This window comes from Arachis hypogaea, chromosome 19, assembly GCF_003086295.3.
Source record: "Arachis hypogaea cultivar Tifrunner chromosome 19, arahy.Tifrunner.gnm2.J5K5, whole genome shotgun sequence".
Taxonomy (NCBI): Eukaryota; Viridiplantae; Streptophyta; class Magnoliopsida; order Fabales; family Fabaceae; genus Arachis; species Arachis hypogaea.
Window position 1 is genome coordinate 11420807 of NC_092054.1, and position 72089 is coordinate 11492895.

Genomic DNA, 72089 nt, shown 5'->3' on the forward strand with positions numbered 1-72089 from the left:
TTTTCCACCCGATCTGGTTCCCCCTCACGTCCTACATCTGGAAATGGATGAGTTGAGGTGAATGCCCCAACTGGACCGGCTGGCCGATACTCCAACAAACACTTAGGTGCAACGACGGGCATCGAGGTGGAGGCACCCCCCATCGTGGTGGACTGGGGGTTTGGAGCGGATGCACCAGAGCTATCGATCCCATGTTCCAGCTTCGCAAACATCTCATGTATCTTTACTTCCGAAAAATTCCGACAACAATGAAACAACACCTGCATATCTTCATCTGTTCGTAACACGAACGTTTCATATTGCATGCCGGTTGAGACAACCGCAATAGGGATCTTGTAGAACAGCTTCTTCACCCACTTTGTGCCACCCGCGGCCAACTTCTGCAGTATACTGCTCTTCAGATCCAACAGTGTATCAGACGACTTGACAAAAATACTCAGCGGTTCTCTGTCTGTAAACTTCACACCGTGCCTCTAAATCTTTTTTATTTTTCCAGAATGATGCACTAACACCAAAAAGCTCTCTTCACTCTCCATTCCTCAAGTTATGAATGAATGAAAATGACACTCTACACAACTTGTTGGGTATATATAGGCATATTCCCAAGCTTCCACACTGTTCATAATCCGCTAGAGGGTGTAGCGAATTATGAGTCTAGCACCATTTGAGCATAAACCGCTACAGGGTGTAGCGGTTTATGAGTAATGCAGCCCTCAACGTAATCTGAAGTACCCTGTAGCGGATTACATGCAATTGAGTTCCGCTACAGAATGTAGCAGATTATATACAGTTGCGTTTGTTGCATTTGCGTTTGGAAATTGCCAATGTTATATTTGCGTAAATATTTTGTTCATTCATTTTATTTACATAAATTGTCCTTAAATCTATGTAGGTATGTGGACGAAAATACTATGCAATTTTTGACCCCACACCAATCTATCGTCGAAATCCCACAATGGTCCCTAGTGCTATGAGATAATGATGCTGAGTTATATTGTATATATATGAAACCCGAGATGACAAAACGAAATGAATTTATTTGTCTACTTTGAAGAAGGAAACAACTTAGTGTCTTCATCCATCAATAATTCAATACATTATTTTACAGAATCAACGTTTAACTCGTTTTTTTTTTCTTAAATAAATTAATAAAAAAAACAAATAAAATAAAAGAATTGTTTAAATAGATGAATAATCCCGTTTAAAACTACTCTTAAACTCTTTTAAGGTGAAAAAAACTTAACATAAGAAAATTGTAACTTTTATTGTTATTTTTGTCATAATGTCTGTTATTGTATTTGTATCTCTCATGATCAAACGAAAGTCAACATACTAATTTCAATGCATAATATCTCTTATTTTAAGCACCAATTGATCAATAAACCCAAAACCATCTTGGTAATTAGCAAGATTAAACGCTTCCACACAATCCGTCTCACAAATAACATCTCGTTGACCCACATTCCAGACTAAGAGATATCCTCTTCAAATAACAAACAATGCCTCTTAAAAAATATTATTACTCTCAATCATTTCCAAGCATCTCCTTTGCCAACTCTTATATTACAATCTCTAATAATACAAGTAAAACTAATACTATCACTCAAACTAAAATAACTAGCATCACAATTAATTTTAAAAGTACCAATAGATGAGAGATTCTAAAAACCATTTAGAGTAGAAAAAAATGACATATGTTATAATTAAAAAATATTTCTAAGTACATTTTTTAAAATTAATATCAGATAAATTACTTTTTTTGGAGGCCAAATTTCACGAGGACGAAAGATGTCATTAACGTTTAACTCATTTAATCACAATGTTAAATTATTTTCAGCGAGAAGGAAATTTAATAAATGAATAAGTTCTGTTTCTAACGTATTTAATTTCAATATCTATTATACAAAAATTTCCAGAACAATCAATAAAATATTACCTAATACAAATTTGATCTTTAAAAATAATATATATAACACAGTTAAAAATTAAAAATATTAAGTAAAAAATTCAAAATAATGCATCTTACATCTGAATATAAATAAAATCTATAAGCTCGGTATAGTTTCTAAAAATATACCATTTATTTATCCACAAAATGTTATTTAATATTTTTGCAATAAACTTATTTTAAAATGTTAGAAACAAGAGACTAAACTGAAAAAAGGATTTGTGTATTATTGAGTATATTCAAGATGTCTTAGAATGATACAATATAGAAGGGTATTTATAGGGGCTAAGAGAATCGTAATAATAAAGACGTAATATTTTATAATAAATATTCAGATATACTAAATAATTCTAATTGATCCTAATTGATCCTAATTATATTCTAACATCCCCCTCAAACTCAAGTGACAACTTGAGTTTGAAACATATTTAAAACAACAAAATATAGAGAAAAAAATAGCATAAACTGGTAAAACGGATGCAGATGAAACTGCCTGAAGGAAGCGCAGACGGAACTGCCGCTTGTTTGAAGGAAGCGCAGACGGAACTGCCGCTTGTCCGAAGAAAGTGCAGACGAAACTGCGAGAAAGAAACGTAGATGGAACTACCACAAGGAAACACAGACGAAATGCAGACGGAACTGCCACGAGAGAACGCAGACGGAACTGCCACGAGAGAACGCAGATGAAACTGCAGAAAGAGAGCAAAAACTATATGATTTCTGAGAATAGGAAAACAGCAGATGACATTGGTGTTTGATCATTTGATTCGAAAAAAAAAACACAAGACAAATAAAATAGGCTAGTCGGTGAGGTGAAAAAGCATCAAAGGAGTGACAAAAGGGAAAGAAGAATGGTATAGAAAAAAAATGCAAAAACTACGATAATTTCACCGCAAGGAAAACAACTTATCCTCTTCAAAGAGGATACCATGGCTCGGATACCATGTTAGAAACAAGAGACTAAACTAAAAAAAAAGATTTGTGTATTATTGAGTATATTCAAGATGTCTTAGAATGATACAATATAAAAGGGTATTTATAGGGGTTAAGAGAATCGTAATAATAAAGACGTAATATTCTATAATAAATATTCAGATATACTAAATAATTCTAATTGATCCTAATTGATTCTAATTATATCCTAACATAAAATAATAACCATACACATTAAAAAAATTATTGAAAAAAAGATTATATTTTCTTTTTTGCTTTTTTTCTTTAATCAAGCAAGAGAAAAAAATCTCTTAGTTTATATCACTTTTTTCTTTTCTTCTAAGCAATACATATATAGGACGGAGAATAGTTTTTTTTCCCTTTCTTTTTAAGTGTTTATTTACATAAAATGCCGTCTTTTCATTTATAATTAAATTAATAATATTTGTCAAACAAATGGAAACAGAATTTGCAGATTCCGCAGAAGTACCAGCGATAACTTCTATGAATGCTAGGAGGACAGTTAAAAGGGTTACCTGGAGGCCGCCTCTGCCAGGATGGATTAAGTGCAATGTTGATGCAGCGTTTCTTGAAGCGTTTTCTGGAGGAGCAACAGCGGCGGTATTCAGAGACCATGCTGGGAACCTTCTCACAGCCTCAAACTCTAGGATTGCGGCTTCCTCGCCTTTAGCTGCGGAAGCATTAGTAGTCAGGGAAGCATTAATATTAGTTCAGAACTTCCAACTAGAACGAGTTATTTTTGAATCCGACAGTTTATTACTCATCCAAGCTCTTAAATCAAAGGCATCTATTACAGAAATTCAAGTTATCTTGGATGACATTTTGGATTTAGTGCGAAATCTCTCAAATTTTGGGTTTACCTGGGTGCCTAGAGAAGGGAATGCCCTAGCCCATGAGGTAGCAAAGCTAACAGCTCACGGCTCTCTTGAACAGAATTGGCCTAGCTGCAAGCCACAATCCATCATGAAAATTTTAAATGAAGAGCGCTGCTTGTCGCTGCATTGGGCGAGCAGATCATGAGCATGCCAGTTTTTTTTTTGGACTATCTGAGTTTCAATTTAATTAGTTAGTGACTTACTTTGATTGCAGGCTGAAACTTCCAGGGCTTGTTGAAAGCAGAGGTTGACACCTTCCTTGTTGGGAGGGGTTGGAATAGCAAGCATGCTGCTTTTTTTTTTTTTTTTGGATACCAGATTGGGTTTGTTGCTTTGTTGAATGGCAGGAGCGTTGAATCGAAGGGAAAAGGGAGGTCAGTGTATGAGGAGTAACTGACCGGTTGCCATGGCAGAAGAGAGATCATTGTTTTTGGGACTAGGAGTTCGCAAAGACCCACTCTGATGGAAGTTCCTCACGGCGGATCCACCATCAGGGGCTTCAACTTTTGGGGCCGGTGATGGGTAGCGGTAACGGACATCCCAGGACGTATCCAGGCAGTTTCAGCTCAAGATCAAGGATGACAAACGAATGCTGTAGACTTCAGATCCATGCATCAACATCTCCAATTTGTAATGGACCCTCTGGCGACAGTGGCAATCTTAATCCGAGAGATTTTGAGCAGGATGTATGGTTTCCTTATTTTGGTTGTCTGGCCGGGTTCTTCAGTGACTCGAGGCAACGGTGGCAATGGAACATCTCAATCGGAAGTTTGCGATCTCGGGCTGACATTTTCAATGGCAAAGATTGAATTCGGGTTCGGACCCATGCATCGAATTCCCAGCCTTTTGATGGAAGCTCTGCGGACAATGGCGTTGTGCTAACAGAGCATCATCGAGGAAGGAGATGAGAGTACGCTCCCTAGGATGGGTCTTGAACCGGGTTGGATTTTCGGGTATAGGTGTATTCTGTTTGTCTGCCGGGTCAGTTATCTGGCCCAAGGCTTTGCCCCAAAAAAAAAAAATTAATAATATTTCATGCATTGTTATTAATAAAATTCAAAATCATTAATATTTTCAAAAATTTCATTCAATATATATTATGATATACAGGGGCGGAACTAGAAGAAATATTAGAAGGGGCTAAAAATATTTACACAATAAAATAAGACTAAAATAAAATTTTAAGGGGGGCTAAACTGAAATTTACATATAATTTATATGTAAAAAATTAAAATTAGGGGACGATTGCCCCCTTTTTATGTATGTAGCTTCGCCCCTGATGATATATGTTTCTTAATTAAATGTTTATTTATTTAAGTTGTTTCCATTATATAACTCTATGAATATTAAATATTTCTTTTATTTCATAATATGTGTTCATTATATTTTTTAAATTTTCAAAATATTTGTTCAATCTTACAATATTTAGGAACTAGTTTTTAATCTTTATTTTTAATAATTATATCACTTTAAAAATAAGAATAAATATAATGTTAATTAAAAATTATTTTTTCTCTATATTTTCTTCTCTTGTTTAGTCATAAATATAATTTGTATTGCTACGGAAATATTTTTTATTTTTCTTAATTCATGTGTTTTATGTTTGGAACATATATTGAAAAATGAAAAGAGTATAACTTAAACTATAGAGAAATTGAGAATTAATTTAGACAAAAATTTATATACAATTATTTTTATATAAAGTTAATAGTCAAAAACCATTACATAATAATTTAATAATATTTATCGAATTATTTAACTGTTTTTGACTATCAATTTTACATTAAGATAATGCATATGAATTTTCACTATTAATTTATTGAAGTGATGAGTACACGTCAAAATTCAAGCAAGAGCGTGATATAAACATAAACAGGGTACTAGAAGTTAGAACATGTGGTAAGAAAATTATTTAATTATTATCACCTCAAGTTACATAAAATCATAACCTAAAAAAAATCCTCTCCAGTAATAAGTGGAATAAAGCCATACATGGTATCTAGCTCTTTCTATTGAAACAAATTTCAATCACGTGAACAAAACTACACCTTACTATCCCACGCTTTTGTCTACATATGTTTCCTTCCATCGTTTCAAAAATAATCCTCATAAATATTTACTAAAATCAATTATTAAAATTAATTATTTTTATAAAATATATATTAAAAATAAATTAAATTATATATTTATATGTAAATATATAATAATTAATTTTTATATATAAATAATAATTTTTCAAAAACAAATAATAGATGTAGACTTTAAATATTACATAAAAGAAAATTTATTTTTTTATTTTTTATCTATAATTTTTAATATTAAAAATATAAAAAAATACAAAAATAATATATATATAACATTTTTTTTAAAAAAAATAAATCTATATGGCATATGTATATTTGTTTGTATTTCACAACATATTTTTGAAGGAAATAAAAATGAAAATATCTTTTTTCTTAAATCTACATAAACCAAATCCAGTTTCATTATGTAACTTCTAACAAATTATATTACATGCAGTAGTGTAATTTAAAATAGAAAAAGTATAGGGTACCAACATATTACCTGCCAACTTATTGTCAACAATAATTAATTATTATATTTTAAATATATATATATAAAGAGACACATCCAAAAAATATATTTATAAAGACACTTCTATTAAACATAGTTATAAAAAAGACATTTTTATTAAACGCATCCACAAAGACATTTCTATTAAACACAATTATAAATAAGAGTTGGTATAAGTTGGCAAAAATGTTGTTGGTAACGTAGCGGGATTGTTTAAAATATCTCATTTTTGTTAGGAGTTTTTTTTTATTATTTTTTTATATTATTATTATTATTATCCTTTTCTGTAGCCTATAAATTGATAGTTCATGTTCATCCTTCTTCATTCACCATACCTCTCCAAGAACTAAATAAAATATATAAAAAAAAATGAAGGCTACAACCACCACCAATGTCTTCGCCATTTTCATTCTCTTTGCTTTCATTTCCATCCACCTACCTTCTTTAGCCACGGCTGAGTTGGTCGACACAGACGGCAACCTTATCAAAAACGGCGGCTTATACTTCATCCTCCCAGTTTTTCGAGGCAACGGCGGCGGAATAGGCCGAATATCAACCGGAAACGAAACGTGTCCACTAACCGTTGTCCAACAACGCTCCGAAGTGGACAACGGATCACCAATTATAATTTCATCTCCATTGAGAATCCCTTTTCTCCGTGAAGGATTTCCTTTGGACCTGTCCTTTTCAGCTGTTCCTTTCTGTACTCCTACTCCTTCCAAGTGGACCCTCGTTAAGGGTCTACTGGAAGGAGAAGGAGCCACGGTGAAACTCACCGGTTTTTACGAGAACGAGATACAGGGTTGGTTTGAGATAAGGAAAACCTTGGATGCCTTTAAACTTACCTTCTGTGCTTCTTCAAATAATAATTGCATGGATATTGGGGTTAAACGTGATGATGAGGGAAATAGGCTTTTGGTTGCAACGGAAGATAACCCTTTTGTGGTTATGTTTAAGAAAGCTACGTCGTCTTATTCTGCTTGAAGATCCATGAATAATAGTAAGCAAGTAATAATTAAGCCATGGGAAAAAAAAAAAAAAAGAAGAAGAAAATCTTGTATGTGCTTTTTTATCTAGTCGGTAAGATATTATGTATGTGCAAGATGAGAATAAACTCTTGTAAGAATAATTACTGAGATGACTTACGTGAAGATATTTTTATCTGACCTATTTAAAGATATTTTTGTGTAAAAATGATAATTAATATATTTAAATAAATTATTTTTATATTAATAACTATTATTATTAAGTATTTTGTTAAAAAAATTAATTTAAATTAGTTAAGTGGTCAACTTATTCATTTATTTAAGTAAATAAGAGGTAGTTCTAATCATACTTTGTATATGCGATAAGTTATTAGTTAATCACAAATTTTTAAATAGAGTTTAGATTTATGATAGATTAATTTTTTATTTGTTAACGAATTAGAAAATACCGTATGAAAAATAAATTTGCTAAAAATATTTGGTTACCAATCAAGTGAAACTGGTAAATAGAGAAGTTTACTATCCTTTAAGGACACACTATCATTTTCTATTTTGCGTTTCCGTAAAGATTGATGAGTATCTACTTATTTTATATTAGTTTTGGAGTATGTTATGTGCACACTAAATCGGTTACTAAAGCCAATTATCAGTATAAAATATATGCTAGAATATAAATACACATTGAAAATAAATTAAATCACACATATATTTATACACAAATATATTGATAGCTAATTTTAATAGCTAATTTTAATATACAAATAACATTTTTATTAGTTTTGGTATCACAATAAAAGGTTGTCGACATAGTCTTTTTTGCGCAAGCTAACCGGAACCAAGTTGGTGTTGTCAAGGAGGCACTAAAAATTTTCTGTGAATCTTCAGGACAAAAAGTTAGCTTCAATAAGTCGTGCGTTTTCTTTTCAAAAAATGTGAACCATAATATCAGAGAAGAGCTTAGCCAAAAACTAAGGATTCCCCTCACTAGCAATTTGGGAAAATACTTAGGTGTTCCGCTGATCCACGAGAAGTGTAGTAAACAGCATTTTCAATATATCATTGACAAGATGCAAGTCAAACTCTCTAGTTGGAATATGAAGACCTTATCCATAGCAGGAAGAGCAACGCTTGTTCAATCCGTTTTATCTTCTATTCCAAGCTATGTTATGCAAACTATGAAGGTTCCAATCGAAGTCTGCAACAAGATTGATAAAATTTGTCGGGACTTAGCTTCCTTTGGGGTTCAAGTGATCAAAATAGGAAAATTCACCCTCTAAGCTGGGACACCGTGTGTAAACCGAAAGATTAAGGCGGGTTAGGCATTCGCAAGCTCAAGAAACAAATAACATTTTTATCATGAAACTCGCTTGGGGACTCATGACGAAATCTGATAGCTTATGGGTTAAAGTTTTCAAAGCCAAGTACGGCTGTGGTGAGAACATGATTCCCAAAATCCATCAAAAAGCCAACTGCTCAAACGCTTGGAAAGGAATCGTGAAAGTCTGGAACCAATTTCAAAAGAATTTGATCTAGAGAATTGGGGATGGACAATCTATTGCGGTATGGACTGATCATTGGGTTTCAGGAATTATCAGCCTAAAAGATGTATCTTTATGCTCTATCGCTGCAGATAGAATAGCCGAGAAGCTCTCAAGTTTTACTAATGGGGATGGGGAGTGGAATTGGGAGACGATAAACAGCTATTTTCCTGAAGATATTTCTGAGATTATTTACACGCTAAAAGCTCCTCACTACTCTCTTGGTGTGGACTGCATTAGCTGGTTACCCTCTATTAATGGAGAATTTTCTATCAAATCAGCATATTCTACTTATTATAGTGGAGATAGAGACACAAATTTCAAATTATGTTGGAAAATTAAAGTTTCTCAAAGATTAAGAGCTTTCACTTGGCTAATCTACCATAATGCTCTTCTTATAAATGCTAAGAGAAGGACAAGAGATCTTACCATGGTTGGAAGTTGCCCCAGATGTCCGGATCATGAAGAGACTCTGCTCCATGTGCTGCGCGACTGTCCCTATCCTGCAGTGTCTGGACTAGCAGGTCAACCAGTGCTCTTCCCTGAGGTTTCTTTAATCAACCTTTGCAAGATTAACTAAAGATAAACCTCTTCAAGATCACTCAAAAAATTAGTGGGATTCCTTGGCTCACCCTCTTTGTTACTGTCTGCAACAATATTTGGAAAGCCCGGAATGATTTAGTTTTCAATTCAAAAATTTCTACCAGCCTTCATGTGCATAATCTTTCTAGTTATTTGGTAGATCAATACAACAATATGATAAACCTCACTGAGAGCAGAAAAAAAATTCTCAACCCCACTAAAGCTTACCTTGTCAGTTGAGAACCTCCAGTGGATGGGTGCATAAAGCTAAATATTGACGGCTCAATCATCCAACCCGCTGGTTCTGGAACTTGCGGCGGCCTCCTTCGTAATGGAGATGGTAACCTCGTGGCGGGCTTCATGATGAAAATTGGAAGAATCACCATAACATTTGCAGAAATTTGGGCCATCTACACCGGAATGAAGCTAGCAGTGGAGCTGGGAATCAACAGATTACAGATAGAGACTGATTCTTCCTGTGCGATGAAATTAATTGGCGGGTCATCTAGTAGCCACCATCATACGCTTTCTCTGATTAGGGCCATTGAGGATCTCCGCAGCAAAATGACTTATGTGTCGGTTAAGCACGTATTTCGCAAAGCTAATTTCTGTGCTGATGCACTGGCAAAGCAAGCTCAGTCAATCTCGACCGGCCTTCTCTGTTTTGCAGCTCCACCCCCTTTCCTGATGCCTCTCCTTACTGATGACAAAGGTAGAAGGAAAAGTGTAAGAGTGTTGCCAATGTAGTTGGCTTTTGTTTTGGGCCTTTGGCCCTCCTTTTTAATAAAAAAAAAAAAAAAAGGTTGTCAACCCCACAATAATGGTTAAAATATCAAAACTCTAGAATTGAACAAGATTAATTAAGTAGAAATTGACTAATTAAATACAAAATATTAAAAGTAAATTATAAATGAAAAAAGTGATTAAGAAAATGACCCCAAATCTGTGATAAATTCTCGCGGGTGTACCCGCCAAAAAAAATTGTCATCCCTAGTCAACTTCTAACATTAACCACTCCATATGTTAAGTAAACCAACTCAACGATAAAGGAAATACATCAGGGGGATGCTTTCATAAAGACATGTAAAACGTCTTTTTGTAAAGACGCTTACGTGTTACATTATTATTGGACGTATTAATGAACCGGTTCTTTTTGAATTTCTTAACAAATATTCGATTTAGATTGTGTAATTCGATCGGATCAAATTGAGTCTAATAATTATAATGCAGACAATTGGGTTTATTATTGTTGCTATAATAAACCAATTTTGTTCTGGTTTATTAAAAAATAAATTATTAACCGGCTTAATAAAGATGTCTAATAATAAAATGACACATATAAACATCTTTAAAAAAAGACATTTTTAGTGTCTTTATTAAAGTGGTCTCCAATCAATACACACACTAAGTAAACCAACACATAATACATGAAAATGTACCAAGCTACTAAAACTAATCCGTGTACATGATATATCAACGCAACTAAAAATACACCAACATAAACCGAATTTGGAGCTAAGCCTCCCGTGTTTTGACCAACATCATGAGGACATTTACTAGATCTATGGTACTTGCCTCCACAAAGCCTGCAACGTCATGGATCACGCATCTCACGCATGTCCTTTTCATTCATCATTCAATAAACGAGCTTTTCTAAGACAGCCTGTGCGCACTCGCTTGAAGGTTCGATTAGGTATCATTCTTGGTCCTTGATATACAGGCCATGTTGTTGGATTTTCCAATAACCTAAATTTGGCTCTATATACCCTTCGAATTTCATCCATCTTATATACCTCATTAATATAGACTTGCCAATTAAGGGATTGGTTCGCACAAGCAGCAAAAACATGACGATATAGAATTCGATTTGTCTGAAAATCACCATAGTCACAATGTTGCTAACGTAGATTCACTATATACTCCACACCACTGTGCATCACACACCTCAAAGACCTCGTTCTGCTTATCAAATCAATTAACTTGAATGTTTCCTACAGTGCACTGATTCGCTTGAAGTTTGGTGGTCGCAAATTCAGAAAATGCACATCCAACATCGCCTCGAGCATCAGCCTTATCCTTCTTTCTGGTGAACAACTCATTTAGTCTGTAAGATATTGTCTTAACAAGTGCTATGATAGGGAGATTGCGCACTCCCTTCAAAACCAAATTGATGCACTCAACTAGGTTCGTGGTCATATGACTCCAGCGATGCCCATCATCAAATGCCAAAGCATACTGTGAGCTGGGTATATCATCAATCCAATTAGTGTAAACCTCGCCATGCTCACATAACTCTTGGTAACGCATGTTGTACTCATGAACTGTCTTAGAATAACCTGTCAAAAATCAACAGAAAAATGCAAATACAGATCAATCATAGAGTTGATCAAATATAGTACTAACAATCTTATATTATTATATGTTATTTACCTATTTTGACGACAAAACTTTTTAAATGCGGCAACTTAAACCTCTTCAAGAAGTTCGACGCTACATGTCTGGTGCAAAACATGTGGAAAGTTCTTGGAGGCTCTCATGCTCCATTACTACGAGGTATAACTGAGTTAATAGAGTCGTGTTGATTAGAGATAAAACCCACACCATCCCGAGTCACCACATATTTTCGCAAATTATTGAGGAAAAAGTGTCACGCATCAGAAATTTCACCTCAACAATGGCAAAGGCAATAGGCATAATATTCTGATTGCCATCTTGTGAAATTGCAACTAATAGAGTTCTTTTATATTTCCCGCACAAATGTATTCTACCTACCTGTACATATGATTTGCAATATCTGAATGCTCTAATACAAGGATAAAAAGTTCAAAAGACTCTATGCATTATCTGAAAATCATGAGCCAACTCATTCCCATAGTAGGTAGGTATAGTTTCAATCTTGACAGCTGTAAAAGGCTCTTTTTGACATGCTTTAAACCATCCGGGCAAAATTTCATAAGATTTTCACCCACCAAAAATTTTTTCAATTGACTTTTGTTTAACCAACCATGCTTTAAGATAACTTATCGTGTAATACCTCGACTGAACTTCTTCAATTTTTAGAGACGGGTTAGCTTTTACCAAAGACTATCGCTTCAGCAATGGTGTCTGAGTGCAATTTAGAATGATCTTGAGAAAGGGTAAGCCTAGTGCTGCAAACCTGATCCCTATCTTCATTTGAATCAACAATTTCATGATTACTTTCAAATTCTTTTTCATTTTCACTGTTATAACCTTCCCATTCCCTGATTGGGTTGGGTTCTTCAACCACTAAAGGCAGCAGTTTGAACTCAACATACAACTCCACAACTGACACTTGTGATTGAACTTGATAATAGATCAAAAACATTTTTTGCATACTTACTTCAACTGTGACATACATTGCTTGAAATTGTATAAACCCACCAAATATTACTAAAGGATGCCTATACAAAATCCTTGTCACCTTTATTCTTGGAATATCTATACTTTGACAAATTGTAGTTTTAAGTTCTCCAAAGGAAATTGTGAAAGGAACAGCAAAGGTACACGGATACTGGCATACAAATTGTACTCCCTTCAGTGTGTGTAGTTTAATCTTACCATAGTAATATACCTTAACACTCACATGGCTATCCATTTTTTCAATCTCACTCAACTGTAATATAACTTCTATCTGCCTCACATCGCTTTTGAAACTTTGATTCTCAAATAAGTTGCGGGCATCACAACACTGAGTGACCTTTTCATCTTTGACTTGAAACTAGTCATTAAAGCCAGTCATTTTCATCGACTCCAAGAAGTTTACCAAGTCTTCAACATGCACTTTCGGTACCAACAAAGGTCCAATGTGTTGTATGGTTAAAATCCACCTCTGTTTCTTTCCAAAATAAAATCAATGCCGCTTTCAGCAAGTCTTCCCTCTGTTTCATATGGAGTCAATGGGGGCGGCTTCCTGCTTGTGTATGATCGCCATCTTCATAAATAGCAACAGCTACCTGTCACCCAGAAAATTTAAGTTTTATGTTATATGGTGTGATTTATCAGCATTTTATAAAATAAGTAAATTTTCATTCTTTGTTGCGAGTATGTGTTTAAAACAACGTGCAACTGTTGCAAAATAGGACACAAAAGTAAAATAAATATGTTAGACACAAAACAGGAATTAACTAAAAAATAAATAAATTAATAGGCAACACTAGTAAGGATAAAGCTAATTAAGCCAATATATGACTCCGATAGAATAGAATAATAGTATAAACAGTATAATGCATAATTTAATAATACTTTTTGTATAAAACAAATATTAAATAGAGGGGCAGAATGTTGTGGGAAGTCAATGAAAAATAGGAAAATTCTTACGAATTCAAAGTGAATGGTCTTCACAACGCGTTAGAAAAGGTCATTATCTTGTAACCATAACTAAATCAGGTGCTACGACATTGATATAAAGTATTCTAGCAAGAAAAACATAAGCGGTCATCCGATCCAAGAAGACAAGCAGTATCACTCCTTCAAAGATGTACTTTAGCTTTTCTGAGTATAACACAGCCAGCATATATTATTGTGATAACCAGGGTGAGTACCCCGGCGGAGACAAGTTTGGCCAACCTATGCCAGTGATTGGGGCATACATAGCAGTAGCATCCCTTGCCTGTCTCTTTGCAATGTCTGCTGATCTCTTTCAAGGATTCCACAGCAGCAAGTTCTGGTTCCCTTGCAACTACTTCTGCTTTAATGCCACTTCCTTGACAGTGATCGCCGTTGCACTCAAGCTATCGGTTGATCTCACCACCTCCATGCCACGATATGTTGAACAGCTAGCAAAACTCTGTAGCAGTGCCTTCATCTGCACTATCATGGGTAAATATAAGTTAGTGATATACTTTAGACTTTTAAATATATAGTTAACTCATAACTAGAAGGCTAGCTACACTTTTATAGAGTTAATTAAGATCATTAATCGTTTTATTTTCACTTCAATAGGTAATTCCATGCCTTCTATTGGCATCAATCCTATGAACATCATAGCCTTGGGAATACTCGTGATCACCGTGATTGTCAACATCATCATCCAACTTGCTACGGGTGTTATCTCTAACTACTTCTTGATTGAACATATTATTATGATATGCATCATGTTCATTTTATTGTTGAGCATGTTCTCCTCGGCAATAGCTATTTCAAAGATGAAACGTGACTTGGAGCTTAAGTATGAGATCAATAAGGAGGTGCAGAAAGAATGCACTAACCAGATAGATGAGGAAGCCGGACTAAATAGTGAAGTCATCAACAATCTCGGAAGTGAATTGATGGCAGACTGGATGATGGCACACACTAGCAGCCCCCAAATTGTCCTTGCAAGGTCAGTAACATGTGCTACATCCGGTGCCTACTGTCTTCTTAGTACATTGACATTACTAGAGGCTATGACTCTTCGGTATTTCTTGTTAGATTATTATGGCGACTGCAATAATGCTAGCGACTACCAATGGTCCACTTTATTAATTCTCATAGTTCAGACTGCTGCAGTGGTAGTAGGAACTATTGCTCCTACAGTTAGGTGGTTCAAGGCTCTAAGATATATAAGGAAAGCTTCTAGAGTTGGGAGCAACAATACAAATAGGAGATTCCATGTAGAAGGGTACTGGACTGAGAGTCTATTTCTAATGAAAGAAAGGCCTCTTGGCTTTCATATTCATAACAAATGGTTCAGAAAGAAGGCCCATGATGCAAAAGTGCTTTTGTTCCGGTTATTAATTAAGCTACAGAAAGGGATTGTGCTGATCAACAAAGTGACCCAGTTCATTTCAATAATCCTCTTGTACTTTACGTTAGCAGCTCGTGATTGTTGCAGTAATGTCTCAAGTACTAGCTCAGGAACAGAGCCACAGTCTGGCCCGGATCTAAGGCGTTTTGTTCTACATCTTGAAGGAGAGGAAGAATTAGTTGAGGTGATGATGAAAGACATTCACAAAACAACTAATCAATTGTTTCATGTAGGAGAGAAAAAGGAGCCAAAACATGTCATTGAACTAATAACGGAGAAGAGTTCTATCTTGGAAGGATTTAAGAGGGTGACAACATTTGACAATGACCAAGTTTCCTCTTTGCACAATGAGGAAACTACACCATATGGTTGGGCACTTCCTCTGGTGACACTAGGATGCATAATAATGGCACTTCCAAACATGGACACACTTTCAGTGAAGAAGTTCATAGGAGCTCTAAGTGAAGGGCTCTACTATGTGAAGTTCATAGAGTGTAACATTGACAAAGAAGGGAAATTGATCAAAGTCAAGAGAGCAGCAGAAACTATGTGGCATGGAGTTGATCTATATGGTAAGTGGCTAGATGTGGACCTTTATAAGCTATCGCATCAAAGTAAAAGCCCCAGGGAGACATTAGAGACACTAGCTGAAGATGCAAGGAAAAGGTATGGCAAGTATAAAACCAAGTATAGAGAGATATGCAATAGAGAACCACCTTCATCATGGCCCATTGAAGTATTGGCATCTAATGCAATGTATAGAATAAGCCAAACTGTTTTATTAAATTATGGAAGGATTGAAGATCTTAGGAGTGAGATATTGTTTGAAGAACTAACAGGAACGATATCTGATATATTGGGTGCATGTCTCACTAACTTACCCTATGCTATATCGGCCAAGTGCTCCAACAGCACCATCGCAGAGAGAGAGGATAGTGTTAGAGATGCAGTTGAAATGCTTGGACGAACAAAGAAGATTATAGCATTGCTGGCAGAAAAGATTCCCACCGTGGACTTCAGCCAAAGTACCACCATTGAATACTGGCTTTTGATGCATATGCAAAATAACAACACTTTTTAGGCTTCCACAAAAAATTGATCAAATATCATTATTTTGTGCATTTTACCGTATATGTATTAGCTTAAAATGTTTTCTTAGGTTTATAATTATACAATTAATAGAAGAATATTTGGAGCCAACAAAAAATAAGCCAAAGCAGCCAATGAATGCATATAAATGGCATGATCTTCTATATAATCACAAGCATTAAATGTTTATCACACACGGGCCTAATGTTAGAAAGAATCCTGCATAGGACGAATGTTATGGTTTCTTTTAATTCAATAGATCTTTTTTATTCTAATCAAATTCGATTAGTGTAATAACGGCCTATTATATTCATGCATCCAAAGTAGGTGGTAGCTTATGTTTTATAATTAGTTATAATCATCAAAATTTTCTCAATTTCAGAATCCTGTATCTATATCACAAGAAAATTTAAAACTCGGCAAATCCTATTAACTTCAACAAGAAGGGTCCTCATTAGTTTTTGGCTTACCAGACATCTTTGTTGATGATTGTTTGGCCACTGCTCTTTTCCTCTTTGGGTGCAACAGTTTTCTTTATCATCTAATTTCAACTCAAACAAAAATCCTGTAGCACCAAGAAGAAATGGTTTCAAAAAGAGAATGTTAGCACACAACACAAATGTACCATAACATCCAAAAATTCCTCAACTACAACACACACACACACACACACACACACACAAATCCACAATGCTAACATCCACTCGATTTGTATATACTTCCATATGGATTAATCTAATCGTTCTTTACTTATCGTTTCATCCAAATAATTGCAAAATTTTAGCATCTAAAATAATAGAAGCTTCGTATACGAAAATGAAAATGGTACAGAACCTCGCTGGAGTTCTGCGTCGCCTTCGGTTCTGAGTGCGACACCGGCACTGGCCAGTGGCCACGGGGTAGTTTTTAGGGTTTGAGGGTGTGTTTTTGTGTGAATATTAAAGTGGGTTTTTGACTTTTTGGGATGTGATTTAAGGAGTAATATGGGTTTGTAATTTAGGAGTGTGAGTAGCGTTGCAAATGGGGAGAAGAAGGAGACAGATGTTTTGTGTTGGAAGCCGAGTCACGAGAGCCATGCATGGAATTCGTTCCCGACGAATTGCTGATCCTCTTCCCGAAAAACGTGATATCTTTGTCTTAATGAGAAAGTTAAAAACGGTAACGGTTAAATATTAAAAGTTTATGGAGTCTGCTACACATACAAGCAAAGATGCCCTACAAGTTTTACAAGTTTCTAGCCCACACTTCATTCACACGCGCACTTATCTCTCTTTGAATGGAACGTAAACTACACGCGCCCCACTCAACGGTTGCTTTTCGCAAAATAGTGCTCCTTAATGGCGCACTCTTCCACTTCTCCAAGCCCTTCGAAGAAAACACAAACCGTCCGTTTTCAAGCAACATTCCAAACTGCAGAGATAGGACTCGTCGCGAAGATTAGAACTCTCCATCAACACAACATAGAACTCTCGATCAACAATCTCCAGAAAAAACGAAGTTATAATACTCAAGGTACGTTACGTTACTATTTTACTCATATTGTATATTTTCCACATTTCGAAAACGAAGAACTAGGTTTTACTCTTCTTCTATGTTCTTCTAGGTTTTACTGTTCTTCTTGTTCTAGGTCTCATTTTACAGTTTTTAATGTTCTACTTGTTCTAGGTTTTATTGTTATTCTTGCTTCTAGGTTATTCTGTTCTTCTTAGTTATTCTAGGTGTTACTGTTCTTGTTGTTCTAGTTCTTCTGGTAACTGATTTTTGGGAGTATATTGCGTGATTTGGTGGGTGTATATTGAGTATTTTGTTGGGTGTATATAACATAATTTGTTGGGTGTATATTTCTGAACTGATATACTGTAATATAGTCAACAGTTGCAACTGTTCTAATATTTGCTTGTCCATGGGTGTATATTGCTTGACCTTGTAATGTTGCTTGACCTTGTATATTAATCCATGTTTGAGTGATATCTGACTGATATCTATGGGTGTATTTTTCATTTCAGAAAAAATGGCAGGCAGAAACCAAGCTGAAAAAAATGTAAGAACAAATATATGTCTTAGATGAAATCAGTTTTATATAATAGAAATATATCTGACTATAATTTTGCTTTGTTTACAGCAAATCAAAGACCTTAAGTGTGCAACACATTTGTTAAGTGAGAAATTCAGAAACATGAGCGAGGAGAAGAAAACAATTGTTAGGGATTTGGGATTTGGTGGCCTGATGCACATCTCGCCGCTAAGGGTGCATCACCAAATTGTCAGATAGATTCTAAGGATATTGACACTGATTAATATAAATGTTATATAGTCCTGTAACAAATTGAACACATGCTGTAAAAATTTTCCAATTATAATCCAGTTTATTGTAAAATTTCTTTCAATAATTAAACTCTCTCTGCTGTATTCAAAATGTATGAATTACAGGTACTATAATATGAAGGAAAACATCAAATCAAATATACACCCATAACCTGCCATTTTTTACACCCAAAGAAAGTTGAATATACACCCAAAAATCTATCCCCCTGATGCTTTATCCCTAAAACCCTGAACCCTAAACACTTAAAACCTAAACCTTAACCCCTAACCTGTAAACCCTAAAGCCTAAAACGTAAACCCTAAAACCCTAAACCCTAATACCTAAAACCCTTAAACCGTTGTAAAAAAAAACAAACAGTATTTTATAACATAAAAACAAGATTCTGAAGTATATATATGTATATATATGTAAAATGTGAAATACAAGAAAATTCAGAAATACACCCAAAAGAATACTGCTTTTACACCCAAAAGAATGCATGCTCTCGCTCCTTTGTGTGCTTCTCATCCCTGCCCAGAAGTGGTGATCCAGATAGATTGGAATTCATATATGACGGTCTTCATAGAGATCTGAAAAATACACCCAAACACAGACTATAAATACACCCGAAAAAAAAATTAAATTTACACCTCTACTGCAGATTTTAAACAAACATTACTTGAAAGCCACTTGTTGTTCACAAGACCAAAATTCAGCAGAAAATCATTCTAATTCCTATCAAATAAGTCTTTAAGCACACCCACGCTTCTCGCACTTCTCTCGTAATGTAATTCCTCACATCCTGAGGTTGAATCATCCATTATCTTCAAAACGAGTTCAAACTTTGATTTCAGAAACCAGACAATCGAAAAGAAAATGAAGCTGGAGTTAAGAGAGAGGAACTAACGTCAATGACGAAGAACAAACTAGTGAGGAAGGAGGAGAAAAGAACGATCGAAAAAGCAGGGAAAGACGCGCGAGAAGAAGAACGAGCAAATTTGGAAAGAAGGAGATATATAGCGCGTGTAAGGAACGTAGCACTTGCAGCGTGTTTTGGGGGGTTAGGGATTAATTGACTTGTAATGCTTACAAGCCCTAATCGCTTGTATGTAGAGCTTTTCCGAAAGTTTATATATGATTTGTTAAGATTACAAATTCAGATATTTTTTATTAAATTTTAAATTTTTTTATTAATAATAAATTTATCATATTTCACAAACTCACAATACATATTAGTTGATCAAATATATTAAATTATTTAATAATTTTTTATTATTAATTTAACAGAAAATAATTATATACGAATTTTTATCTATAAAATATTTGATATATTAATATATTCTCATCTATCATATATTTCTAATTTTACAATCAAAATGTGCCACATGCTACTCTCTCATTATAATTGGAATTAAATTTTTCCCTCCAAAATTAAAGAATTCTTCATTCCTCCATACTAATTTTACAACTAAAATGTGCCACATATCATTCCCTCATTGTAATTGAAATTTAATCGTTCCCTCCAAAATTAAAGAGTTCTCCCCTCCTCCATACTAATTTTACAACCAAAATGTGCCACGTATCACTCCCTCATTGCAAGTGAAATCAAATCTTTCCCTCCAAAATTAAAGAGTTCTCCCCTTCTCCGTTTTCTTTTTTCTATCTCTCTTATTCCTTCAACCACTCTATCTATTTTATATATCATTATTAATATCAATGACTAATTACTAATTTGACAATCAAAATGTGCAACATGACATTCTTTAATTGAATTAAAATTAAAATATTAAAATTAAAATTAAAATATACCTATATTATGTATCATATATTACTATCTAATTTAATAATCAAATGTATCACATGACACTCTCTTATTAAAATTGAGTGAAAATATTTTTTTTCAAAATCAATAAACTCCCTTCCTAAATTCTCTCATCTACCTCTCTCCATTTTTCTATTTTTCTCTACTATTTTTACTCTATATATAAATTTAGGGATAAGTATTGTTTTGGTCTCTAACGTTGAGGGTCATAATCGAAACCGTCCCTAATGTAATTTTGGATTTAAAATCATCCTTAATGTGTTTTTTCGTATTAAAATCGTCCTTTTAATTTTTTTTAGACAAAAATACCCTCCACTACTATCAGCACCTTTACCTCCACCACCACCAACACATTTACCTCCATCACCACCAACAGCACCTTTACCTCTACCACCAAGAAAAACAACATCAATAAAATCAATACAAACTCAACAAATCCAAAAATCAGAAATTCAACAAATCAACCCAAATTCAACAAATTCAACAACCAAATAAAAAAAACAAATCAAAATCAGAAACAGAGGTAGTAACAGAAGCAGAAGCAGGGGCAGTCATAGAATCAGAAACAGAAACTCAAACAGAAGCAGATGCAGAAGAAGAAGATGCAGAACCCGAAGCAGAAAAAGAAGCAGAAGAAGAAGCAGATGCAGAACAACCGGCGACGACGGAGTGTGCGAGAACCGGCGACGCACTCCACCCTCGGATCCCTCTCTCTCCTCGGCCACCCATCACCAGCGGCGGCGACAGAGCGTGCGAGGACCGGCGATGCACTCCACCCTCGGATCCCTCTCTCTCCTCGGCCACCCATCGCCCGCGGATCGGCGATGGAGCGTGCGCGGACCAGCCCAGCCTTGGATCCCTCTCTCTCTCCTTCGCACGCCGCCCTCCTCGCGTCGGGCTCCTCTTTTCGGCGACGCACTCCACGGCGGCAGAAGCATGCATGAACGATCCTCCCTCCACCGATGCTCTCTCTCTCTTTCCCCTCTTCTCTTCTCCCCCGTCGCAACCGCTCTCCTTTCTTCTTTCTTCCAGCGACGGCGACGGCAGCTCCAAACTTCGCCGGCGCCGTCCCCTCCCCCCTTTCCCTTCCCCTTCCCCCTTCACGTTTCCTTTCGCCTCTCCTCCCCCCCCCCCCCCAAAACGCGTTTCCTCCCCCACCCCCACCAAACGCGTTCTTTTCTTCTTTTTATTTTATTTTATAATTTTTTTATTAAAGTAGGGGTATTTTAAGAATAAAATTTAAAATTTTATTAAAAAAGACGATTTTAATACAAAAAATATGTTAAGGATGATTTTAAATCCAAAATTACGTTGGGGACGGTTTCGATTCTGACACTCAACATTAGGGACCAACACAATACTTATCCCTATAATTTATATTTTATATTAGTAATTTTGACAAATCAAAATATGTAATCCGATATTTTTTATTACAATTAAAATAAAAATTTTTCTTCCAAAATTAACAAACTCTCACTCTCACTCTCACTCTTCATCTTTATCTTTCTCTCTCTTTTCTTTCATTCTCTATTTTTTCTACCTTTCTATTCTACAGAAAACAAAATTAACAAAATAATATAATTCAAACAAAAATTATTATTATATACATATTTTTTTAGTTTTAAATATTCACCACTTATCTTTCTAATCTATATTTTCATTTCTCTTCTTTCAAATATTTATTACATATAATTTGGAGAGAATACTAATATTATAATTAAAAGTTAGAATCAAAATTCAATTGTTTTAAAAAAATTAATTTTGAATTAATTTTATAACTATTAGTATAATTTTTTTATACTAATATCTAATTATATTTTTATATACATAATGAGAAAAAATATTATTTTTAAATAACAAGTATAAAAATTAATTATTTCTATTTGTGCAACAGACTTAACACCTAATTAAATATAAAAGTATATACATTAAATTGTTTCAAATTTTAGATAACGAATATTAAAATTAATTGTTAATAAAAAAATTAGACATTTTCATATAAAAATAATAACTAAAAATCTTATTATTTGATTTTTTATCTATAGATACTTTGGTTTTCTTAGTCAGAAACTTTTGTCAACCTACGATTTTTTTTTTTTTTGTAAAAGTAGTTTGATTTTATAAATCTTTGGTGTAATGCATAATCTATACTGATGGTTTCAGTGGCTAAGAGAAGGGGGTTGAATCTTAGCCCCTTTTTTTGCTTGCTAACACTTGCTGGACTTAGAGGAGACTTTTCTGTTTTTAGCTCGTCCCTAGCCACGAGACTTTTTCATTTTGTCTCATCACTTGGCACGAGACATTTTTAGTTTTTGCTCCTGTGCAGTAGAAAACAGAAATGGAGTAAAAGAGAAAGAAGATTACACCCAGATATATCCTGGTTCAGCTGCTAAGTGCAGTGCAGCCTACATCCAGTCTCCATCACAACAATGATGGAATTTCACTATAATCAACCTGATTACAAACTGTAAAGTGCTAACCCAACTTACAAGGGGATTCCCACAGAATCATGAAACACAACATAGATGAGCAAAGGAACTCTAAGACATCTATGACTTTTTCTTTTAATTTTGCACTCTCTGCCTTTTTCCGCTCTATGACTTTTTCATACAAACCTCACTGTTTGCCTTTTTCTATGAGACTCAAGACATGACAAAATTAAACAAAAAAATACAAAATAGAATACATTGAAGGAGAAGAAAATCTGTAAGCTTAGGTAGCTCTGAGAATCCTGTGTCTTGCACTCTCACTGCTTACTTCTAACTCCTTGCTCCAAACAGTGGCTGTTCCCCCTTTTTATAGAAGAGAGAAGTCTCCACACTTGAAGCCAAAAACCCAAGCCAACTTCTTCTTCCTTCAAGAAACCGGTTCGGCCACACAGAGAGAGAAGAGATAACCATGCAATAACCAACATGCAATTACCTCTAGTCCTTCCTTGGTCATCACTCTTCATCAATCCGAGCTCTCCATCATTGGCTTGCTCTTCAAGATAGATTTCTAGCCCTTGATGCTTCATGATGATGATGACTTCATCTGCTTCAATTTCTGCCTCTACCATCACTTTGCCACTCTAACTACTTCCTGTGGTGGTTGAGCAGAATCAAAGACAAGCCATCTCCTCCAAGAATCTCCCCTTGCTGGCCGAGATCTTCTTCTTCCTTTTTGAGCATAAAGAACCCAAGATTACCTCACCAAATCTATCCATGTTTGGTGACAATCTTAGCCACAGCTCATTTTTATTTTAGTATGTTTTCTTGCCATCATTAGCTTGATGGTCTTGATGCATGCAGCTCCTTCTTTCTTTTGATAGTTGAACATAGCTTCCATTGTTTCTTGGACAATGACCGAAGAAGAAGAAAGAATGAGAGAGAAAAGAGAATCTGAAGAAAAGCATTTCATAGTGGTTAAACTAATTAATTGAAAAATAGCTTGCTTTTGCTTCCCTTAGTGTGGCGTGTAGCAATGATGCCTTTAGTCAAATCAATCTTCTCTCACTTGCTTATGTTCCCAATGTTTAAATTAACTTTGAAATCTTTTCAGGAAGTGTAATGGAATCCGTTGGAAGCATTTGAGGCTTTGTTTTTCTTTGCTTCATGGATTCGGACAAAGCATAAGGAATTATCATCTTAAATGGAATTGGGCTTGGTTGCAATAATCATTAAATTTCTGGCCCAATAATAACATTTGCTTTCCTGATGAAATTTGGATCAAGCAATGAGCAAATGGGAAAGCATGTAACACACTTGGGCTTAGAGCAATCAAAATCATTTGGGCCCAAGTAACATAAAGAATCAAATCAGCCATATTCATCATATATTATCAAAACCAAAGGCTGAAAGTAATTGGGTTTGCACCAGAAATTTGTTTTCGGCCCAATATTAAAACCTGTAACAAAATTATTTAATCAATATATATTGAATGAAAATCAGATTAATAATTTTGTAATTAATTAATTTTAATAATGTTTAGTCATCACAAATATTAATTTAGAGTTTTTCAAACTCATCATATACTGTTAGAACAAAGTGGACTATAATTTTAAAAAATGTATATTCTCATAATGTTATTACGAGTAAAAATACTAATTATTTACTATTAAAAATGACCTATTATATATGTTGTATCGAATTGTGAAGTGTCACCATTTTTAAATTTTTAAATTTGTTAAAATAACAAAATAGCCACGCCGTTTTTATTTTCATAATTTTTAAAAGATAAAGAAATCGCCGCTTTCTATTTTAATACTTTACAAAATATTAAAAAAAAAAACAAAACGGCAATGCTTTTTAGCAATTTTCAAATTAAAAAATATATTTTTAATAAAAATATCAATGGTGTTTTCTTCTAAACTAATTAAATTTTTTTAGGCAAAATTATCTTCTAAAAGGTAAAAAAAAAAAAATCATAACAAAGTAAGACTTACGTGAAGTCAAATAATCTAGTGTAACACACATCTTTAACTAATATTAAAAAGTTTAATTATTCTGTTGGTCCTTATAGTTTTATAAAATTTTTAATTAGGTCCTTATACATTTTTTCCTTTTAATTGGGTCTCTACACCAAATTTTTTTTTCAATTAGGTCCCTCTTAACCGTAATTGGTTTAATTTTATAGGGACCCAACTAAAAAAAAATTGGTACAGGAACTCAAATAAAAGAAAAAAAGTGTAAGAACCCAATTAAAAAAAAATTGGTGCAAGGACTCAATTAAAAAAAAAAAAAGTACAGAGACCTAATTAAAAATTTCACGAAACTATAGGAACAAACAGAGTAATTAAACCTATTAACAAATTAGTCAAATATCGAAGGAAAAAATTTTAGGGAGTAAATACTTTTTTTTTTTAGTTAATATTAACTAACTTTTTTTATACTAAACTAAAAGTATTGATCTTTTAATAAATTTTGTATTAAAATTAAGAATAATATCTTAAATTCTTGAAAATTTTTTAGTTAGATATTTTAATTCTCAACAAATTTTAATCACTAAATTAATCCATAAATTTTTATTTTGTTGGACAAATCAATCACTCTATCAGATTGTTTGCTTATATATAGGAAATTAATATAAGAATTTTAAACATTCTCCAAACTAGTCACCAAAAAAAAAAAACATTCTCCAAACTTGTTTAGCAAAAATTAGATTTCACTCTATAATAGTTTTTTTTTTTCTTGTTTTGAGGGTATCAAGTGACATCAACAGGAAGTTGCAGGTCAATCAAAGAGTATAACAATGTCTTGATCAGTTGATCGGTCTAAAAAAAATTGAATTGGGTCGTCGCACATTCTGAGTGGATAATTATCTAGACTAATTGATATTCTCACATCCTTGTTGGAGCCTCCTATTGATACTTATCAAGCATCTGAGATTTACATGAGTTGGTACAACACAACATATGACGAATGTTTGTAGTTGTCTCCTGGTGTTTTGCAGCAATACAATAAGCATTCCTTTTGACCAGTCACTATCAATCATAACCACGGTCATAACCACAACCACCTCAAGCCTCATATTTCCTTTTTATTAGCATAGTTGATTTGTTATTGTTGTGAGTGGGCATTATGATTGAGCAGGGTTGATGGTTGTGCTTTTTATAATTATTGTTATTAGAGTTGATTTTTTGTTCTTGTTTGTTGCTAGTGATGTGAACTAATATACACAAGTAATTTATATGCATGTGTTGCAACTGTTGGTGGAGATATTGCCTTAACTCCAGATATTTGAGGTAAGGACTATGATCTCAAGATTAATTCATCACGCTGAAGGGCTGAAGGCAGAACAGATATAACATATTAGCAATTAAAACAGCAATTCTTAAAAATGTGCAAAAAGAATGCCTAAAATGCGAAGGAAAAAATGAACAAGTAGCTTCTTGTTTTTTGGTTTTGTAATTGTTATCCTATAATTAATTCAACCATGTAGAGGATTTTGAATTTGTGGATTATGTATGATTCAGAAGTGACTCTTTGTTTTGTCACTTAATTGTCAATAAAAGTAGATACATAAACCAATCCATACATTCACTAAACCAACGCAATAATAAAGAAGATCCATAAATCAAATCCATGCACTAAGTAAACCAACACACAATAGATAGACTAATCAGTGCACATAATACACCAACATAAACCATTATCAATATGGAGCTGAGGCTACTGAGCCTCCTCTACTTGAACCAACATCTTGAGGGCATCTACTGCATCTATGACCGTTGCCTCCACAAATCCTGCAACGTCGTGGTTTTTTTGGATGGCCTATGCACACTCGCTTAAAGGTTGGATTAGGAATCATCCTTGGTCCTTGATAAACAGGCCATGTTGTTGGGTCTCCCAATGGCCTAAACCTAGCTCTATATACCTTTCGGATTTCATCCAACCTATATACCTCGTTAACATAGACTTGCCAATCTAAGTGTTGGTTCGCACAAGTAGCAAAGACATGAAGACACGGAATTCGATCTACCTGAAAATCACCACAATCACAACGACACTGACGTAGATTCACTCTATACTCCACACCGATGGGGATCTCACGAACCTCAAAAATCTCATTCTGCATATCTAAACAATTAACTTGGATATTTCCTGCTGCGCGCTGATATGCTTGAAGTTTGGTTATCACAAATTCAGAGAATACATGTCCAACATTCATTTGAGCCTCAGCCTCAGCCCTCTTCCTAGTAAACAACTCATTTAGTCTGTTAAATGTTTCCTTAACAAGTGCTGTGACAGGAAGATTGCGCACTCCCTTCAAAACCGAATTGATGCACTCAACTAAATTCGTAGTCATACAACCCCAGCGATACCCTTCATCAAAAGCCAAAGCATATTGTGAGCGGGGGATCTTGTCAAGCCACTCAGTGTAAATCTCACCCTGCTCATGTAACTTTTGGTAACGCATATTGTATTCACGCATTGTCTTGGATGAACCTGTCAAAAATCAACAGAACAATGCAAATACACATCAATCATAGAGTTGATCAACATCACATAATACTAACAATTTTATACTGCTACAAGTTATTTACCTATTTTGACTACAAGTTTTTGTAAGGATGGCACCTTAAACCTTCTTAAGAAATTAGATGCTATGTGTCTGATGCAAAACATATGGAAAGCTCTTGGAGGCTCCCATGCTCCATTACTACGAGCTATGGCTGACTTAATAGAGTCATGTTGATTAGAGATAAGACCTACACCATCTCGAGTCACCACATGTTTCCGCAAACGACTAAGAAAAAAGTACCATGCATCAGAAGTCTCACCCTCGACAATGGCAAAGGCAATAGGCACAATATTCTGATTGCCATCTTGTGATACTGCTACCAATAGAGTCCCTTTATATTTTCCACACAAGTTTGTGCTATCTACCTGTACAATTGGTTTACTGTGTCTGAAAGCTCTAAGACAAGGATAAAAGGTCCAAAAGACTCGATTAAATATCCGGACATCAGGAGCAATCTTATTCCCATCGTAGGGAATTATACTTTCAAACTCGACAGCTGCTGATGGCTCTTTTTGACACATTGCTTCAAACCATGTATATAAAACTTCATAAGAAGATTTCCAACCACCAAAAACTTTCTCAATTGACTTTTGCTTCGCCAACCATGCTTTGCGATAACTTATCATGTAATTGAACCTTGATTGAACTTCTTCAATCTTTAAAGATGGGTCAGCTTTAACCAATGACTTTATCGCTTCTGCAATGGTGTCTGAGTTCAGTTTAGAATGATTTTGAGAAAGAGTAAGTCTAGTGCTGTAAACATGATCCCTACCTTCATTTGAATCAACAATTTCATAGTTACTGTCAAATTCCTCTTCACTTTCACTGTTATACCCCTCCCATTCCTTGATTGGGTCGGGTTCTTCAACCACTAAAGGCAGTTGTTTAAACTCAACATACAACTCTATGACTGACACTTGTGATTGAACTTGATGATAGATCGAAAACATTTTTTGCATACTTGCTTCATCTGTAATATACATTGTCTGAAATTGTATAAACCCACCAAATATTAATAAAGGATGTCTATACAAAATACTTGTCACCTTCTTTGATCTTGGAGAATCTATGCTTTGACAAATTGCCCCGTTAAGTTCTTCAAAAGAAATCGTGAAAGGGACAGCAAAAGTACATGGATTCCGACATACAAATTGAACTCCTTCCGGTGTCTGTAGTAAAACCTTACCATGGTAATATACCTTGACACTTACAGGGCTATCCATTTTTTTACTCTCGCTCAAATGTGATATACCTTCTTCTATCTACCTCACATCACTTTTGAAACTTTGGTTCTCAAATAAGTTGCGGGCATCACAACACTGAGTGACCTTTTCATCTTTGACTTGAAATTCTTTGAAACATTAAAGCCAGTCATTTTGTTGGCTCCAAGAAGTTTACCAAGTCTTCAACATGTACTTTCACTACCAAAAAAGGCCGAGTGTGTTGTATGGTTAAAATCCACCTCTGTATCTTTTCAAAATAATATCAATGCAGCTTTGATCAAGTCTTCCCTGGTCAACTTGCTTATCCAGTGGTTCATATGGAGTCAATAGGGGTGGCTTCCTGCTTGTGTATGATCGCCATCGTCATAAATAGCAACAGCTACCTGTCATCCAGAAATTTTAAGTTTTATGTTATACGGTGTGATTTATTAGCATTTTATAAAATATCTAAATTCTCATTCTTTGTTGTGACCATTTGTTTAAAACATGTGCAACTGTTGCAAAATAGGACACAAAAGTAAAATAAATATATTAGAAACAAAACAGGAATTAACTAAAAAATAAATAAATTAACAAGCAACACTAGTAAGAATAAAGCTAATAAAACCAAGTTATGAATAGAATAGAATAGAATATTAGTATAAACAGTATAATGCATAATTTAATAATATTTTTTTGCATAAGCAAATATTAAATAATATAGGGCAGAATATTGTGGGAAGTTAATGAAAAATTGGAAAATCCTTAAAATCCAAAGTCATTGGTCTTCGACAAATGCATCAGAAAAGGTCATCATTTTGTAGCCATAAACTAAATCAGGTGCTACGGCATTGATATAAAGTATCCCAGCAAGCAAACATAAGGAGTTGTCCGATCCAAAAAGACAAGAAGTATCATAGTATTACTCCTTCAAAGATGCAAGTTAGCTTTGCTGGGTATGATATTAATAGAATAGCCAGCACATATGGTTGCGATTCCGAGGGTGAGTTCCCCAGCAATGACAAGTTCGGCAAACCTATGCCAGTGATTGGGGCATACATAGCCGTAGCATCCCTAGCCTGTCTCTTTGCAATGTCTGCTGATCTCTTTCAAGCTTTCCGCAGCAGCAAGCTCTGGTTCCCTTGCAACTACTTCTGCCTTAACGCCACTTCCTTGACAGTGATCGCTGTTGCACTCAAGCTCTCGGTTGATCTCACCACCTCCATGCCACTATATATCGAACAGGTAGCAAAACTATGTAGCAGTGCCTTCATCTGCACAATCATGGGTAAATATACTTCAGACTTCTACATATAGTTAACTCATAACTGCTCTTTCTTGCGGACTAGCCACACTTTATATTTTATAGAGTTAATACAGATCATTAATCATTTCAGGTAATTCGATGCCTTCTATTGGCAACAGCCCTATGAACATTATCGCCATGGGAATACTCGTGATAACCGTGATTGTCAACATCATCATCCAACTTGCTACTGGTGTTATCTCTGATTACTTCTTGATTGAACATATTATTATGATATACATCATGTTCATTTTGTTGTTGAGCATGTTCTCATCAGCCATAGCTATTTCAAAGATGAAACGTGACTTGGAGCTTAAGTATGAGATCAACAAGGAGGCACAGAAAGAATGCGCTAACCAGATAGATGAGGAAGCTGGAGCAAATAGTAAAGTCGTCAACAATCTTGGAAGTGAATTGATGGCAGACTGGATGATGGCACACACTAGCAGCCCCCAAATTGTCCTTGCAAGGTCAGTAACATGTGCTACATCCGGTGCCTATTGTCTTCTTAGTACATTGACATTACTAGAGGCTATGACTCTTCGGTATTTCTTGTTAGATTATTATGGCGACTGCGTTAATAATGGTAGCGACTACAAATGGTCCATTTTTTTAAATCTCATAGTTCAGTTCGCTGCAGTGGTAGTAGGAACTATTGCTCCTACAGTTAGATGGTTCAAGGCTCTAAGATATATGAGGCAAGCTTTGAGACTTGGGAGCAACAATACAAATAGGAGATTCCGTGTAGAACAGTACTGGACTGAAAGTCTATTTCTAATTAAAGAAAGGCCTCTTGGCTTTCAAATTCATAACAAGTGGCTCAGAAAGAAAGCCCATGATGCAAAAGTGCTTTTGTTTCAGTTATTAATTAAGCTGCAGAAAGGGATTGTGCTGATCAACAAAGTGACCCAGTTCATTTCAATAGTCCTCTTGTACTTTATGTTAGCAGCTCGTGATTGTTGCAGTAATGTATCAAGTACTAGCTCAGGAACAGAGCCACAGTCTGGCCCGGATCTAAGGCGTTTTATTCTACATCTTGAAGGAGAGGAAGAATTAGTTGAGGTGATGATGAAAGACATTCACAAAACAACTAATCAATTGTTTCATGTAGGAGAGAAAAAGGAGCCAAAACATGTCATTGAACTAATAATGGAGAAGAGTTCTATCTTGGAAGGATTTAAGAGGGTGACAACATTTGACAATGACCAAGTTTCCTCTTTGCACGATGAGGAAACTACACCATATGGTTGGGCACTTCCTCTGGTGACACTAGGAAGCATAATAATGGCACTTCCAAACATGGACATGCTTTCAGTGGAGAAGTTCATAGGAGCTCTAAGTGAAGGGCTCTACTATGTGAAGTTCATAGAGTGTAACATTGACAAAGAAGGGAAATTGATCAAAGTCAAGAGGGCAGCGGAAACTATGTGGCACGGAGTTGATCTATATGGTAAGTGGTTAGATGTGGACCTTTATAAGCTCTCCCATCAAAGTAAAAGCCCCAGAGAGACATTGGAGACACTAGGTGAAGATGCAAAGAACAGGTATGGCAAGTATAAGGCCAAGTATAGAGACATATGCAATAGAGAACCACCTTCATCATGGCCCATTGAAGTATTGGCATCTAATGCAATGTATAGAATAAGCCAAACTGTTTTATTAAATTATGGAAGGATTGAAGATCTTAGGAGTGAGATATTGTTTGAAGAACTAACAGGAACGATATCTGATATATTGGGTGCATGTCTCACTAACTTACCCTATGCTATATCGGCCAAGTGCTCCAACAGCACTGTTGAAGAGAGAGAGGATAGCGTTAGAGATGCAGTTGAAATGCTTGGACGCACAAAGAAGATTATAGAATTGCTGGCAGAAAAGATTCCCACCGTGGACTTTAGCCAAAGTACCACCATTGAATATTGGCTTTTGATGCATATGCAAAATAACACTACTTTTTAGGTGTCCACAAAAATATTTTCTAAATGTTTATCACACACGCACCTAATGTTAGAAAGAATCCAGCATAGCTCCGCTGTTATGGTTTCTTTTAATTCAATTGATATTTTTTTACTCTGATCAAATTCAATCAATGTAATAACGGCCTATTACATTCATGCATCCAAAAGTAGAAATCTAAATTTGTAGTAGCATGTGTTTATAATAAGTTATAACTTATAATCATCAAAATTTTCTCAATTTCAAAATCCTGTATCTATATCGCAAGAAAAGTCCTCGTTAGTTTTTGGCTTACCAGACATCTTTGTTGATGATTGTTTGACCGCTGCCCCTTTCCTCTCTGGGTGCAACTGTTTTCTTTATCATCTAAGTTCAACTCAAACAAAAAACCTGTAGCACCAAGAAAAATGGTTTCAAAACGAGAATGTTACAACACAAATGTACCATAGCATCCAAAATTCCTGAACTATAACATAAAAAAATCCACAATATTAACATCCACAATAATTTAATTGTTGTTTACTGATCGTTCCATCCGAATAATTGCAAAATTTTAGCATCTAAAGTAACAGAAGCTTGATATAGAAAAAATGAAAAAGGTACAGAACCTCGCTGGAGTTCTGCCTCACCTTAGGTTCGCTGTCACACTGAAAGCCCTTGCTCGTGCGATCAGCTGCCGGGCCGGACTACTGAGTGAGCCCAGTGAGGCGTCGGAGTAGTGGGTGCGACACAGGCACTGGCCACTGGGTAGGGTTTGTGGTTTGCTTGAGAGTGTGTGTGTTTTTGTGTGCATATTAAAGTGGGTTTTTGGGATGTGATTTACGGAATAATATGGGTTTTTGCGTTGGAAGCAGAGTCACGGGAGCCATGCATGGAACTCGTACCCAACGAGTTGCAGACCCTGGTCACCGAAAAGGTGACAACTTTGTCTTTAATTATTGTTTTTCACCGAGTTTCCACCTTAATTTAATTAACAACAATGGTAAGAACCAAAAGGGTATTAGCAAAAAATCAGTCAAATGGATGTTCTTTTATATATTTTTCGAATTTTTTTGTATTGCAAATATGAATGTCTCTATTTCTTTAAGAATCATATTTTTTTAAATTTTATAGATATTTAATTATTTTTGCTAAATATAACTGGATATTTCTTTCGTTAAGTATTAGGATTTTTTTTTTCATATTAAATGAATGTTTTTTTTATATTTCTATAATTGTGTAATTTGCAGTCTCTTTAATCATCAAAATGGCACCTAATATCCCAAAACGCAGAGAACGATTTCATATGAATTTAAGATGATTAGCTTGGCGTATCCAATTTTTAACCAAAAAAATTTAAAAATAAAAAAGGTATAGGCATAGAGAGTATGGTGGAACATATAGAGCAGCGTAGAGAACCCCAACGCATTCTGCTCCCATAGGCCACAGCCTGATCTCACCGACCTCGAACCCGAACTCTCTCTTCGTCTCACCGCCCCAAACAAGACCCAACCCATTCGATTCATTCTTGCCTATCGCACCCTTCTCTATTCTCTTATTCTGTTATCCATCAAAGCAACACCAACACCACACAAATCTCTCATATTTCTCAGCTATTTTTCACTGTGCAATCACCACAACAACATCAATATGGCTCCGGTAACACATCTGGTTCACGAAAGGAAAGCAGTTCTTGTCGACGGTAGCAAATTCGACGAGCCAGATGTCGGTGATAGAAGAGGAGTGAGTTGCGGTGGGAAGGCGGAGAGGGCCTGACGGTGAGAGAGAAGAAGAAGGTTTTTATAGGTTTCAATTAGGTTTATTTAATTAATTTTAAATTTTTTAAATTTTGAATTTAAAAAATTTAAAATTAATTATTAATATAAATTAATATAGTTCTTGTTCCATATACTTTTTCTTTAATTAAATATTTTAAATTATTTAATGATTCTTAATAATTATTTTCATATAAAAGCAATTGCATATAAGTGTTTACAATTTACTAAAAAAATTGATACATCACTATATTTTTTACCAAATATTGAAAGACAAATTTTCGGGAGTAATTTTTTCTTTATTTTTGTTTTATATTGGAATCAACACTAACTCTCATTTTTGTCTTTTACATTAAAAATATTTGTTTTTCGATATTTTTATATTCAAATTAAGAATAATATTTTAAATTAGTCCTTGAAAATTTTAAATTAAATATTTTAGTCCTCAATAAATTTTAATCACTAAATTAGTCTTTAAATTTTTATTTTACTACCAATTCCTATATCAAATTATTTGTTTATATAAAAGTATTGATATGAGAATTTTAAAAATTTGTAGAGTTTATTTAAAATAAAAATTAGAATTCACTCAACAATACAATTTTTTTTTGAAACGCTTAAAATTGAATAATTTTAATTCATTTAAAAATTTCAATTCTCATATTTTTATTATTACAAAGAAATGTGTGATTTTCAAATCAATTCTTATAATACCAAAAACTTAATATTTGAAATGTAAAAGATAGTCGAGTATATAAAGAAAATGATTTTGCCAAGGATAAATTTATAAGAGTAAATTATTAATTCTGTCCTCGAATAACCTCCACTTTCATTAATAACAAAAATATACTTAAAATATCAAAAAACACTACAAAAATATCCGCCATAAATAAAAATATATTCCTTAATAGAGTTAGTTGAGCTGTTAAACGAATTTCGTTACACCTTTCTTCTGCTTCTCCTTCATTCTCCCTCACTCCCTCCCTCCCCCAAACTTCTCGGAAAGAGCTTACGCTTCACTCTCTTCACTCTCACTCTAAATTCATGGCTGCTATCTTCCAGTCTTCTTTGTCTCGCACTCTCACACCTCACTCCCCGCTCTCTTTTTCTTCTCTCTTCTTCTCACTTTTACTTCTCCAACACACAGAACAGTTACTCATCAACCCACGCCACTTTTTCTTTGTCTTTAACGGCAGAATCTCGTTGTCGCCATTGCTGCTTGCTCGCCGCCCCTCTTCACTTTTGCAGCAGTCTCTCGTTATTTTCTCTTATATTCGCCATCGTTGTCGTTGCTTGCTCGTTGCCACTCCATCGCTGTCAGAAACCTATCTTGCAGCGCCTTACTCTCCTCTTTCGCAGTAAGCCAGCAGCGAACTTTCTCTCTCTCTAGGGCGGTGAGGAGCTCTCTCTCTCTAGCTACTCTCTTTGTCATTCTTTTTTTTTTGGATTCTATTTTTATTAGATTATTAAAAAAAGCATAATGAGAAATTATGAAATTGCTGATTATTACTGATTATTGATGTGGCTAAGACGAAGAGGGTGAGACGTAAGGTCTATTTTGGGACGTTTGGAGGAAGGTAGGAGTTACTGAGATGTTGCTTATTGTTATTGTAGTTGCTTTGGGGAGTGGGGGAGGATGGGAGGAGAGGACAACATCAGCGCAGACGCCGTCGTTGAAGAGAGAGAGAAGCATAACAACAAGAAGAGAGAAAGAGAGAGGCGGCGAGAGAGAAGAATCAAAGAAGGAGAAGTAGATGAGAAAGATGACACTGGTGTTAGAATATCTGTTAGAATATTCTAATTAAAGAACAAATCATTGGGTATAAGAGAAAATCAAGGAAAATCAAATGTAATCAATTAGGATTATTTCTATATTTAGTTTCCTAATTACTCTATATTAAGAGAGCTATTGTAACCAAATAAGAAAATAACCAAAAAAAAGACTTTTCTGATCCTACTCTCTCTATTCCTCTGTTGTTTTACTTATCCTAATCCTCGATACCATCGCAAGATGGTATCAGAGCAGTGTTAGATCCTGGGCACTCAGCAAAAACAACAACATTGTTCCAATATCCCTTCAAACACCCAAAAAAAAATGTCATCCTCAGATGACGAAACTAGCAACAACAGAAATAAGAATAATTCCTCGACCATCACTGATGAGCTAACCTTGCAAATTGCAAATATGCTTCGTAATGGTCTAGGAATTCAGCAAACACAGGCCAATCTTGACAATCTGTCAATTGGTTTCAAATTAAATGGAGACAATTATCCATTATGGGCAACCCTTATGAAGAAAGCTATTGGTGGTAGAGGAAAAAAAAGTCACTTGACAGGTGTTCTTCCGGCACCAGAGGAGACAGAACCCGCATATGAACAATGGGAACAGGCAGACCAAGCAGTCTTTACTTGGATTATTCAGAATATCGAGACAAATTTAATGAACAATGTCTCTCAGTTTCCTACCGCAAAGGCTCTATGGGAAGGATTGGCTACCACCTATGGAAGCGGGACAGATCCGGTGCAAATCTATGATTTACATCGAAAAGCAAACACACAGAAGCAGGGACAAGACACCCTAGAGGATTTCTGGAACAAATTACAAGCCATTTGGATGGCCATTGACAGGAGGCAACCTAACCCTATGCAGTGCACTACAGATATTGCAATTTTCAACAAAATCAAACAAGAGCAGAGACTATATCAGTTCCTAACAGGGATTGATGAGAAATTTGAAGCTATTAGAAGGGACCTTTTGATGCAAGAAAAGACCCCTTCAGTAGAGTCTGCCTACGCTGCCGTCCGGAGGGAGGCGGCCCGACTTCAGATCCTGAAGCCTACCACCAGCAGCGAAGGGAGCACATCATTAGGGGAGGTTGGAATCGGTTTAGTCGCGAGGAACAAACAGGGACAGGGACCGAGATGGAATCGCTCAGAAACAGCCGGCCGGCGTTCATCACAACGAGAGAAGGAAGATAAAAGTCACCTCCTTTGTACTCATTGCGGGATGAGGAAGCACACCAAGGAGACCTGTTTCAAAATCGTAGGCTACCCCGAGTGGTGGGAAGATCCCAAGCCAAAAAACCACAAGGCTGCCACTGCCGTGGGCAACCCACAGGCCGCCAGCAACAGCGGTGGTGACGCTGGAAGAGATAAAGAGACAGAGTCACAAGCAATCCATGGGAGAGCTGCAGTCGCTCATGGAGGTAAGAGCAGAGGGGAAACCGCGCATGGAGAAGAAGAGAGCTCTGAAGAGAATGAGAACCCTCATGGGCTGTTTGGGCCAGATGACCCTAGTAAGTGGGTTGGTCCAAATAAAAGGGGCGGTGAGTCCGTAGCCCAAACCCCTTTCATGGCCCAAATCTCTTCAAAAATTACAGGGCTCAGTTCTGTGAAGGCAGCCCAGTCAGAAAAAAATTCTGGCCCAAAAAAGGCTGATGAATGGATTTTTGATTGTGGAGCCACTGATACTATGACTCATGATCCTCATGATTTTGACAATCTTTCTACTCCTGTTAAGGCCCATATTGAGACAGCCAGTGGGGAATTAATTGCAGTTCAAGGAGGAGGATCAATTATGTTTTCAAAAAAATTAAAATTAAAAAATTGTCTTTATGTCCCTGCACTATCCTCAAAATTACTCTCTGTTAGTCAAGTTACAAAGGAGCTAAATTGTGTGGTTCTCATGTTCTCTACCTTTTGCCTTTTGCAGGACATTCATACGAAGGAGATCATTGGGCGTGGTACTGAACGTGGAGGTCTTTACTACGTTGATGAGGTTGCTCACAAGGGACATGCCATGCTTGCTCACGGAACGGCTACAAGGCAACTCTGGTTATGGCATAGACGCCTGGGACACCCCTCATTTGGGTACCTTAAGATTTTATTTCCTAGTCTTTTTTCGAGTAACACTGAACCCATTAAATGTGAGACTTGTATTCGGGCAAAGAATCATAGAGCTACTTACTCCCCGAGTAACACTAGAGTTAGTTCTGCTTTTTCATTAGTACATTCTGATGTATGGGGCCCAGCACCTAATTCCCATAACAATCAACTTCAGTATTTTGTATTATTTGTGGATGATTTCTCTCGAATGACGTGGGTATATTTTCTAAAAAACAAATCTGAAGTGCCTGATAAATTCTATGCTTTCTATCAAATGATTCACACTCAATTTGATAAAAAAATTCAAGTGCTTCGATCAGATAATGGAGGGGAGTTTGTGAACAGATCCATGCAAGATTTCTTTAGGGAAAATGGTTTAATTCATCAAACATCGTGCCCAAATACACCCCAACAGAATGGTGTGGCAGAACGAAAAAATCGTAAGCTACTAGAGATGACTCGGGCCATGATGTTTGATGCACAGGTTCCAACACGTTTCTGGCCTGAAGCTGTTGCTACCTCGACGTATCTTCTGAACAGGTTGCCCTCCCAGATCCTCCACCACAGAACACCCTTGCAGGTTTTGGCCACTCAGACAGTACTTCCTCCTGTCCAAACATTACCTCCAAGAGTTTTTGGGTGCTCTGTGTTTGTCCATATCCCTAAAGCTACCAGAACCAAGTTCGATCCATGTGCTGAGAAATGTGTCTTCATGGGGTATGCTACATACCAAAAGGGGTATCGTTGTTACAATCCTATCACTCGTCGTGTACATGTGACTATGGATTGTGATTTTCTTGAATCAGAATATTTCTTCAGCGACCAACTTGTTGTTCAGGGGGAGAAAACCAGTGAACCACCAAGTTGGTTAGTTAATCTTAGTTGCCACAAAACTGTTCCAAAAGAGCAAGTAGATGGCGCCACCGAGCATGCCTTTGACAATGTGGAAGAAACTAACACAACCAATGAGCCTCCTTCTGAGAATGTTCAACAAAAGGTAAGTGACCATCAATCTATTGAGTTATCTCCTGTTATGAATGAAGTCACTAACAATGACAGATTAGCTTCAAGACTTGAGGAACCAGAATCAGAGCCATTCACACTTCCTCCAAGAAGGAACAGAGGAGTACCTCCTGACAGATATTCCCCAGGACTTGTCTCTCGCAGTTCAAAGTATCCTATTAGGACAACCAGAGAAGGAGTGGCAGACGTTGCAAAAGCTTTTTTTACCTCCCTTCTAGCTGAAGATATTCCCAGAACAGTTCATGAAGCCAGTAAGAAGGGCGAGTGGCGAGAAGCTATGAAAGCAGAAATGGAGGCTCTAGAAAAAAATGGAACTTGGGAAAAGTGCATCTTGCCAGCAAAAAAGAAGCCGGTTGGGTGTCAGTGGGTTTTCACTATTAAACACAAAGCAGATGGTACCATTGAGAGGTATAAAGCAAGGTTAGTAGCCAAAGGCTATACACAAACGTATGGCATTGACTACTCAGAAACCTTCTCACCAGTTGCAAAGATTGACACCATCAGAGTCCTTTTTTCAATAGCAGCAAATGAAGATTGGCCTCTCCATCAGTTTGACGTCAAGAATGCCTTTCTCCATGGGGAATTGAAAGAAGAAGTGTACATGGAAGCTCCTCCAGGATTCTCTGAAAAATTCCAGAAAAATGAAGTTTGCAAATTAAAAAGGGCTCTCTATGGACTCAAACAATCCCCACGTGCCTGGTTCGGAAGATTTACAGTGGCTATGAAAAGGTACGGGTACAAACAAAGTAACTCTGACCATACTTTATTTTTGAAAAAAAGGGAAAATATGATCACATGCTTAATCATATATGTGGATGACATGATCATAACTGGGAGCGATATAGAAGAAATTGCAAGATTGAGAAGTAATCTATTCAAAGAATTTGAAATGAAGGATTTAGGAGGATTAAAGTACTTCTTGGGAATAGAGGTTCTACGCTCCAACAAAGGAATCTTTATTTCCCAAAGAAAGTATATTATGGATCTTCTTGCAGAAACAGGAATGGTCGATTGTAAGCCTGCAGATACTCCTATGCAGGTTAACCATGGGCTAAAATTTGAGGAGGGTGCCAATCTGGCAGATAAAGAAAGGTACCAACGACTAGTTGGGAAATTGATTTATCTGTCACACACTCGGCCAGATATAGCATATGCAGTGGGAGTAATAAGCCAATTTATGCATCAACCTCAAGAAGATCATATGGAAGCTGCCATGAGGGTTATCCGATACCTGAAAGGGACACCAGGAAGTGGGATCATGTTCCAAAAAAATGGGCACTTAAACATTGAAGCATACACTGATGCTGACTGGGCTGGTAATCCAAATGATAGGAGATCCACATCAGGCTATTTTACTCTTGTGGGAGGTAACCTAGTGACATGGAGGAGTAAGAAACAGAAGGTGGTTGCCCTTTCAAGCGCAGAAGCTGAATTCCGGGGAATTGCCAAAGGGATAACTGAAATTTTGTGGATCAAAAAATTGATAACTGAAATTGGTTTTCTTCCAATACTACCAAGTCAATTAAGGTGTGATAATAAGGCAGCAATCAGTATCTCGGAGAATCCTGTACAACATGACAGAACCAAGCATGTTGAGGTGGACAGACACTTCATCAAGGAAAAGATTGAGGATGGTAGTATTGAGCTTCCATTTGTAAGGTCAGAAGATCAATGGGCAGACATTCTTACCAAAGCTGTCACAGCCAAAGCTTTTACTCGTGTTCTTAGCAAGCTCAGCATTGGTGATCCTACTGCTCAACTTGAGGGGGAGTGTTAGAATATCTGTTAGAATATTCTAATTAAAGAACAAATCATTGGGTATAAGAGAAAATCAAGGAAAATCAAATGTAATCAATTAGGATTATTTCTATATTTAGTTTCCTAATTACTCTATATTAAGAGAGCTATTGTAACCAAATAAGAAAATAACCAAAAAAAAGACTTTTCTGATCCTACTCTCTCTATTCCTCTGTTGTTTTACTTATCCTAATCCTCGATACCATCGCAAGAACTGGTAAAGAGTAAGACCATTATCATACTTGAGGGAGAGAAACTGTGGAAGAAGAGGCGACATTGTATTTGAGGAGAGAAATAATGAAGAAGATGTTGTTGCAGGAGCTTTAGTTAGGAAGATGATGTTGTTGTCGTTGTTGCAATTTTGGGATAACTGAGATATGTTGTTGTTGTTGCAGCTTGCAACAACTTCTGGGAGATTTGGGGGAGGGAAGGAGTGACTGAGATGCTATTTATTGTTGTTGTAGTTACTTTAGGGAGGAAGGGAGCGAGGGAAAATGAAAGAGAAGCAGAAGAAGGGGGTGTAACGAAATCTGTTTGATAGCTCAGACAACTTTATTAATGGAATAAATTTTTATTTAAAATTGAGTATTTTTGTAGTATTTTTCAATATTTTAGATGTATTTTTGTTATTAATAAAAATAAAGATTATTTTTATCAGCATTCTGATTATTCGAGAGTAAAATTGATAATTTACTTAATTTATAAAAAAAATTATTCATTTAAAAATTATCCAAAACCAAATATTTGCACTCAATTCTACAAATATATTAAAATAATTTTAAACCATGAAATTAAAGTTTAAATATAAATCATTTTTTTTCGATAGAATAGAATTTTTCTATCATGTTAAAAAATTTTCCAAACGTAGTCTTAAAATTTGTGAAGTTTTTATTAAATAATGACAAATATTAATTTGTCTAATTTTTTACGAAATTTTGTTATAAGAATTAATTTGTTTAAAATAAAAAATTTAAAGACTGATTTAGTCGTTAAAATTTATTTATAATCAAATTATTTGACTAAAAAATCAATAAAAATTGATTTCAGATATTACACTAAAATTAATTTGAAGGAGGAAGGAAGAGAATTTTGAGATATAACTTCACCCTCAATAAAATACCTATGCATACTAAAATAATATTTTATTTGTTAAAATAATTAAATTTATTATAGTAAAATAACTAATTCTATAACGGATAAATAATCAATTTTTTTATAATAATATAATAAATTTTTTTATAAAACATTAAATACACAATTATATACATAGTAATTAATTGATAATTAATTTTTAATACATAAATAGTATAATTATTGACAAAAATTAAAAATATTAAAAAATATTATAATTTCGATGCTAATAAATTTTGTACGATTAACTAATTAAATTTATATATTTAAAATGATTTTTTAAATAATAATTTAAAAATTAATTATTTTTAATATTATTATAAGAAAAAAGTTCAATGACTAACAATTTTAACCACAACACACACTCTCTCTCTTCTAGTGTTCTAAATGTTAGTGTCGCAAGTGTGAGGAGTGTTGAAGTTAGTCCCACATCAAAGAAAGCATGGAAGAGTGAGGAGTTTATAAGATGAGAGACCCATTAACTTGACACCTTAAGGTTTTGAGTTGGATGTGGTGTCTTCTCATCTTATGTTTTCTCACTTGATTCCTCCCTGAATTCTCCCCGATTGTCGAGAGCTCCTCACGGTTGGCCCAACAAGTGGTATCAGAGCCCCGATGGTTTAATCGGTCTGGTTTTAAGGAGTATTCAAGGTGAAGCATCGAAAGTCTTCCCGGCAAAGGTGGTTCGGGCGGCGTGTCCCGCGGTGTTTTGCGGCAGTGTGATGGACGAAGCTCACACTTGAGGGGGAGAGGGGGAGATTGTTAGTGTTGCAAGTGTGAGGAGTGTTGAAGTTAGTCCCACATCAAAGAAAGCATGGAAGAGTGAGGAGTTTATAAGATGAGAGACCCATTAACTTGACACCTTAAGGTTTTGAGTTGGATGTGGTGTCTTCTCATCTTATGTTCTCTCACTTGATTCTTCCCGAATTCTCTCCGATTGTCGAGAGCTCCTCACGGTTGGCCCAACACTAAAGTCCTTTTAGTGGATCAACAGGTTTTGATAATTATATTTATAATTTGGGTTGGTGTTGGATGAAAAGTTGCTTTGAAAAATTTAAAAATGCTAATATTATTTAGATTAGATTCATGTTATTTGGAGGAATATTAATCCTTACTTGAGAATGTAGTTTTTGCAATGTTATTTGTGAAACGAATTATTTAGACACTTTTTTTTATGATGTATAAAAAGAAATTTTATGTTATTATTCTAACAAAAAACTTAATAAAAAAATTCAAGAAATTTTGAGTTGACATTGAAAATTTGTCACACATTGATTAAAAAAAAATCAATTATGCAGTTGATTTTATTGTTAAGAATACTGATATAATTATAGAAGAGTATATAAAATGACTTCAGACTTATTTAGACCTATTTTTAATATCATTTTATAAAAATACATTTATGGTTAAATATTAGTAAAAAGAATAAATTATACCAACTTTATAGTACTTATGATAATATACAATTAGGTATTTATACAAAATTATTTTATATTATCTGTATAAAAAAATTAAATCCATTAAAAATTGTAAAAATAAAAAAAAAATAAAAATACTACTTTAAATGTTTAGATATTTATTGTATAAATTTTTCTTGCTACTTAGCATAAGGTAATTAATATGAACTAAAATTATAAACACACGCATGTTTTTGTATATATAAATATGTTTCTTTTCATTGAGCAAGTATTTATTTATGAGTCATATATTTATTTATGAGTCTTAATGAGCAAGTATTTTATTGTGGTTTGGTACGTATACAAAAAATACAAATTCGAACAAAATTGAATCAATTATATTTTAATCGGTTCGGTTCTAATTTTATCATAAATCCGAACCAAATCAACCCGTGCTCAGCCTTAAGTCTTTCTATCTTTAGTAAAAAAAAAATAAAATTAAAAAAATATATAAAAAAATATTAAATAATAAAAAATTATACTTTATCAAATAATTAAAAAAAAATTAAAAAAATTTATTTCATATTTTAATAATATATTTCATTTAAAACAATACTGCGTGATTAATAAATATTATTATTTTTTATTAATATTTTATCAGTAATAATTTGTACTCATATTTATAGAAATTTTATATATAAAAAATATATAATTTTTATGTATATTATCAAAATTTTATACACATAAATCAATATTTATATTTTTTCAAAATGTATACACATAAACTAATAAAATTTATTTATTAAAAATAATTTAATATTTATATTGATCAAATAATATTAAAAATTATTTATTTCGAAAAACTTATTTTTCATTTAAAAATAAAAATTAAAAAAACCGTTATTGAACACAAGTACACAACACGTTGAAGCCCAAAGCGAAATCAGAAGTGTGTCCCTCTCCCTCTTTGGCGGCAACCCTGATTCCCAATCTGAAAGTGAAAGTGAGAGTGAAAGAGAGAGAGAGGGGTGCTCTGTGACTTCGGAAGATGACGAAGTTCCGGAAACTGGGTCGACCCACCGGTCACCGAATGTCCATGCTCAGAACCATGGTTTCCCAGCTTATCAAGCACGAGCGCATCGAAACCACTGTTGCCAAGGTTCCCCTCTTTCTTCCTTTTTCAATTTCATTTTCATTTTCATTTTATTTCATTTTATCTTCATTTCCAGGCTAAAGAGGTTCGCAGACTCGCTGACAACATGGTTCAGCTCGGCAAGGAGGTCTTGCTCTTTCCTTTTGTTCTATAAATTTATTAGCACTTGAATCAGAATATTCTAGAGTCTTTTGATGATTAATTTGTGTATATAATCTTCCTTCATAGATTGATTGTGGCTTTTTAGGGTTCTTTGTGTGCTGCAAGGCGCGCTGGTGCTTTTGTGAGAGGAGATGATGTCCTTCACAAACTCTTTACTGAGCTATCTTATCGTTACAAGTTTGTATTCGGATTCATCCAAACCCTAGTTAAAAAGTTTGTGTTGTTTCTGTTGATTGTGTAACACTGAATGGACATTCTTTTGTTTGTGATGCAGGGATAGAGAAGGTGGATACACCAGAGTGCTAAGGACTCGTATTCGAGTTGGTGATGCTGCACCACTCGCCTATATTGAGTATGATCAAATATAACTTCGTAGTTTTAACTTAAAATTCTGTCTTATAATGTGATTTTACAACTTGAAAAAGCTGAAAATTGTTTTTAGTTAGAAGCTATTTTGTTTTGCTTTTTGAAAACCCTTTTTTTTGTTTGGAAATTCTGGATATTTTATAAAATTTGTACAAATGTGTCAACTCTGATTGTTTCGGTTAAAAAAGGCTAATTTTTTTGTTCGAATAACTGAAACAAACATAGTTGTTTTGATTCTATTAAGTGGTTATTGCTAATTTATAGTCATGTTAGTGGTTTTAAAATGGGTTAATTGAGGAGAATTGTGCTCTTTTTTTATCATTTTCTTCTGCGGTCTTTAACAGGTTTGTTGACCGGGAAAATGAGCTTAGACAGTCGAAGCCACCAACACCACAACCACCACAGAGAGCTGCTGTTGATCCCTGGACGAGATCTCGTCTCACTAGGCAGTTTGCACCTCCTAAAGAGGAAAAACCAGAATCTGGATTATGATGCGGTTCAATTCAATGTAATGCAAGTACTTCTATTTTTATTGTGATATCTGATTTTTTTTTCATGCTTCGTTTTTGCTTGTTCCCCACAAGGCCACAATGATTTTCAAATCAAGCTGTTCCCCCATAGTGCCCCTTATGCTAGAAGTTTTTCCTTAGCATATGTAATAATTAGATTGAAATTGTTGCAAGGTAATGAAAAAATCTCAGATTATTTTACAACTTCTATCTCAATGCAACATTTGTGGGCTATGTTTGTCGTCTTTATTTGTGTGTGTGTGTGTGTGTGTAGCATTGCAGCTTCTATTTTTTTTTTCTTGCTGAAATCTTGGGTTTGAACTGCTGTCTGAATTTTCTGGACAAACTCTGGCTGCTATATTTTGTTCAATGTGTTAATTGGTTTGTTCTCTTCATATATTTTTGTTATTGGCTTTCAAATTCACGATTTTGTGGCTGCTATTGTTTCTTCTAGTTATGAGGTGTTTTAAATTGATACATAGTAAGTCTAACTGGTTATAGTGTGATTCGAATTTTGCTGGAAACCTCATATATTCGATATAACTAGCTCTCTCCTTAAGCAGTTATTTCATAGGTCTCTCCTAAGTCCTATCCAAATTCATTATTCGTATAATCATAATGTAATGCAATTTAGAAAGGGGAGAAAGTTCCTGTAGCAAATGAATTTAGCTTGGAGGTGACATATGCTGATCATATTCAAGTATTTCTCCTAATGTGTGTGATGAGTTGCTTATGAGTTATGATTAGTGTAACACTTTCTAGTGCTGTATTATTTCGTGTGTTCCGGAGGCAAATATAATTGCCGTGTTAGATACTTAGATGCAGGGTATCATTAACTTTAGCATTTCAGACACTTGCAGCTTTAGTTAGATACATGGTTCTTTTGTTTCTGATATGCAACTATCCTATATATTTTGTTGAAAAATAAAGGACCAGCCATAGTTTGTTTCGCTTCTCTTTTGTAGCCATTTTCAGGAAGTAAAGAAAGGAATTTCCTGTCTCTGTATTGTTGCCTAAGGTACCATGGTAAAACTATATGCTAGATGTAGTTATTGTAAAACAAATATATATATAGGGTATGTAGTAACTACAAAAATGAAAATGAATTTTATTATTAAATTGAGAATCTTAATTATGTTCAACGGACAGGAATACATACAACAAATTTATTATTCAACACATTTGGCTGCCAAAGCCACTTTTATTGTTGTACACATAAATAACTGCATGAATGGGATCCAAGTAGAATTAATATTACATGTTTAATAATTTTGAACTATCGATCACAAACTATACAACTCAACAACTTGTGAAAAAAATTATTGGAATTTGGTGTTGATTTATTCTTATCAGCACAATCAACAATTTGAGATCCATCAACTCCACTTTGCTTTGCTTTGTTGCACTCATCCAAGAAGGTACTGAATGCATCCTCAATGTATTTAACTGCATCTGAAACAGTCATATTCTCAACTAACTTGTTGGGGTATATGCTCTTTTTGTGGTCTCCATTTAGAGTTGCTGCCATTTGTACTAATTCTACCTGGAGATCGCTTAGCTTGGCTTGTTCTTGAGCTCCAATGTCTCTCAATTTCACAGGTTCTGGCAATGTCTCTGCAAAATTCAAAACAGAAACAATTACTGGTAAGGAAATAACTGACATTTTCAGCATTAAGGAAATATTTAAGACAATTTAGATACAGATAATTAACCTGGACAATCTGTTCGTGGGGTTGTTAGAGTTAAGAGACCCTCAAATGTTCCAGCCCATGCATCACGCTTTGTGAGGAACTCAGGCAGATTGAATATTTTCTTTACAGTGGCTGGTATTGATGAATGCTCGTATTGTGATGTTGGGAATGGTCCTGAAGGTTTGTGCAGCACTGCAATATGCAATATTATACACAACATTAATTTTTTTTTTTAGAGAGAAAGCTCAATGTAATTAAGTGGAGTTTATTACAAAACAACCATATTAGATGCATATTAAAATTAGTCATTAGTATAAAATATATGTTAAAAATAAAAAATACACAATGAAAATGAGTTAAATAACACATGTATTTATATACAAATACATAATGGCTAATTTTGGTATATATAAAGTATTTTTTATTACAAAGTAAACAATAATAAAAAACAAAGACTAACAAAATAAAGACGTACTCTACAAGCTACCAAAAAAAAAAAGACGTACTCTACAAAACATTACGCCCCTCCTAAACACTTATATCCTCTACTAATGTCTTCCCACAAAGGATCTGTGGATAACTTATCCGACGCTTATTTTTAAATTCCAAAAAATCTTTATTTTTACTCAACCAGATGTTCCACACCACAACATAAAAGATGATAATCCACTTGAGATTTTTTTTTTTTTTTTTTTGTTAAGTACGTTGTATTATACCAAAACATTATGTCCAAATAGTCACCAAAAAAAAAAAAACATTATGTCCAAATGATTTAGAATTGGATTATTTTGACTCTTAAACTAGAAGATGGATTTTAGCGTAAATTACAAAAACATACTTTTGCGTGATGAAATGCATGCAGGTTAACTATTATTACCTTTGCCAGGCTCAATCCATGGAGAGATAATGATGGCAGGAACCCTAACACCAAGCCTATCAAACTTGAACTTAAATGGATCAGGACCAACAATGTCGTCAGGGCTAGGAACTCCTTCAACAGGAGTTGGAACATGATCATAGAAACCTCCATGTTCATCGTATGTGATCACAAACAGAATCTCGTTCCACTGAGGGCTACTCCTCAGTGCTTCGTACACTTCCTTAACAAATTTCTGCCCCTCTCCCACATCATGGGATGGATGATCATCGTTCCCTGGAATGGATAACAGATCGAAGAATCTTTGCTCAATCACTACGTAGTTTGGTAGCTTCCCTTCTTCGCAGTGCTTCTTGAATGATAAGTCAAATGGGTGAAAGTTATCTATGTACTTCAGTTTCCTAAGATTCCTGGAAGCCAAGATACACCAATAAAAAATATTCAAATTTCGAAATTTATTTACTCATATAAAGCCTATATCCTTAAACGCTCCTTACTGAATTTGTTTACTAATTTATATAAAAAAAATATAGGAACAATGAAAATACTAAACAATGTGAACAATGGATATATCGGATGTTTATTTTACTAGGTGTGTGGATGATTATTCTAATATTAAAATTTAGGTGGATAATTTGGAAGTGTAGTGTGTTTTTATCTTATTGATGGTTGTTCATGTTGTTCAAGAAAGTCATTGGTTACCTAGCATAACCCTATATATAAATAACTCAAATTTAAATTTTATAATTTAGATCATAGAATTTAAAATTTTAAATTTAGGATTAGTTTATAATTTAGAATTTATTGTTTAAAATTTAAAATTTAAAATTTATAATTTAAACTTTAAACAAACTTTAAAGTTTAAGGAGCGATATACTTTTTCTTTTCTTCGGAGCATAACACAAAAAAATAAATAAATAAATAAAGCCTAATTTATCAAATATTTTTTTTTAAGTTAAGAGTGTGACTCAAACTTACAATTTTTAAATGAGTATAAAAAAATTATATCATTTGAATTAGCTCGTTGAATTAATCTATCAAATACTTGCAAAGAAAAAATTCTTATATTATATTTTATATATTATCCTCAAAAGTCAAAACATTGTTGACTCACGTTTAATTATTACGTAATATTAATTAATATTGTTTAGAATGAGACAAATTCAAAATTGAACGAAAACATGAAATAAAAGCATAAACGCAGTAAGAGGCGAAATCTAGTAACAAATTATACAGATATCGTGAAAGAATTAGTATATAAATAATTACCTATTTTTTAACCTACAAATAACATTTTTCTAAAAAAATAAAATATATTATCTATATTTTATTGTCTCATACACTAAATAGACAGACTCGCCATTACATTCAGCATGAAAATGTTTCAATAATCCTTGTAGTACATTTTATTATAGAAGACACTTTTTAGAGATTGGATCTTCTCAATTTTTTTATTTAAAAAAATAAAATATTAAAGTATAAATAAAAAAATTTTATAAATAAAATAAAAAATATGAAAAAAACATTAAAAAGTTAGAGTTCAATGACGAATTCAGAAATTTTTTGAAATAAAGACAAAATAATAAAAAAAAATAATAAAATATATTAACATTAAATATTTAGATATTTAAATTTTAGAGTATATTAATTAATCAAATTTTTAATAAATAAATATAATTAATACATCTAAAAGTATATTAATTTAAAATATATTTTCATTGCAATATTTTGGGAATATTGCATGAGTAACAGTAGCACTAATATACTTTTAGATGTATATCCGTCAAATATTTAATATCCGTCGAATCACATTTTTATTTATCTTTTTATATGATACACAAAAAAAAAAATAACTCAATAGCTAAAATCTATAAAAAAATATAACCCGAATGAATTAATTTATAATTTTCACTTTTTTTTTTATTTTGGTGTCTGAATTTTTACTAAAATGATGTGAGAGAGGACCAAAATCTTGTGAAAAAAATAAAAATTTAAATTAAGCAATCACAATTCTTTTTATATATAAGTATAGATAAAATAATATCTTTTTTTTATTAAGCAAAGATTCAAATAATTTTTCGATAATTAATTACAAAATTGACATTTTATAATATTATGATAAAAACATTTTCGACAAAAATAATATTAAATGTATAAAAAAATTAAATTAAACAAAATAATAAAAAATAAATAAATGATATGTATTATAAAAAATATTAAATACTAATAATCTCATTTATATTTAAAAAGTTAAACTTGACTCTAGGTAATTAAATAATTAGGTTATTATTAATTATTATTATTATTATTTGTTTTAAATTTATATAATCCAATAAATTTTATTATTGTATTAATATCTAATAATATAAATATTTTTTATACATTATTTTTTTAAAATGTGAGGACAAATAAATTATTACAACGGAACAATTATCTATACATATGTACTTATTATTGATTTTTTAAAACTCAATGAAAGTAATTGCCCCACATTAAGATAAGTAAATTTTAAAAATCATATTTTATTCTCTCAATTAAAAAAAAAAAATATTCTTTTATTTATTAACTAAAATTAATTAATAATCATCCAATTTCCTATAGTGTTGATAGTATCTTTAGAAAGTAAATGAAATTAAACTACCAAAAAACACTTTCTAAATATTTAATTTCGGATAAAGCTATCATAAACAGAGAAATAAAAGGTGAAAAAATATTCTTATATGAATAAAATAAAACAAAAATCCATATATAATTATCTTTACATAAAATTAATAATTTAATTAAAATTTATCAAAATTTTTAACCATTTTTAATTAATGAGATATGTGATGGAAAAGGCGTTCCTCCACCAGAACGAATAAAGCATCTTTGAAGCCAGGAAAAACAAAAAGCTCCTTTCTAACGTTCATGAACTAACCTGTAGAAAAGTGTTGCTGGCGGCAACTGATAATAAATCCCAAAACTGAATCCATTCTCATCCAAAGAATCAAATATCGTCTTCTGCGGCAGCCCTCCAACCAGCTTCCCAGTGTCGTTACTCGTCAACCCATGCGACGTCGCAGAGTGCACGTACAGCCTGTTCGGTTGCGTCGACGCGGGAACCGGCGCAAACCAACGGTCACATACTGCAAACTCCTTAACTAACTCTGCGTACACTGGAACCCGCTCTGCTCTAAACCCATTCATAACTGTCTCCGTCATCGGCGGCAGATTCTTGTCCTTTGCCGCCTCTTGCCGCCCTGCGTTCTGGACGAACCCCTGCATTGTCGGTGGCAATTTTTTTGCCGCCGACGACTCGCTCCAGGGCTCCCCGAAGATTTGCTCGTAGATGTCTTGGATGGAGTGGCCTGGGTCCGGGTCGACGTAGACGGACCGGTCTCCGAATTGAATTCGGTTTGAGTTTGGATCGGTGGTGGAAACCGGGTTCGATTCGGTACCGGTTACGCCGTCGATCTCCGGGTTTAGAGACTTCATCCATCCTAGCATGTGGTCGAAGGAGCGGTTTTCTTGGACCAAAACGACGACCGTTTTGATTTTGGAGTGGCTTTCATTGCTGCCTGAGCTGCTTGAAGCCATGTTAGTTAGTTGGCGTGTTTTCTTGTTTCCCTTTCATGGTTGGTTGGTTGCTTCTTTATATATTGGCGTGACAATGCTAAATTCAATAGCCCCATTATATTTTTACACTAATATTAGGCTCACATATTTTGTGATTTGTAATAATTAATTAGTTATTATTAATATTTTAATGATATAAGATTATATTTAATAACGTGAGATTATATATTTTTTAATAATTAAATATTAATGAATACTGGCATATGAAACATTTTCATATTTTTATTTTCATTTTTTCAAAAGCGTCAATATATTATAGCACTACTTTGGTACTCATCATCATCGTATCATCATAATTGAAAATTTTAATAAAAAATAACTAATTATTCTACGATTTGTTTTAAATTGAAATATGACTTGATTCAATTTGAAAAATAAATAGTTTTTTTTTTTTTTTATCAAAAATATGAGATTCAAACCTACAACCTCTTAATTGAGTATAGAGACTATGCCATTTGAGTTATTATTCATTGGCAACCTCTTAATTGAAAAATAAATATTGTTATTTGTATTCTTATTTTGATACAATTATATTAGATGAATATTAAAATTAACTATTATAATTATTAATTATTAATATAAAATATATATTAAAATATAAAATATACATTAAAAATAAATTATATTACATATATATTTATTTATAAATATATACATAATAGTTAATTTTAGTGTGAACATAATATTTTTTATTAATGTTATTTTTTTTTAAATTTACAAAAATATACAATATAAAAAAATTATATTTAAAATGGCATTAAAATTAAATTAGGCGGCCAAACGATTTTTAAACCTAGTCTGCTTATAGCTTGTTGTATGCGTGCTTCTTTTCCATTGTTGTTCTTATCATTATTATTATTATTGTCATCATTTTTTTCATGTTTTTTTTTTTTTGTATATATTCAAAAAATTAGAATACAAACAAAATTTATTTATAGCACAAAACAGCACAATAGAACCACATGCCCAGAAATATTAGCACTATATTCAAAACAGAAATTTCGATGTACCACACATAAATTTTTGTATATAGTATAAAAAATTTGAAGGAATCACATGTTTAGAGTATTAAAATTTAACCAATAAAATATATACCACACAAAAATTTAACGTACAACACAAAAATAAATTAAAAAAAAAATTGATATTTGGAACTGTTTGATTATTGAAAATAATTTTCTATTTAAAAATGATTGAGAAAGGTTTGAAAAATGTTTGAATGGAACTCGAAAAAAGTGGTCGAATTCAAATTTTAGAAGAGATACTGTCGAATTTATAAAAATTGGAAAGTTTTGTTTAAAGTAATTATTTAAAAAGATTTGTTTTTAAAGATTATATGTTTTAAGTTTGATTTATTTAAAAAAATGAATTATATTTTGAATTGAGATTGTTGGTGAGCATAATGAGCAGATGGATGATGATGACTGTATTTAAATGAAGGATGATGATGATTAATTTTAAAGTATAATTTTTTAATAAATTTGAAAATGAAATATGAATTAATGATAAAAATAAATTAAAAATAAATAAAACTTATAAAATTAAGATAAATTATTAATCCTCTATATATAAGATGTGACCGAATATTTTAACTTCTCAAATTTGCCATGGACAATTTTAGTGCATAATAACATAAAAGTGATGATTCAACATGTTTATTTTCCTTTTTCCTTGTAATTTATTAATATATTAAAACATCAAAATGACGTATTAACATAGAAAATGTGTATTTAGATATGTTAATTTATGACTTTACAAAAATTATTAAAATATCTTTTAATGGAAATAGAAAAATATTATTAAAGGAATAAGATAACCATTTTGATCATTTTAAAATCTCAAAAGAGAACTAGTCAATGGATTTTTTATTTTTTTTTTATCAACTCTTAAACAACTAATTAAAGAGAATATCTAAGAATTGAACTCAACTTCAAACCATGAAGAGACAACTTTATTAAAAAGATATAACTCATCATGCTCTCGAGGATTTTCATTTTATGGATGCTTTGAACAATAAGTAGTCACTTTCACTTGACATAAGGAATAATACACACACACACACACACACACATATATATATATATATATATATATATATATATATATATATATATATATATATATATATATATATATATATATATATATATATATATATAAAATGTTAAACATCATTTGAATTTATTATTTTTTAATTATTAACTTAATTTTTTTAATTTAATAATATATTTGATCTCATATTTTTTAATATTAATAACTAATTAATAATAAAAAATAATAAATTTTAATAACCTGATATATATATATATATATATATATATATATATATATATATATATATATATATATATATATATATATATATATATATATATATATAAAGCAACTTAGGGAAATAGATTAGATTAGAGATAAGGAAATGGATTGGGAAACAAATGAGAAAAGAAAACAACGTGCAAGTGTGGGCAATGGGCTTGTTACTTCAAACAGAATAATTAAATTTGTTTGGATCTTATCAAATTAAACTTTGTTTTGCTTTTTCGTTTGGGATTTAGATATGAATATGAAGTGCCAGTTGGAACTTGGAAGGACAAGTGGTGGACATGTGATTTAACAACTGTCATTATTCATAAATATAATCTTCAAATAAGGTTTTTATGTTGAATAATATTAAAAAGAAACTGGAAAAAAAAGAAATGATTTTTATATGAAGAACAACCGAACAAAGTAAGTAAATATGAGAATGCAAAATTTGAAATACTTTAATGGATAGGGATGAATGTAAAACTTTGCCTTTTTTATCTAATGGAGTAGTTGTTAATTTGTTATCGTTCCAATTATAATAACAATACTTTTGTTATCGTTCTAATTATTAACAATACTTTCTATCTTGGTAATAAAAATTTTCTCGTATCATTATTATGGAAAGCAAAGTAATGAGAATCAAGGATAATATGAAAAAATTACAAAGAAAGATAATAACAATAATATTACTTTGCTTTAATTAAATAACTATGTTATATAGACAAAAAAAGATAGCTATCAATTTGCTTTTATATAAAAATATATAATTGTTTTTTTGTAAAAAAAATGGTTATTCAGCTATAAAAATTTAATTTTTATTTAGTGATTTATTATTTTATTAAAAAATATATAAAATAATTAAAAAATAATATATATATACACACACAAATGATTTATTAATTTTTAGTACTCATTGAAATTTTCCGTTAACTAAATATCAGTCATCTCCCTAACCCAATAAACACCCCCTTCGGCCCCTCTCTCTTTTCTTTTATATAATAAAAAAATATTATTTATACATTAAAATTAGTTATTAATATATATATATATATATATATATATATTTTATTTATTTATGTTTTTTACCGAAGATATAGAGAATCGAATCTGCAATCTCTTAATTGAGTATGGGGAGATTATACCATTTGAGCTATTGTTTTTTGGCAAAAATTTGAAAAGATAGGAGATTCAAACCCGCAACCTCTTAATTGAGTATGGGGAGTCTATATAATTATTAATATATTTATGTATAAATATATATGTAATTTAATTTATTTTTAATATAAATTTATATTTTATATTAGATAATTTTAATAATTGATCGTAACATAGTCGAATATAATATCCATTGCTCAACCAGGATTATAATTGAAATTCTGATAAATAATATTAAAAGATACGGGTCAACCAACTAAATTTCTCAATTCTTCTATACGTGTGTGTGCTTAAGAAAAGTTGCAGAGGGTGAATTTTGTTGGAAGAAAGAATTAGCGAGAGAAATTCGATCTTTTAAAAAAAATTAAAATAAAAAGTTATGTGTAAAATTAATAGTTAAAAGTTGTTGTAAAGATAATTTTATGTAAATTTATATAAAAAAATAATAATTAAATTAATCATTATATTTATATATTTACATGTATTGTTTTATTGTATACATGCCATGCTTTTTTAGCTTTATTTGGTATATGTTATAAAAAAAACCACTAATAATTGAGGTTGTTCTTATAAAATAAATATTCTTTACATATAAGTCATTTTTCGATATAAGTTTATATAAGTCTTTTTAATTTAATTCATCTCACACGTTATTAATCTAACCAATTTTTCAATTAACATGTGAATATATAACTGCCTTTTTCGAAAGAATTTCGTTTTCTTTTTTGAATTTCGTCATCAATTTCGATCTTCCATCTTTGTGTTTTCTGCGTTTTTTTCCTTCGTTTCTGTGTGTTTTATCTGCTTCTCTTTCTTCGTTTTTCTCAATTTCCTTCGTTCTCTACATTCGTTTTTTAAATTAAGTTTTGAAACCAATTTTAAAGATAATGAATTATTCAGGTCAGATTGTCAATTGAACCAGAGCAAAGTGGATCATTGTTTTGAATTCAATGAAGTGGCTGAGGTGTGGTTCAATTCTAGTTAATGTTTTCGTTAGTAGTTTATGATTCTGTAGATTAATAATGGTGTGAAAATTGCTTGTGAAAATTGCTGTTCATTGTTGGTTTGAATTGAATGTAATATAGGAGTTCTGATGAATCTGTTGTATTTCTCGTTTCGATGTATATTAGCACTATTTTGCTGTATTAGGAACTTTTCGGTGTATTTACAGGTTTAGAATTTTCAATTGAACGAGGGTGAAGCGTATTATTGTTTTGAATCGAATCAAGTAGTGAGGTGTGATTTGAATCTAGATAATGTAGTTTTTTTGTAGTTTATGATTCTATAGTTAAATCGTTTTAGTTTCTGTTTAATAATGAGTTTTGAATCTGATTTTATTATTTTTGATGATGAGTTTCGGTGTAGGCTAGCTTTTAATACGGTGTATTGTAGACTATTTTCGGTGAATTTTGTAGTTTCTGTGCGATGTTGATGAGCAGTTTGTTCCAAAGGTTGTGATGACTTTTAACATGCTTGAAGATATTACAAAATTCTACAAAAATTATTCGAAAGTTGCAGGTTTTTCTACAAGAATTCAGGGCACAAATAAGAAGGGAAATGAAATTAAGAACCAATTGATTACATGTAGCAGAAAGGAAAAATGAAAATCAAACATATCTCCAACTGAGAAGACAAACCCCTCAGTTGGATTAAATTGTCCTACAAAAATTTATATACACATATTGAAGGACGTTGGTGTTTGGATCATTTCAAAGGTTGTGTTGCATCATTCACACCCCTGTTGTGCAAATCAAGTAGAGATGCTTAAACAACACATGGAACTAAGCATGTCCGTACGATGTACAATAGAGAATAACGAGGAAGCCGAAATCAAACCAAGTAAAACAAACCAATCATTTGTCGCAGCAGTCGGGGGTCATCGTGAGTTAAGTTTTATTAAAAAAGATGTGAGAAATTATATCACGAGAAAAGTGCGAAATGTTTAGGAACTAGAGGATGCAAAAAAACTTGGGAAATGCATATTAAGAATGAAAGAGAAGAATCAGAATTTCTTTTTCGAGCTTGAACCTGAGGTTGATCAGTCGATTAAGATTGCTTTTTGGGCGAACGCAAGAAACAGGGCTGCCTGTGAGTATTTTGGAGATGTTATTTCATTCGATACCACTTATAATATAAATAGGTAATATGCTGTTCTAGTTTATGTGTATTTGGTACCATTTTCAGTGTAAAGAGATATTATTTTGGTGCATTAATGATTATGTTTCTGTATCATCATATTTAGGTATAATCTAATTTTTGGTTCTTTTGTCGGGGTGAATCACCACCATCAATAAACACTTTTGAGATGTGCTTTGAGAAAAAACGAGGATATTCAATCATTCAAATGGTTATTTAAATGTTGGTTTTGTTGCATGGGAGAAATGCTCCGAAAGACATTCTTACCGATCAATGCACATCAATGCAAAGGGCTATTGAGGCTTGTATGCCCACAACAATTCGTCGGTAGTGTATTTGGCACATCATGAAGAAGATTCCAAGTAAATTAAATGGCTACAAGCGACACGAAGAAATCAAACACAAGATAAGTCATGTTGTTTGGAACTCTATTACAAAAGAATCATTTGATAGGAATTGAAATAATTTTCTAATAAAGTATATGGTCTTGGGGACAATAAGTGACTTTCAGGTAATGTTATTTTTTATTAGGATTAAGTGATATTGTTAATTTCAGTATGTGTTTCGCCTGTGCAGCAGAGGTGTAAATTGCATATTTTTTGGTGTATGTTAGTTCTTTAGGTGTTTTTGCAAAGCTTTTTGAAGATCGTCATTTATGGATTCTAGTTTATCTCGATCACCACTTTTGGGTCAGGATGAGAAGCACACAAAGGAGCGAGAGCATGCATGCTTTTTTTAACAAGTTCATTACGTGGAACAGCTCACTTATCCAATTCGTCAAACAGTACGATAATTGCCTAGGTAGTAGAGAGCAGAGAGCAAAGAGAATCGGATGCTGCATATTTTCATACCGTCATACCATGTGCAACAAAATTCTCAAAAGAAGCTCAATTTCAACATGTGTATACTTATGAGAAGTTTAGGAAAGTCCAAGCATAATTTAGAGAAAAGATGAATTGCATCACAAGATCAACACACTCTGCTCTAGGCTATACGGTATATGAAGTTGTAGAATAGGTTTCTAACTCAATATTCAACAAGTTTGCGGTTATATACGATAGGGTATCAGCTGAAGTTAAATACCAGTGCTTATTATTTGAGTCAAGAGGGATATTGTGCCGTCACTCTCTAAGCGCATTAAGCTTTGAGCGAGTAAATAAAGTATCATTGAGATATATATTGGAACGATGGAGCAAGAACGTAAAGAGGAGGTATACACGTATCAAGAGCAGCCACATCGAGCCTCTGTTGGAGCCAAGAAGTAAGAGATTTAATGATTTGGTATTTCGGTCATAAAATATCTGCGAATTTGCATCAAAATCAGAGGAACTGACTGTGATTCTACACCGTGCTTACAATAATACGATGGTTAAGATGCAAGAATACAAAGCCAAAAGTAAGAAAAAATGTTTGTTATCTCACGAAGATGCTTTCTTGGAAGATATTAACGAGTTTCAAAACCCTCCACGCGTGAGAACAAGAGGATGTCCCAAAAATAGACTAGGTTCCAAGACGAAAAAACATATTGCAAATGCTATAAAGAAAAAGAAAACAAAAGCTCTAAACGAGGTAAAAGTGATGTTCTTTAAACAGGGGATAATTGAGTTTATTTTTATTAATAGTTTTGCTAATATGTGATTTTATTTTTTGCAGTTGAACCTTTTTTATGGTGATTCAGTGGTGCAATCGAATTCCAGCCAATATCATGGACATGTTATGAATTATCAGTTCAGAGATTCAGTAGCATAGGATAGTTTTTTCGGTGTAATGTGACTCTATTTCGGTGTACCAATGAACATTTTTTGGTGTATTCTGCATGCTCTTCTTTTTTATGTTTTCTTTGTTTTTTTTTTTATATTTTGAGATGTTGTTTGTTTTAAATATACAATACATAGACAATTTAATACTCAATAAGGGTAACAACTCAAATTTCTGAATTCCCATGTTTCCTGGTTAAATTTTACAAAAAAATATGTATACACGCGTTTCTGGTGTATTTCAGTTATTTTTCGGTGTATTATAAAAGAAATTTGGTGTATTAGACTATTTAATCTTGTTCCCCTGGAATTTTTTGAACCTGTAATTAACAGCATTTGAATACAGCACAGACAGTTTCATAGAAGTTTATTTTTGCAAAAAAAATTTATAAAAAGCTTGGATTAAATATTCACAAACTATACAATTTATAGAAAGTATGTGTTCAAACAAACAATTTAGTACACAATGTTAACAGTCTATGACATTCAAACTATTCACTGTCGATATCTTCTGAACGTAATTCACAATAAGGACTCAATAATGCTGCAGACGGCTTGGACAATCTAATAGCTTCACTTTCTTGAATGGCTCTATCTCTGAGTCGATTCATTTCATCAAACAGAATCAGCGAAGCATATTCAACTCTGAAATGATTGACTTCTGCCTATAGTTTAAAGAAATTTCTTTTATTAAAATCTATTAATTTAGTAAAGTAATATAGAGTTATCTATTTTTAAAGAAAGTTAACTGTGTCCAATTGTCCCATTCATATTTGCTCTTTTTGATGTTTTGTGGTTCAATTATCTCGAGCCATTTCATCACATAAATGACATAATCGTAGCTAAAAATAAAAATAATTTAGCAAAATAAAATAGGACAGTAAGAAAAAACACAATTTATCAGAGAGAAAGATTTATACTTGGTATGTTGGCCGACAATGTTAACATATGGTGCTTTAATTTCATCATCCTTTTTCGTCAGAGGTTGTCCTCTGACAAATACCCTCATCCTTGAAATCAGGTAGCCCTAAAAATAAAATAAAAAAATAAAATATAAAAAAGACTACATTTAAAATCAAATTACACCAAAATGATCCAATAGTACACGTTACTTCGAATAGAGCTATATTGAATTTTTATATTGCTAACAACAGACAGAAACTAAAGAATTTATAGAAAAAACAGAAGTAACTTACAACAAATTTATTAAGTTGCGTTCTTTCTTTCAAAGGAGACTTTTTGTGAAATAGGTCAAGGACATGAAATTTCTTATTTTTAACATCTGCCATCCATATCCACCAATGATCCGCATAGCAAACTGGAGCAAATATCTGAATTTTGGCCAAAGAGAATATTTTTTTAGTTTAATTGACACCTACTGAAAGAATTGTGTTAGGCTTGTTAGTTTTTGACTGTTTGAACTTGCCCTTATGATTCCCCAAAGTCATATTCTGCAAAATTTGTATAACACCGAAAGAAACAGTTATAACACACAATACATTATAAAAATACACCGAAATTTGAATTTACTATACCTTATCACAATATTAGGGGGGAGATAGTATATTTGTTTTTTAAATCTTTTAATTCTTTTTTTGTTCAAAAGAAGACACATTGCAGAGACAATCTAGGAAAATAAAAAACCTAAAGTTATTACATATATGGCACAACAACTCATAATAAAATCATTAATGTTATTCTAAGATTACCAGATTTTCAATATATGTATTGGTCTTTAAAGATGCAAAGTGCCCTTTTGTTATTTCCAGCGGATGTTGATGGTTGAGGAAGAATAATATGTCCCACTCGTTACTGCTTGTATCGTCATAGGTCTTGAGAGTTGTGGCCCAGAAATAGCATTTTTTCTAAAAGTTGCTTGTTATTTCGCTCCGCCTTACAAGAGTTTGGAGCTTGTCATCAAAGCTCACAGGCTGCACCTTTTAGCGTGGGGGACTTTTATCCTCAGCAAAATTTAACACTATCGCAACCTCAGTATTTACAATCTACTCCACCAGCTCTTCTAATTCTTCAACCAATATCGGGCTCTCTTGAGTTTTTCCCTTCTCAACTGCCGATTGACTTTCTTGAGTCAGTGTATCTTCCTAACTCGATTCAGAAAAGCCAAGGTTGAACGATGGCATAGAAAAGTCATGCTTTACAAATGATGTTGTCTTGGCAACCATCATTAATGCAGCAGTGGCTTGAGGGGGTGGATGACTGCATGGTGACATATAAAATAGTATAAGAATAGACAAAAAATATTGAAAGAGAGTTATATTGTGTAAAACTTATTTTAGAAGGATTTGTTGGCTCTGTTGGTGTGTTTTCAGCAGGTTCATGGAGTTGTGGAGTGCTGCAGGATTACAGAAAAAGAATTAAATTAAAAAAATAATTGCACATCAATTCACAAGAAATACACCAAAATAAGAACCAAATACACCTCTATATAAAAGACATGTAACCCATTAAACCATGCACAAATACACCCAAAGCCAAATCAAATACATCAAAAGTATTATTCCTTATGTATTAATTGTTTCTTCTTTAAATTCTTCGCTGGGAGACTTTGCAGGGGTTGGTTGATTTTGTAGAGGGCTTGTTGCTGTTGTCTCTGATAGAGGTGTACATATTTGAAGTGAAAGTCCAACGAAGACAAAAATAAAAAGTTAATAAACTTTTTTAAAATAGGATAATAGAAGATTGAAAGTAAGTTGGAAAACTCACATGTCGAGCGGTTCGGATTGTGAATGGGTCTCTTTTTGAAGAACAATAATTTTTTCTTGAGTTGGTTCATTGAGCGATTCTTCTTGTTCTCCCCACCTGAAATACATTGAAATTATTTCATAATACAGCTCAAGCATTGAATAGAAACGCAATCTCTGTTTTAGGAGAACTTATATAGTTGCAGAACATAGTAACACAATAATTAAGAAAATGGCAATAGAAATAGAAATTACATGTTATCACTTGGCTTATTTACACTGCTCTGATTAGTCTGTGTTTGAAAGACAAGATCATTTTCACTTGCCAAGTTTACATTCGGCATTCTAAGGACAAAATAAACATTATTCAGTAAAACTAGAGAAATTAATTACATCAGAATTTAGGAAAATTTATCAAATAAAGGATCTTACATTTATAAAAAAATCATAGTGAACTTCTGTGGAGCAGAGCCCACTTTCTGGTATATTTGTGCTTTTTTCTTGCATCCTAAAAAAGCAAATAATCATCAGCCAACAAAAGCACAGTAAAATTGTCAAAATACACCAAAAAGCAACATACCTTTCTACTGACTTATCATTTGTTTTCTTATTTTTTACTTCTCTTAAAAATTCTTGTGTTTGTTTAGTTCTGATAATACATGTAAAAGATTATATTAATAAATAAAATTTTGATAAAAAAAATGATAGCTTTACAATGTATCTTACTCGTTATCGGATTCAGTTTCTTTTTCAGAAAATGAATCCTCAATAATGTGCTTTTTTTTTGGATTGTATCCTGGAAAGCAAAGATTAGGCAAACAAACACAACAAAATTGATAAAATACCTCCGAAAGCAATGCATACTTTTTTACAGGACTGTGAAATTTTTTCTTTAATTTTTCTTTTATTATTTGCTCCAATTCTTTACTTCTGACAATAAACTGGAAACATTCTATTAATACATAAAATTTTGACATAAATAGAAAATATAGCATTCCAACGATAATTTCAGAATCTTATTCATCATCAGATTCAATTTGGCTTTCCAAAGATAAATCCTGAACAATGTGCTTCCTCTTTTTGGATACCATCATAGACAACAAACAATCATGAGGCAATAAACACAGTAAAAATAATAAAATACACCAAAAAATAATATTTACTTTTTTGCTTTTCTTGTTAATTATTTTCTTATTTTTTATGCCTCCTCTAAGTCTTGTTTAGAATCAGACTCAGAGTTAGTACCACTATCACTTTCTGAAAAAATGTCCTTCTTTTGTGTCTTATTCTTTTTCTCTTTCTTTTCTTCTTCTTTCATTCTCATTAATTTCTCTTTCAGTTGTGCCCTCTTGACGATGCCCTAAAACAAATAAAATATTAGTTTACATCATATATATAAAACAAATACACTGAAATTAAAGAAAGAATTCTGTTGAGTTACCATATGACCCTTAATTTCAGCTTCTATCCTCTCAAGCAGCAACTCTTTAGTCCAGTGCTGCAACCAGAGTGGTCCAGGAATTGTATCCGTTAGCTTGTTTTTGTGTTTGGATTCATAAAAGTATACAATCATGAGAGCATAGAGGCAGCCATCAACGGATTTTTCTTTTTCAATATGTGCACACTTTTGCCCTTGATGAAGAAGTTGAGGATATAGCCACCCCAATTTCACTCATGTATGGTGTCCACACGAAAAATCGGCGGCATGTGGATGGGAGAAACCTTGTTTATTGTTGTCGGCAATAAGAACGACATTTGAATGTAGAGGATGAACGTCTTCTTGAACTTAAGCCGATCTTCATCACCGTCAACACCAATCTCCATCAAGGAGTCTGTCAATTGCTTCAATATTTTTCCTTGGAAGCTTCTATAAACTTCATTGTCCTCCTCACTAAACTCTTTAAAATTAACTTTGCTTGGAAAGAGCGACCCTATAAAAGCAGTAAAACAATATTACCAATTATACTCCAATTCACTTCAAATATACCAAAATATCATCCATATACACCTTTATTATTTTTTTGATTACATAGCATAATATAAGTTTAAAAGAATATATTACAAAGAATAGATTACAAAAAATTCAAGTATAACAATTTATGAAATCATTTACCAGATGTATTCAAGCCAAGAACAGCTCCTATATTTTCCTAGTTGATGCTTAATACAATGTCCCAGGTGTCCAATATGTTTCTTATCAAATCAAAGGAATATGTCAACTCTTTCAAGAGCTTATGCGGCACATTCATTCGAGGGATGTGCATCAAATCATCAAATCCCAATTCCTGGACGATGGCCTTCTTTTTATTGCTCATGTTTTGGAACTTATCATGCAGGAGTCTTGTCGAGCATCTCAAATAATGAGTTTTCTGTAAAACAAACGAGAATCATTTAAATAAACTATATTTATACAAGAAAAAATTGAGTTGGTCAAAGATATATGTGCTTACATTATATTTTGGTGCAGCATGGTTCTTGCTTGCCATTTTTACTATAAGAAGTAAAAAATAAGGATAATAGATAACAACATCACCAATTACACTCAAAATCACTTGAAATACACCGAAATACCAGTCATATACACCACTATTATTTTGTTGATTACATGACATAATATGAGTTCAAAATGATATTCAAGTCAGCCAAGCATGCATAAGATGACGCTAGAAGCACAAGGACAATATTCTGTTTCTAGTTACACCAAGGATACGACTACATCACTAGTTACACTCGAATTCACTTGATATACACCGAAATACCAGCTATATATAGCTCTATTATTTTGTTGATTACATAACATAATATGGTTCAAAATAATATTCAAGTCAACCAAAATATGCATAAAATGATACTAGAAGCACAAGGACAATATTCTGTTTCTAGTTATACCAAGGATATGACTACATCACCAATTACACTTGAAATCACTTGAAATACACCAAAATACCATCCATATACAGCTCTATTATTTTGTTGATTACATGACATAATATGAGTTTAAAATGATATTCAAGTCAACCATACATGCATAAAATGACACCAGAAGCACAAAGACAATATTCTGTTTCTAGTTACACCAAGGATACGACTACATTACCAGTTACTCTCGAATTCACTTGATATACACCGAAATATCAGCCATATACACCTCTATTATTTGTTAATTACATGACATAATATGAGTTCAAAATGATATTCAAGTCAACCAACCATGCATAAAATGACACTAGAAGCACGAGAACAATATTCAAGAACAACATCACCAGCTACACGCGAAATTACTTGAAATACAATGAAAGTTTGTATTTATACAAACTCAGTTCGAAACATGCAAACATGCACAAAAACACATAAAAATATATATTAAACTATACGCAAAACAGTACGTAAAACAGTTATCACTGATTGAACAGTATGATGAGAACAGTAATATGTATTTTAAACCAAGAACACATAATAAATCTACTTAATAAATAGAAATATGACTATCTAGTGTTTCGCGATCGAAATGAGAAAGAGAAAAGTGAAAAAACTAGACGATTAGTGAAGCAGTATCTTAAATAATCTTTTGCCTTTTATTTTTGTGTTTTTTGACGTAGATTTTGAACTTCTCTTGTAGATTTCCTTGAACTTTCGCGACGATTTTGACCGTCTTTTGAGAAATTTCGAACGTCGTTTAAATATTTAGGGTTGGGGTTTTGATCGAAGAAAAAAAAGAAGCGTCTTTCAAAATTTGAGTGCACTATTAAAACGGTTAAATAAGTGCGTGTTTACACGCACGTTAATATAAGGGTTATTTTTGTTAAATTTCGACCAACTTATATGAACTTGTAACCCAAAAAATCTTGTCCGTAAAAAAATTGAGACAGTTCAAGCATCCGCAGTTTTAACATACTATTAAATAAACTTGCTTGACCCAAAAAAAACATACTATTAAATAAACTTGTATGATCTTTTACCAATCTAATTATTAAATTGAGATACTCCAAAATCCATCATATAATTAGATCAATTTATAAAATAAATCAGGGTGGGAATTATATATTAAAGCTTGAAAGTTGAATATGACAACTAGAAGAGGTTGTTAAGCAAATGATTGATAGATAGGATGGGTGTCTTATTTCTAATTGTTTGACTCTATCTTACTTCACATAGGTATATACAAAAAGCTTTTATTTTATTTTGTTTCTTTACTTGAAACACACGAATCTCCAAACGATGGAAAGCTCATTTTAGTGTTTTTTTTTTTATTATTTAACGATTCCCACAAGTTATGTCTTCTTTGAGATCCGAATCTACAAGTTATCCTACGAATCATTTCCGCATATACTAAAGGTTGGTTCAGTCAAATGGGAAATCCAACAACATATGTAATTAATTATCTCATCATTATTATGTTTATTCTAATAATTACTACGATATAAGATCATTTCCAGCAAAAAATTCATCCTAGTTCTTATTTATGATGTACTTGTCATAAAAAATAATTCCACATCAATTTTTGCATCATAAACAGTAAATAGGAACTCAAAACATCTCTCTCTTCTTCATTAGGAGATAACTTTAGTCCATGTTATTGTCTCATTTAATTAATTAATTAAAATACTTGAAATTAATGTAATTATTTTTTTTCAATAATGTAATTTAAATTTATAAATTTAAAAATAATTCACTATTAAAAGATATTAATATTAAATAAATTCATATATAACAATAATACGCAATATATAATTCGGGATTACACTAATTTGTAAAATTACTTAATACAAAGAAAAACATAATTAAGTTCTATAGTTGACAAGTGACAACAAACATTGTGAAATTGTCATATGTGTTCAATCAAGTCCTCTTTCAATTGTCTATGCTGCTGCCTTTTTTGAAGTTGGGCATTTCTTTGGAGAAATTGATGGTATGGTGCAAAATCTTCTTAGGTTGTGATAAGCCATTTTCGACATCATCATACTCTAAATCTTGAGCAAAATTTCCTGCATAAGTGGTGTTTGTGAATTTTGATTTTGCGGTTGGAATATGGGAAATTGATTATTATAAGGAGCTTGAAAATTGAAATTAGAAAGATTTTGTGATTTGGATTTTGAAATATATTCGATAGTGTGAAGTTTTGATTTGGGACTTGAGAGTTTGAGGTTTGAGATTGTTGGGTATTTGGAATTTGAGAAAAGTTTTGTAAGTAATTGAAGAAAGAGTTGAGTTGGTTTGGATCCATTTTTTCGAACAAAAAATAATATTAGCAGAACTTTGATTTTGTAAACTTGGAAGAAGATGAAGAAGAGTAGTAGAAAATGTGAGAATAGAAGTGTATCTAAGTGGTATATATAGAGTAACAAAATATTAATTTATTAATAATAACGATAACATAGTAATGACTAGTTTCCAACGGCTAATTTTGCAACGATTAGTTTTGCAACGGTTAACTAAATATAATAATATAAATCATTAATTAAATAAAAATTTAATCATTTAATTAATTAATTATTATAATTATATAAAATAATTAAATCATATTTAATTTATTAATAATTATAATAATTAATTATATATGTAAAGTATAATATATATAATGTTAATACATTAACGGTCAGCTCACATATGTATTATGTATATAAAGTATTAATTTTATTAATAAAATATCATTTCTTTGAAAGAAAGGGAATCCCTCTTAGCAGGACTTCTATTGCTTTGAAACTCATGAAGAAACTCATTTTTGGTTTACTTCAATGGTAAGTACTCATTTTTTACTGACACACAGTAAATGAGGCTCTAAATTCTTTTACCATTGGAATTGCTCTAATATATCCCAGTAAAAAAATCTTGCTAATGTGTTTTTAAAATACTTTTTGAAGACATTATAAATAAAAAAAATTGAATAAAAGATAAATTTTTTTAAGTTGTTAATGAATTCAAAATACATTACACAAGTTAACACTTTTTTATTTAGTTAACCAGTGTTAAGACATTTTTGAGGTGCTAACAAACATATATGACAAAATAACACAAATATATATAAATGACATGATCTTGTAGAATGTATACAATGTCATCCTCCACTCCCACTCTTCCTTTTATCTCTCCCCCTTTATGACTTTCACCATTTAATTTGAATTCCATAAGAGACCAAATTAATACCATCTATTCTCAATTCATTTGTTCTTATATCCCTCAAAATCAATCTAATTTAATTTGTTTCTAATTCCTTATATATATAAACATGATTCGATTTAAAAATTATCACATATTAGTGCATATATCTTAAATAAAATTCAAACACTAATTTTTCTAAATAAATATTTACTTCTGTCTAGATCGTTAATTTTGGTTGCAACTAATATAACTTTTTGTAGATTAAAAAAGATATATTATACATACTTCTAATTGCTTAATTAAAGTGAGGGATAATTGATAATTAAATACTTTTAGCTAAAGCTAGAAGAAGCGAGTCAAACTGAATCCAAACTTAGATAACTCAAACTTGCTACTCTCATATCATTTAAATATAAGCTAAACATTTTATCTTCAATCTATAACAAATTTAACACCAAATATATTTGGAGAAGAAATATAGTGATAAAACTACACAAATTTGGAAGTCCTACATCATTTATTCTTAATCAAACATCATTTACAAGCCTAATACTTATACCATGCCAATCCATATAAATCGCCAAAATAAACATTCAAGAATCCATTGAACATTGTAATGACTAATGAGATAGGATCGTCTTAAAGCTTTGAAATAACATATGGAGGCAAATTGTTGAGCCTCTCGGGAAGCTCCAAATCCTTCCATCCTTCGTCGTCAAGCTTCGAGAAGTAACAGTCAACATCACTATCACTTACAAGCTCCAATCTTGAAGGCTCCCACTGAAAAGCACCATTGTCATCAACAACAAGAACAAAGAATCACCATTTCAAAGGTCAATTACATTTGCCTCCTCTAAAGTTAGATGATATTACTTCTGTATTCATAAATTATGTGGTACTGGGTACCTATGTATTTTCATAAAATAAAATCTGATACTAACTTTGGCTTACCTTTTGTTGAAACTAAATAGTGTTTTAATATCTCTCTATGACAAATACAGAGACAGCAAGTACGATAACTTGTTTGGTAGGTGAGATAGATATAGTCATATATTCTGAATTTCACACTTCTGTCTCCATCTCTACCGTCTCACCATCTCCATATTTGTGTGCCAAAGATAATTTTCATAGACTAATGGAGGCCAATGGCCATTGTAGACATTACAAATCAAAAGGTGTTGTATGCATTGTCACCTTTAGGAGAAATTAGTGCAATTTTAAGCATGCTATGTGAAGACAGAAGATCAGCTACCAAATTAGTTACTCGTGTAGAATACATGTTGAAATACAAAATGCACATTAAAAATGAGTTAAACAATACATATATTTATATACAAATAAATTGTGGCTGATTTGGTGACAGATTTTTTTGTGTGCACATATCATTTTTTGTGCAACTTATCCAGACATGAAGAAAGTTATTACTTATTAATATATCGGAAAATGTGATAAGAAATCAACAAGGTTACTCACCTTTGGCTTTCTGTCTTTATCTATTAGTATAGCTCTGCAACCCTGCACCAAGCATAACAACTATTGAGTAATGCATGGGAAAACAATAACTAAAGCTCAAAATAGAAAAATGTATAGGAATCAACACAAAACCTCAAAGAAATCTTTGCTGTAGCGTCCTTGCAGAACATGACATACAACTCTATAGTCGGTAACAAGGCATTGACCAACACCTTGGAGTCTGGCTTTTCTAATCTGAAAAGGCCAACAGAAATACAAAGAAGCAGCTGTTAAAATAAAAATGAATATAACATCAGAAGATAACAATGGAAAGAGATATCTTGATATGTGTTGTTCTCTAATCAGGCAAATATTCTTTTTTTCATCCCCCCCAAAGGTTAGACGGAGCTCTTACTCTTGTGACTTTATGTAAGCATCTTATGTGACATATTGAGCTTCTTTAGATGACATAAAATAGAAGTATTTAATGCTTTCTGGAGATATACCAATTTAAGAAATACTTTCAGGCTTGTTGGAGAAGCTTTCTTCAAGGTTTGAATAGTGGCAGAAGCCCAATTATCAGCCTTATTATTCATAGCTTCCATCTCCTATAAAAAAAAAAAAGACAAAATTATTGTTGCTAATCAAGAAAGTTTTTTCTTGATAATGCTGAAAGTTATTTATCAAACAAGTATTTTTAACAGCATAACTAAAAACATGACTTACAAGATAATATAATATTTCTTCAACTGTTTTTCTAGAGAAACACCTATTGATGGCATCCATCCTGCCATGAAGTGACCATAATAAGCATTAAGCATGGATAGATGAGAAACACTGAAATGCTTTATCAATAAATAACAATAAAGAAAAGACATAAGCACCATACTAATAGATGTATTTTATAAGGCAAACCTTATTTAGCATATTCAGCAAATAGAGTGAGCTCTATGTGTGTGTGTTTTGGGGTGGGGGGGGGGGGGTCGGATAAGTGGTTTTTATTATTGGATTAACAAAATTAAAGTTAGAAATATTTTTTGTTTATCAATCCAACGGTTAAATCCTTCACATTGCCTTGATTAATATATAGAAAAGATTCCCACTTATATATTGGGAGGGTAGGTTGTAAGATGTTGAATGTTCAAATCTCTGCTGCTTGTAAGCAGAGAATAAATTACAAACGTCATGAAAAATAAAATAAAACATACCAAATATATCATAAAAAATACTCTTTAACATTTTAACATATAATTATATATTCCAACTGAAAGGAATTCCCACATATGCACTTCACCGCAATTTCTTGCAATAGAATCAATTTCATGTTTTCTCTAAGGAGTTCAGCAAACTCTCCTATAGTGTCAGTATTTATCATTTTCCTTTCTTGGTTATCTTTTCTCAAGGTTGTTTCCTCTTATGATACAAAAGGGCAATATGGGAAACAACCAGCAAAATACTGAGGAACATGTGGCTGCGGATCCACAAGTAGTAGAAACGGGCAAGGGTCACAGCCAAAATAACCAACTCCAAGCTCAGAGACTTTGTGGTGACCAAAACGGAAGAATAAGGCTATAGTGGCTTCAAGAAATTAGTATGCCTCTCGTTAGTCTTCCATCTCTGGAATTCTATTTCTCTTCCCCATTCCTAGCTTGATACATCGCTTTTGTTAATTTTGCAGACAACTTGCTCATGACTCAAGAGTAGTAATGTAGTATAAATCAGTTTTGTTCCTGAAGATACCCTTCTTCAACTTCAATCCTATCTCCTGTTAGTTCACATCTTCTCTACAGTTTCTTGAACTTCCTTATCAATCTTGTAATTACTACATATTGGTATTGGATGTATACCTGACTTGGTTTTTGGTTTGAGTGAAATATTGAGGAATATATTTTACTGAAATCACTGGGTGAATAGGTATCAACCGTGACATTTCCATTCTTCTATTTCTATCACTTTCTATTTCAAATAAAATTAATTCATTCTCGAATGGATATTACATACAGACCTGTGGTAAACACTGTCCTCTTTCAGGGAAGGTTGCTCTGAGTACTTATCAATTATTGCAGACACTGCAGTTGCGTCATTGCTTTCTACCTTGTACAATGATTCTTCCAGTAATGGCAATTTCTGTTCATTGATTATAAAAAGCAACAAATCAGGAAAAGTCAGAAACCATAGTATTAAATCAGCAAAGAAAGAACTATTTATAGACATGACATCACAATAATGTAAGATTTGCTTTGTTTAAAATAAATCTTCCAGTAGCTAGCTTGGATAAGTTTTAGGAACAAATTTTTAACAAGGATTCTACCACGGATGAGTTATACAAAACCATAAAATGGCTTATCAAATTTAAAATTGAACACAAAGCAATGGATTGATAAGCAAACTCCTATGCATCAAAAGCATTTAAAAGGTGTCTTTAATAGCAAGAATAGGATTTGCAAATTACTCTCTCTTATTGGTTACAATAGCTGATAGAAACTTAATTTAAACACTTCATCCTCCATATATAAAGAAGGTTTTCCTTGGTGTTGTATTGTAGCCATGTTGCTTAGCAGAAACACACACTGCTCAAGTATTTGTTTGAAGGTACATAATACTATACATAGGAATTATATCCCCAAGAATATTATACCATGAATAAGAGTCCTGAATACTGGGGGAAAAAAGCCCCTCTTTTATGAGTATTGCTTATATTATTCCCAAGTCACTATTCCCAGTCCAATTTTACATACCTTGATATAAATATACTATTAGGTAATAGAGAATGTTCTGACTCTAAGAAACAAATGACAAGCAACTCTAACTTCCTAAGGTTAACATCCCATGGGTGTGAAACCATTTTGTATAACCATTTTATTTCAAAGCTACACTAAATTTTCAGCAGATTAACATTCTTATAACTTAAGGTTAGATATCTAGTTAACAAATGCACAGATCATCAGAATGAGCACAAAATTACAGTGAAAAATAGCATACTGATGAAGGGACAAAATGTGTTGCAAGACCACAAGTAAGCATTTCTGCGCCATCCAACCTAGCACCTATGAGACCAACATATTCTCCTGCAAATCGTTTTCAATAGAAAGGAAAAAAGGAAATGCAATGTTATTACAATTTCTCTGTTAGTCATAAAGAATGCTGAAAGCATTAACAATTCCAGCCTCCTCTCTCTCTCCCCATACCACCAACAAAAGAAAGAGTAATGACACATGAACCTTATCTATGAGTTTACC

The 72089-nt window shown here is 32.9% G+C and overlaps 8 protein-coding genes and 1 long non-coding RNA gene across 14 annotated transcripts in view; 5 read left to right on the forward strand and 4 right to left on the reverse strand.

Moving 5' to 3' along the window:
* The first annotated feature begins 3337 nt into the window (after positions 1 to 3337).
* Positions 3338 to 4170, forward strand: LOC140182134 (uncharacterized). Its single transcript, XM_072228255.1, has 2 exons — positions 3338 to 3799; positions 4096 to 4170. Exons 1-2 carry the CDS (start codon positions 3338 to 3340, stop codon positions 4168 to 4170), a joined length of 537 nt encoding a protein of 178 aa, XP_072084356.1.
* Positions 4171 to 6662: 2492 nt separating this feature from the next.
* Positions 6663 to 7529, forward strand: LOC112779316 (factor Xa inhibitor BuXI). The gene has a single exon (XM_025823560.3). The coding sequence runs from the start codon at positions 6721 to 6723 to the stop codon at positions 7333 to 7335; it is 615 nt and encodes a 204-aa protein (XP_025679345.1). The 5' UTR covers positions 6663 to 6720; the 3' UTR covers positions 7336 to 7529.
* Positions 7530 to 12776: 5247 nt separating this feature from the next.
* On the reverse strand, positions 12777 to 17434 carry LOC140181835 (uncharacterized). Of its 5 annotated transcripts, XR_011877339.1 has the most exons (5): positions 17127 to 17434; positions 16763 to 16857; positions 14686 to 16248; positions 13796 to 14282; positions 12777 to 13431 (listed from the first exon to the last, which is right to left on the reverse strand). It is a non-coding gene; the product is annotated as an uncharacterized lncRNA (long non-coding RNA). The 5 variants fall into 5 exon arrangements; XR_011877341.1 differs by lacking the exon at positions 14686 to 16248 and having other exon boundaries at positions 13796 to 14287; XR_011877340.1 differs by lacking the exon at positions 14686 to 16248 and having other exon boundaries at positions 17127 to 17431.
* LOC112777895 (uncharacterized) lies at positions 13870 to 16583 on the forward strand. Its single transcript, XM_025822277.2, has 2 exons — positions 13870 to 14296; positions 14420 to 16583. Exons 1-2 carry the CDS (start codon positions 13954 to 13956, stop codon positions 16282 to 16284), a joined length of 2208 nt encoding a protein of 735 aa, XP_025678062.2. The 5' UTR covers positions 13870 to 13953; the 3' UTR covers positions 16285 to 16583.
* An 8908-nt stretch (positions 17435 to 26342) lies between the features above and the next one.
* Positions 26343 to 29682, reverse strand: LOC112777896 (uncharacterized). Its single transcript, XM_029295551.2, has 3 exons — positions 29550 to 29682; positions 27444 to 29027; positions 26343 to 27345 (listed from the first exon to the last, which is right to left on the reverse strand). The coding sequence occupies exons 2-3, from the start codon at positions 28642 to 28644 to the stop codon at positions 26552 to 26554; spliced, it is 1995 nt and encodes a 664-aa protein (XP_029151384.1). The 5' UTR covers positions 28645 to 29027; positions 29550 to 29682; the 3' UTR covers positions 26343 to 26551.
* Positions 29369 to 32133, forward strand: LOC112776067 (uncharacterized). Its single transcript, XM_025820037.3, has 2 exons — positions 29369 to 29911; positions 30021 to 32133. Exons 1-2 carry the CDS (start codon positions 29560 to 29562, stop codon positions 31886 to 31888), a joined length of 2220 nt encoding a protein of 739 aa, XP_025675822.3. The 5' UTR covers positions 29369 to 29559; the 3' UTR covers positions 31889 to 32133.
* An 11605-nt stretch (positions 32134 to 43738) lies between these two features.
* LOC112775925 (uncharacterized) lies at positions 43739 to 45266 on the forward strand. Its single transcript, XM_025819835.2, has 5 exons — positions 43739 to 44031; positions 44102 to 44152; positions 44273 to 44364; positions 44462 to 44539; positions 44898 to 45266. Exons 1-5 carry the CDS (start codon positions 43921 to 43923, stop codon positions 45043 to 45045), a joined length of 480 nt encoding a protein of 159 aa, XP_025675620.1. The 5' UTR covers positions 43739 to 43920; the 3' UTR covers positions 45046 to 45266.
* An 880-nt stretch (positions 45267 to 46146) lies between these two features.
* LOC112775924 (non-specific phospholipase C3) lies at positions 46147 to 51257 on the reverse strand. The gene is made up of 4 exons (XM_025819834.3): positions 50548 to 51257; positions 47631 to 48040; positions 46775 to 46945; positions 46147 to 46676 (listed from the first exon to the last, which is right to left on the reverse strand). Exons 1-4 carry the CDS (start codon positions 51204 to 51206, stop codon positions 46339 to 46341), a joined length of 1578 nt encoding a protein of 525 aa, XP_025675619.1. The 5' UTR covers positions 51207 to 51257; the 3' UTR covers positions 46147 to 46338.
* Positions 51258 to 67896: 16639 nt separating this feature from the next.
* Positions 67897 to 72089, reverse strand: part of LOC112776490 (3-hydroxyisobutyryl-CoA hydrolase 1) — a 7956-nt gene continuing 3763 nt past the window's right edge. For both annotated transcript variants that reach the window (XM_025820677.3, XM_072226845.1), the window contains exons 8-14: positions 71833 to 71918; positions 70856 to 70977; positions 69577 to 69637; positions 69357 to 69458; positions 69004 to 69105; positions 68872 to 68913; positions 67897 to 68178 (exon numbers count right to left, since the gene is read on the reverse strand). In XM_025820677.3, coding sequence (XP_025676462.1) covers positions 68038 to 68178; positions 68872 to 68913; positions 69004 to 69105; positions 69357 to 69458; positions 69577 to 69637; positions 70856 to 70977; positions 71833 to 71918 — 656 coding nt within the window. In that variant the 3' untranslated portion in view covers positions 67897 to 68037. The remainder of the gene's footprint in view (positions 68179 to 68871; positions 68914 to 69003; positions 69106 to 69356; positions 69459 to 69576; positions 69638 to 70855; positions 70978 to 71832; positions 71919 to 72089) is intronic.

Bases quoted from the DNA above. Each gene is read 5' to 3' on its own strand.
- LOC112779316 (XM_025823560.3), top strand. From the start codon at position 6,721: ATGAAGGCTACAACCACCACCAATGTCTTCGCCATTTTCATTCTCTTT.
- LOC112777895 (XM_025822277.2), top strand. From the start codon at position 13,954: ATGTACTTTAGCTTTTCTGAGTATAACACAGCCAGCATATATTATTGT. The intron at 14,297-14,419 runs GTAAATATAAGT...TCACTTCAATAG, and splicing joins CTTCATCTGCACTATCATGG to GTAATTCCATGCCTTCTATT.
- LOC140182134 (XM_072228255.1), top strand. From the start codon at position 3,338: ATGGAAACAGAATTTGCAGATTCCGCAGAAGTACCAGCGATAACTTCT. The intron at 3,800-4,095 runs GTAGCAAAGCTA...TTTGGATACCAG, and splicing joins GGAATGCCCTAGCCCATGAG to ATTGGGTTTGTTGCTTTGTT.
- LOC112777896 (XM_029295551.2), bottom strand. From the start codon at position 28,644: ATGGATAGCCCTGTAAGTGTCAAGGTATATTACCATGGTAAGGTTTTA. The intron at 27,346-27,443 runs GTAAATAACTTG...GATTTTTGACAG, and splicing joins AAAACTTGTAGTCAAAATAG to GTTCATCCAAGACAATGCGT.
- LOC112775924 (XM_025819834.3), bottom strand. From the start codon at position 51,206: ATGGCTTCAAGCAGCTCAGGCAGCAATGAAAGCCACTCCAAAATCAAA. The intron at 48,041-50,547 runs GTTAGTTCATGA...CTTGGCTTCCAG, and splicing joins CCAGCAACACTTTTCTACAG to GAATCTTAGGAAACTGAAGT. The intron at 46,946-47,630 runs GTAATAATAGTT...TGCATATTGCAG, and splicing joins ATGGATTGAGCCTGGCAAAG to TGCTGCACAAACCTTCAGGA.
- LOC112775925 (XM_025819835.2), top strand. From the start codon at position 43,921: ATGACGAAGTTCCGGAAACTGGGTCGACCCACCGGTCACCGAATGTCC. The intron at 44,365-44,461 runs GTTTGTATTCGG...TTTGTGATGCAG, and splicing joins GAGCTATCTTATCGTTACAA to GGATAGAGAAGGTGGATACA. The intron at 44,540-44,897 runs GTATGATCAAAT...GGTCTTTAACAG, and splicing joins GCACCACTCGCCTATATTGA to GTTTGTTGACCGGGAAAATG.
- LOC112776067 (XM_025820037.3), top strand. From the start codon at position 29,560: ATGCAAGTTAGCTTTGCTGGGTATGATATTAATAGAATAGCCAGCACA. The intron at 29,912-30,020 runs GTAAATATACTT...TAATCATTTCAG, and splicing joins CTTCATCTGCACAATCATGG to GTAATTCGATGCCTTCTATT.